Raw genomic sequence first — 61,622 nt, 5'->3', positions numbered from 1 at the left:
TTTTCAAATGTACAAGGTGCTCTCAAAGAGCCATGGCATTTAATTAAATTCAAATTAGATTTTAACTTGTGAGATCTGTATGCTTGTACAACTCGGCATGGCCAAGAAATATAATTTGAAGTGAAAAAAATAAAGAAAAAAAGTACATTTCTCTAAGAATACCAGTTATTTAACCCAAGTGAAAAGAAAGTTTAAAATCCTTTCATATCCCTTCTCCTTGAATAAAATGAAAATATCCTTTGTAACAAAGAGCAATATAACACAACGAGTGCTTGGTCTGCAAGCAAAGTGGTGGGCATGGTAGTGCAAACAGTGCTGGCATGCATTTGGACTCTGCTTCGATAGAGGCTAAAAGCGTTGACATTCACAGATAACATCATTTACATTCTACTGCAATTAACCAGATACACAAGCGATTGCTGATATAACTGATTTTCCGTTCTTGTTAAAAATCATATGTTTAGCATTTACTTTAGATCACTTAGGCACAATAATAACCACTCTGTGATAAATGGAATGTACTATCTTGCAAAGTATTGCTAATGACTTCCCTATTAGCATATCCAATTTTGTGTATCCCTCTTCAGTGAAGCTTACCCTCTGGTGCATGTGACATTCAGTGGTCCCGTTGATATGGCATATTTAAGAAACAAGGCCCGAGGAGGTTTGGTATATGGCCAATATACCACGGCTAAGGGCTGTTCTTACGCACAACGAAACACGGAGTGCCTGGATACAGCCATTAGCTGTAGTATATTGGCCATATACCAAAAAACCCAGAGGTGCCTTAATGCTATTATAAACTGGTTACCAACGTAATTAGAACAGCAAAAATATTTTTGGGTTCATACCTATGGTATTCGGTCTGATATACCACGGCTTTCAGAAAATCAGCATTCAGGACTCAACGCTCCCAGTTTATAAATAAAATTAGAGGATGGTGACATCATGCAGCTTCTCTATGATAAAACAAATTCTGGTCTTGAAGAGGGACTCAAATAGAGGTTTGGATACAGTTGGTTTATTAGTGTGGAAATATACTGTACTGTTAACACTTCTTTCAAAGTGCATTTTTTCATGAAATAACTACTCGGTACTAAAACTAATTCAGTCATGTGAGTTGGTACATAAATGACTCAATTGTCTATTGCCTTCCATCTAAAACTACAAATGATTACCTAGTATTTACCAAGCCATTTCATTTAAAAAGACACTGTCAAAAGTGTATACCACTGTATGTGCTCCAGATGAAGGGTTAAAGTGACTGATATGAATGTTACACAAAAATACTGCACATTTCATAATTTCTTGAAACATGGACTTCATTATTTTATCAATGTCAGAGTAATCCTTCTGTTCACATGCACACCATTACCTTCCGAGACATTGGCGATCTCCTTATAATGTTCATAGACCGTCTATGAAACTCAAAATGAGATGTAGAAACATGTCGGTGTCCTTCAGTAAGTGCTGAGGTCTCGGCACGTCTACATGTGCCCCAGGAGACAACAAAGGTCCCGTCTTCACCTCCTCTCACACACCCTCTGCCTTTTTTCGTTTTTGACGGACATCCTAATCTATTGTAACACTGATTCTCTCACTGCGGTCCCCTTGTCTGTGGAAATTAATAACTGTGCAAATGGGTGCAGGGCTAAATACACCTATGAAATGCTATACGGATTAAATGATTCATCGTTAAAGGAAAAACTCAGGAGTTCAGCCCCAAAGAGGCAGAGGGTTTCCTACAGCTGTCGACTAGTTCTCTCTGGGCTGTTGTGGATTTGGATCACAACTACCTGGCTGCTAATAAGAAGTGTGAGGAACTTCGATTAGTATTGCCAGTCTTCTAAATCCACCTTGCCTAGCATTCATAATGAACAACCTTTCTGCATGTTGGTAGACCAAAGACTCTTGGACATCTTCATGTTCTGCCTTCATTTCCATGGTATAGATGTACCCAGGCAAAGATGGGAGTGCTTGCTGGAGTCCGCTCTATATTAATAAGATTGAAAGGAGGAAAAAAGCCTGCTAATCTACCAGGCTATACTTGATGCATGCTAGGGTGGGAAATCGTCAGTTTAGAGGGGGGAAATGAGTCCATCACAATTTAAGAGAAGATCAAGTGAGGGAGATACTTTGGTGGATAAGAGTGCAGGGATCTGAAGATTCGTCTTGTTCTCTCTCAGAACTCCACTTTACATGCAGGGAAGGTCTCCTCTTGCATGGCCACAGTGCTGTTGCTGCCCAGCACGGTAATGCCCAGCTCCCCCTGCCTCTCGTGGGTCTCCTGGTACCACTCATGCATCGTCAGTGAGTCAAAAGTGGGGATCAGGGTCACCTGGGAGTGGAAAGGTAGACAGGTAAATAAAAATGAGAGCATGAGTACATAGAAGTAGACAGACTTTTGTTGACGTACTACAAATATGGAAAATGAGAAATAAGAGGAGAGGGGGAGAGGGTGACCTGCACATCGGGCCAGGCCGTCTTCCCCTCCAGTAGGGCATCAAGAATAGGTCTCATGACAGACTCCTTCAGGTGCTCATTGCCACTAACGATGTAGCAGGAGGAGCGCAGGCGTCGGAAGAACTCCACGTCAATGGTGGTAGAGGCACAGCCAGATGGGAGATAAGCCAGGTCTAAATAAACTGGGGCCCCTCCAGCTGCACTGGCCTTGCTGCCCACAGAACCTGTAGGACACAAAGCAGAGTTAGGCATCACACAATGTACACAGATTGTACAAAACATTAGGAGCACATGCTCTTTCCATGACAGACTGACCAGGTGAAAGCTATGATCCCTTATTGATGTCACTTGTTAAATCCACTTCAATCAGTGTAGACGAGAAAGCTGTTCATTGACTACAGCTAGACGTTCAACACCATACTACCATCCAAGCTCATCATTAAGCTGGAGGCCCTGGGTCTCAACCCTGCACTGTGCAATCGGGTCCTGGACTTTGACGGCCGCCACCCCAGGTGGGTAAGGTAGGAAACAACATCTCCACTTCGCTGACCCTCAACACTGGGGCCCCACAAGGGTGCGTGCTCAGCCCCCTCCTGTACTTCCTGTTCACCTATGACTGCGTGGTCATGCACGCCTCCAACTCAATCATCAAGTTTGCAGACGACACAACAGTAGTGGGCTTGATTAACAACAACAACGAGACAGCCTACAGGGAGGAGGTGAGGGCATTCGGAGTGTGGTGTCAAGAAAACAACCTCTCACTCAACGTCAACAAAACAAAGGAGATGATCGTGGACTTTAGGAAACAGCAGAGGGAGCACCCCCCATCCACATCGAAGGGACAATAGTGGAGAATAAGCCTTGAGAGACATGAATTGTGTATGTGTGCCATTAAGAGGGTGAATAGGCAAAACAAAATATTTAAGCACTTTGAATGAGGTATAGTACTAGGTGCCAGGAGCACTAGTTTGTGTCAAGAACTGCAACACTGTTGGGTTTCTCACGCTCAACAGTTTCCTGTGTATCAACAATGGTCTACCGCCCAATAACATCCAACCAACTTGACAACTGTGGGAAGCATTGGAGACATCATGGGCCAGCATCCCTGTGGAACGCTTTCGACACCTATTAGAGTCCATGCCCTGACAAATTGAAGCTGTTCTGAGGGCAGAAGGAGGGTGAGGGGGGCAACTCAATATGTGACCGACCGGCTCGATTGTCTTATGTAGCAAAATTTGTAATGGATAAAAGTAAAAATCAGAGCTAGAAAATGGTATATCATACACTGCAGTTGAGGAACAATGGAATAGTAATTCTGCATTGAAAGTTGATAAACTTGTGACCTCAACTTTTGAGAAAATGGCCCTTGAATGTTTTGGTACACCTACTGGAGAGCTCTTCTTTGTCTACACCCACCATTCAGCATCATTCACCCTCTTAATCTTAAGCCCAACCTATCTCCTTAAGGATTCACATGTGAGGCCATGTACTAAACAACCAAAGACTTCAAAACAATGGCTGGTTTATTCTACGTGTGTGTTGGAAAATGTTATCTGGAGTGCCAGCGTGTTTTTTATTTAACTTTTATTTAACTAGGCAAGTCAGTTAAGAACAAACTCTTATTTACAATGACGGCCTACCGGTGAACAGTGGGTTAACTGCCTTGTTCAGGAGCATAACGACAGATTATTACCTTGTCAGCCCGGGGATTCGATCCAGCAACCTTTTGGTTACTGGCCCAACGCTCTAACCACTAGGCTACCTACCAGGTTCAATGATGTCTAGCTAACATTAGGCTATAACCAGCAATGCAAATGGCTCTGAGATACAAATAATATTACTACACAGATCATACACCTAATGTTAGCTAGCGAGCCAGCCAATGGTTGCCCTTAGTTTGAAGATGTAATCTGGAGACAGGTGCTTTATACAACAGCCTTCTGCGTTCTCTTTTCGACTACATCTGCATATTTGCAATCAAACGGCAGAATTTTCTCCATCTCCTTAGCTATTATACTCCAATTCCACTAATTTCAAAACTCGGTCCTCCAGAAAGTGGAGAGCAACACTTATGCAGTTCTACTATGTGATATCTTCCAAAAAATACATGTTAAAAAGGATTACCTACACATACTGACCAGCTCATGTTATAGACAGAAGTATACTACATGGCAGATCGATCCGAAATCATCATCTCGGCATGTCCAGCCCTCTCATTATCTCAGCCAATCATTGCTAGCAGGAAGGGTGCTAATTTTTTCCGTGGTTCAACCAACTAGGCTCGTAATTTACCAATTTTATTCATATTTAAGGCAGATAAACGTCCACGTTCTAGAAGGCATTTCTGCCCAAAAAAAACATTTTGATTAAAAAGTTTACATTTAAATGTCTCTCCTGTGAAGTAGTGACGCTCGACATACGCCTAGTTTCCTGAAAAGAGTCACATATCTGGAAGGGGTTCCTAATGCTTTGTAAATTGATTTTATAAATCAAGTAATAAAAGATTAACAAATTATCATTATGTCATTGTTCTAAGTGTAAAACACTGTCTGTGCCTACCTGAAGAAGCTGACCTTGCAGTCCCAGGTCTGGAGCCATTAGTGGTATTGCGGGATGAAGGCCTTGTGTCAAGACTTGAGGTGATCTTCAACGTACCAGTTGTGCTGCCAGTCTTGGTCTTGCTGTTCAGAGTCGTACTGGTAGCTGACGTTAACCTATGTGTGACCCCAGCTGGTTTCTTGGTTTTTGTGACTGTGCTCTTTGAGGTCTTGCTTGGAGCATCAGCCTCAGGGTCAGCCATGCAGGCACCGGGCTGGGGCGGCAAGGGTGGCAGGTCCTTCATTGGGGCTGGGGGAGGGTCCTGAGAGGAATGTTGAGCTCCCCTGTTGGAGGAGTGAGAGCTGGGATGGTCGTGTGGATGGTGGGGTGGGAAACTCCCAGAATCCTCATCAGAGTCCATGTCTGCAGTGATGGAGGGGCAGTCTTCAGTCCCTGGGGGTATGTCTGAATCTGTGGCTGTGTTGAGGGACTCACTAGCAGATGTGGGTGGAGTCTCCTGACCTTGTGGCGAATGTCGATCACTATGAATGACGCTTTGTGGCTTAGCTAGCTCCTGGGAGTGGTCGCTGTTTTCTGATAGTTCTCGCGGGCTACCTGTCGCTAGCCCCGGAGACAGATGCTGTTGTTGGTTCTCTGGGGACTTCGGGTGCTGGAATTCACAAGGTGAGACCAGGCAGAGGTCGACGTCATGGGGAACGTCGGGGAGAAGACCCTGAAATCCAGTAAGGCGTTCCTCTGAGCCATCCCCTGGCGGACGCATGTTATGACATGTCCTCAAAGGTAAGGACATCCCCATTTTGGGGTCAGGATCAGCAAAATGCCCATTCGAGTAGGACCTGTCCATATGGTCTCCCTTGGGTGACTCATCAATAGATGGGAGCACCTGTTCAAAAGACACGGAAAGAGACTCATCAACTTCTGTCGAGTGTGGGGAACCGATTTCAGCAGGCATAGAGGTAATATTGGGGGAGACAGAGTCCGGCAGCATGAAGGGACTCGGTGTCAAAAGGCTTGATTGCTTCTCCTGGGACGATGTAGAGTTCTCTAGGTTCCCCCTCAAGGAGCCTACCTCAGAGTTCCTGCAAGAACCCATGACATGGCAGTCTTCAAACCCAAGGCTAGGCACCCTTCCCCCGAGACTACTGTCCTCACCAGAGCCTTGAGCATCCTCTTCAGATGATTGGTGGAAAGGGGTATGCCCAGCGCTATTAGGGGCTGAGTCAGCAGGGGAGACCAACTCTAAAGTCTTCTCATCTGAGCTGGCACATGCATCTTGTCCATTTCGCAGGGCCCCATCAAGAAGCCTGTATTCAGTTGGTGTGATATCAAAGTTCACACTGCGGTCACTTTTAGGAGTTTTGGCAAGAGGTGAAGTGGTTCCCAGGGCCTTCCCTGGATTTGGGAGTGTCTCCATGCAGCGGAACTTTTCTGGACTTTCCAAGATGTCACCCTTCTCTGCATTTTCTCTTGATCCATTCTCTGTTTCAGGTTGCACCATTCCTTCATTGTTAGCTATAGTGCTCACTACAACAGCAGTCTTTTTCTCTGACTCTCCATTTTCTGCTCTGAGCTTCTCGAATTCCGCTGTCATGTCTTCAGGTGTTGACATCTTAGAACGATCAGCATCCCCTTCAGAGGCTTTTTGATTCTCTGTCTTTTTACTCGTCTTTGACTTTCCCCCCTTGTTCAATGAGTCTTTCTTGGGGATTGCATCCTTCTTCAAAGTTCCATTCTTGCCTACGGGCTTTTTTGCTTCTAGGGTTCCTAATGAAGGTCCAGCTATCACTTTTTTCACATCCTTGCTGACAGGTTTTGTTGGTTTCTTCTCATCTGGCTTGATTTCCTTCTTGATCTCTTTCTTTGGATCAGGTTTGACATCTTTCTTTGGTTTAAGACCAAGAGGTTCTTTCTTAATTTGTTCTTTCTTTTTCTCCACATTTTCATCCTTTTTGGCAACACCTGCAGAGGCTCTCTCATCCCTCTTTTTGACTTCTTTTTTCTCATCCTTTAAAGGTTCTTTCTTTGTCATAAGCTTTTCAGGCTTTGGAAGTCTTTGTTTAGCATCCCCATCCTTCAATTTCGACTTCTCATCCCCTTCCTTCTTTTCTTTAGGAGCAATGTCACTTGGGCCCTTGGGCTTGGTCTTCACGTCTTGTTTCTTAATGTCCCCACGTCCAAGTTTGTCCTTCAGCAAGGCACTGCTAGGTCTTGAGTCCCTGGGAAGGGACTTAAGGCTCTCCCGACTCTCTGCACGTTTTGGTTGTTTATCTGATTTGGATGCTTCAAGGTCCCTGAGGCTCACGGCGGGGTGTTTCAGGAATTCTAGATGCTTTACTTTGTCAAGTCCTTCAAGAATCTTGGCCTGCGGAGTACACCCAGGGAAGAGAACTCGAATGATCTTCTCTTGAGTACTGGCAGGATGCCACACCAATAGAGCACAGATGGAGACGAGGCAAGGCAGGGGTATCTCTGAGCCTTTCATGTTAGATCCATTGCCGGGCCAGTTCTTCATCAAAGCCTCAAGCTCTTTACTGCCTTTGACTGGGTTAAGAACATACAGCTCTAGACGACCAACTCCCATTTTCTGGAAAAGTATAACAGGCTCAATGGTGGGTCCATTTGAGCGACTAAGAGGCTCTGGATTGATTGTTAGCCTTTCAAGGTGCTGCAACGTGAGTGCCACCTGATCGCAGCTCCGCAGTTCTTTGGGATTACCCTCGAATGACTTCAATCTCTCTGGAGCATTAAGGAAAACTATGCCAATATCAGGGGAAATTAGATTTTTCATCCAGTCCTCATTGATCTGAGAGTCGGCAGACTGTTCATCCTCCAGTTCTACCACTTTCCTTTGGAGAAGACTGTTCACCCCTGGAAGATTGTCAGTGCCGATGTGGGTGAGGAGCAGGGAGTCAACTCTGTCCAGATGTCTAACCAGTTTCCAGAAACAGGAGCGTGGATCGGACCCTCCGTTGACCAGGATGTTGAAACCGTTAACAGCAAAGAAGGCAGAGTCTCCTCTCCCACCTGGAAATACGTAGCAGCAGGGGCGGGAGAGTTTGAGGAAGCCCACAGTACTGGGGGGCTCCAGCAGCTCAAAAGAAGACTGTGGCTCCAGGGACTCTGAGAGGTATTCTGTGAACTCTTGCAGACCTTCCATTTCAGGTAGCACTGATGGCAGGTTTGTTTTGATGTCAATGAAGTCTTGTAGGTTGTGTTTCTCCAACACTGAGTTCTTCCACACCCCAGTGTTAGGACAACTCAGCGTGAGGCTAGCTTTTTGTGTAGGGTCTGCCGAGCTCAATAACTCTCCAATCTATTCAAAAAGATAGAATGGTTTGATGTAAAATCACTTGACCAGCTTATTAATAATGCTTTGAATTTAGATAAAAATCTGTAATTTAGAATATACACTGATTGTACAAAACATTAAGAACACCTGCTCATTAAGAACATCTGCTATTCCTATGACAAATGTCTGGTATACTCCGTGTATATTACAGTAAAATAACTCACCTCTTCATCAGCAAATATCTGAATGAAGTCACTGAGAGAGAAGCATCCTGTTTGTAAGACCAGGTCTCCTGCCTCTTCGACACATTGTCCAGCAAGAACCAACAACTTGTGGCGAGACACATCAGATATAAGCCGGCGCACCTAGGGAAATGGAAGGAAAAGTAGTCATGAAATTAAGCTCCATTTAGTAGCCTATACAATTCCAAATAGGGCAATAGTTTAGATTGTGCTTAGTGTCACTGAAAATACAGAGAAACAAGGCCCCCCATTCAAGTTCCAAAAAAAATGTTTACAGTCTATAATATGATAAAAAGGGAACATGGCAAGATAAACCTTTCTTCATCTTGATCCAAATTACGTGCATACTAGCCAGATCGGATATAAAAAAAGGCTGCACACAATTTGTTTTGGTGCCTTAGGCCACAATCAACTCAGATGCTGATTTCAATGTATAGCCTACATACAATGTTATTAAGTGATCAATAAAAAATTATCATGTGTTAACATTTTCATGATAAAAAGGCAGCCCCTCAAACTCCATGGTAATATTCTATTGTTACAAAAATTCTCAAATTCCTCATCTTTTCCCAGAGAAAATATTTCTGGAATTACTGTTTACATACTCTTTACAGTACTAAACATACTGCAAATGTTGTTCAGCCATGACATTGAAATAATTCCTGAATTTACCAGCAGATATACTCATACAGAATGAGAACGCAAAAGATTATTTCCCCGAATATTGAATGCATTCTGAAATATCGGTGAATTAAGCATCACAAGCATCAGCTGACAAGCATAGGCTGAAGTAGATTGTTGGTTCAAATGAGGAAGGTTATATTTCATTACAGCAACGACAGGATATGATTTCCAGTATGAAATGAGCGCCAGCTGGCAGGGCAGAGAACCGTGTAATGTGATGGCAGTGTGTACTGCAGGTGTCATCTGAGCAATTGGATCCTTTCCATCTCAGGACAAAGCAATTGTTATGCAAAGCAGAGCATACCTTAGTAAATATCCTATTGTCATGCTGAACATAGTTTATATTCCAGTATTTTAAAATGAATTTGGACTACACAAAATAATCCTTGAAACCGAATTAAGACTTCAACACCGGGGTCTGACATTCAACAGTGAGAGATGTAGCCTAATTAAGTCTCACCTCTGAGCAGACCAACTCATGGGATGGGTTCCCCACCACCTTGGTGTCTAGAACGTCTCCACTGTGCTGCAGTGTCCTCTGGCCTATAGGGAAGGAGGGAGGAAGTGGTCAGAAACCTGAGAGTGAGGGAAAAGGCTCCAGGGAGGTAGGGGTTAAAATATAACCTAGCCTGTTCCTTTAGACCTGACAACAAGGGGTACTGGGCAATAGTCTATGGATTGTTTACAGACTACACTAGAGACTGATGGTTGGAATGAAACCATCCACATAGGCCAATGGCCGTATGCTATATGTGGATAGTTTGGAAATAACAGATCCTGCATCCACTAAAAAGGTAAAAAAGTTGTGAAAATCAATGTCAAAATATATATATTTTTTTAACAGTAAACCGATTAGCAGATGTAGATCACTTCACTTCAGCTCAATCAATCAATCAAATCAAATGTATTTATAAAGCCCTTAGTCTATGGTGTAGTCTGTTAGTCCAGACCAGCTCACAGTTAGTCTTGACCACAGCCAGAGAAAGATCCGTGTCAGCATCAGAAACAACCAGTCTATGGAATTGAATGCCTCTGTAAAGCGAGAGAAACAATGCTGCTCCAGGGCTTGATTTGAACTTTTTTAGCAACTTATCACCATTTTATTCACCATTGAATGATGCAAGGAACCACCTTACAAAACACAACTCATTACCATCTTTTTTTACCATACAGAATCAGACAACAATGTAGGCTACACTCTGCCTATTGGCTTCTATGCATATTCAAGCCCGTCTCAAATTACAACACTGACCCATTAAGGCTCTCCTGGAGGATGGTTGGCCACCATTGGTTGCCTATAAAATATTGCAACATTACATTTACAACCAAATCTTTATAAAATAATTCCCTATAAAAAAACATCTATGAAGCTGATGCAACAGATCAGACCGTTTAGCTTAAAATTATAAAGTTTTATTTCTTCATATTATAAAGGTCAACAATGCACGCCATTAATGTGCCAAAATGCATTTAGCGACGAAACACTGTTCTCAAAACCGCACCAGATGCACAAGGGTTTATTTTTTACCTTTATTTAACTAGGCAAATCAGTTAATAAACCAATTAGGCACATTTGGGCAGCCTCGATACAAAATTTTGAACAGAAATGCAATGGTTCATTGGATCAGTCTAACACTTTGCACATACACTGCTGCCGTCTAGTGGCCAAAATCTAAATTGCGCCTGGGCAGGCATAATACATTACAGCCTTTCTCTTGCATTTCAAAGATGGTACAAAAAAAGGCATATTTTCTTTCTTTGTAATATCTTTTACTAGATCTAATGTGTTATATTCTCCTACATTCATTTAACATTTCTACAAACTTCAAAGTGTTTCCTTTCAAATGGTATCAATAATACGCATATCCTAGCTTCAGGTCCTGAGTTACAGGCAGTTAGATTTGGGTATGTCATTTTAGACAACATTTTTGGGGAAAAAGGGGGCGGCTCCATGAACAAATTCTTATTTACAATGACGGCCTACCCCGGCCAAACCCGGACGACGCTGGGTCAATTGTGCTCCGCCCTATGGGACTCCCAATCAAGGCCGGATGTGATACAGCCTGGGATCCATGTGAGAGATTAAAATGTTAGAAATTAAGAAAGCGGGGAGATCTAAAGATGCATCAACTAGCATGGGTTACTAATATGTCTAGGATTATGCCTTTGTATGCTGGACAATAAAACAATTCATAGAAAAATGAAAACCAATATAACATGAGAAAAATGCTGGTTTATATTGCATATTAAGTGTTTATAAAATAATACATTCAACACTATGGTCGTATTTTAGCTAGGATAGGTTACTTTGAAACAGGGTAAGACATGCTTCATAAAATGACATAAAACGTACAGGGTTTAAACAACTAAGTTAATGGTTAAATAGTTTCAAAATGCTGACCGCCTCCTCTCAGATTCAAGGTGGGTGATGTGCGGTGCGCAACAGGCACTGTCCTTCACTCTCAGGTCTTGTGATCATTTGAATGAACCGTGCCTCGAAGCATGTCGACAGAATAAAGCCTTTAGACGTTAATGTTAATTATCCTTCATTATATTCGTCAAACATGACGGGCATTTAGCCCATATTTATGTAATAAAAAATCTAAGTTTGTCTCCATTTTCTGGCGCCTCATGTCCTCATGTGTTTGGACAATAGGCATATCTACTACACTGAAAGCTTTTTTATTTATGTACATGATAGATTTGAATATAGATTTGAATATTATTCCAATGTTGGCCTCTCTGATCCAATTCTGGTCGGAATAATGATTTTATATATTTTATTTACTTGTCCATTAAAATGTCCAACTTAAATCTATATTCTTCTTGTCCAACAATTTTTTTTTTTTTTTTTTACTTTTTCCGGACAAGAAGACAACAGTGAATGTCAACCCCTGTGCACAGTTTGAGGCACAGAGCTTTGCATAGCACAAAGATAAACCCTGGGCTTGCAGTGTGACTAACTTTTAGTGCTGGTCTGAAGAGAGAATAGGTCAAAAACAAGGCAAGGCATTGAAACCAGACAAGGCTGAAGCAAAAACCAAAACATGACTTACCAGTAGTTAGAATGTTCTTGGTAAAAAAAAGAGAGACATACATACAATAATGCTATTAAACTCAAGAGAAACAAAAAGGCAACACTTTTATAATATCATATTTTTTGTTTTAGTCTATATTTGTTTAGAATTCTAGTTATAAGCAGGCTTCAAAAGCTGCAATGCCATGCCCGAGGCTATTTAGGCTGAATAAACGACCTGTGAGTCAAAATCCTACTGCATCACATGACAGAATACAGTGGTATTCACTCATGTGCTGCACCCAACAGCATCCCCATTTAACCTACAATTTTCCACACCGAATCCCAATCATTATTAGGGGGTGGGCGTGGGGAATGTTTTATGACTGGGGTAGTGGAGCTACATGTTCTAAAAGGTAAAATAATCATGGAAGTCCGGCAGAAATCAAGAACTATATGTTTTTTATGGGTTCTATAGGTAACACACACTGTATGGCTAAAAAGTCTGTGGGGGCGAGAGAAAGGACTGCCAGTGAGATAGAAGGAAAAACTCAAAGCAGAACTAACAGTATGAACATTTACACTGCAAAAGTTCCGTCACTTACTACACTATGTCTGCTATATAAACAGCTCAAATGCACATTAACCAAAAGCTCAGTAGATCAAAAAGTGAGTGGACAGTTACCCAAAAACCCAGCACAGGTTGTCAGTGTGGATGGTCCAGCCAGCCAAGAAGGGAGATTTAGAATGTAATTGTTGCTTGCTGTAGTCACACGTGCTAGCAGGTATTGAGCCTCTTATTGAATTACCACCCCATTAGGGAAGTAACTATAGTATATTAGAACATGGAGATCATAGTGCTCAGTCACTAAATTATCCAGTGAACCAATCATTGACCACTGTCTGGTAACACCTACCCCGAGTACTGTACATGATTGCGTAATTATATGAAGATAAGTTGGTCATTGGTTATCGCCAGTCCCCTGAACATCACTGAAGTGCACAGAAGGTAGTTGTGGACAGCATTGAGAAACCAATGTCATTGGCGTATCAACTTCCCACCCTTGTCATTACCCTAGTCAACCCTATTTGCTGTGCTGAGAGAAGAGGAACCAGTCTTTCCAGTCACTAGAACATGTGTAAAAAGCAACATGCTCAAAGAGAGGGCCTCAGCTCCAACCTTGACCCTTGTGTAGAGACGAAACCCAACACATGAGAAAGCACTTCCTTCCTGTCAGCTAGTCGAGCTACGACGTTGCTACGGCAACAGCTGCAGAGGCTATACACAGCCAGAGAACACAATAGCACAAAGGAAGCAAAGAATTAAGTTGAAACAAATTATCTTCATTCTATTTTGGAATGATTCAACAAGGCCCATGACCAGATCGTGTATATAATGGTCCATCAGTGTGAATCTCACAGAGAACAGATATTAGTTGAATCCATGAATAACTAGAATTATTTAAACAAAAGGCTTCATGACTACCAAGGTTCAGGACAACCACAGCCCTTTTCTCCATATGTGCTTCGTGTCTGGTTGAGCCCTGTCCTATCAGAGATGTGCCCCCTGCAGGGAGAAACTTGAGCGGCACACAGGGCAGCATCCGACTCCCCACCAAGTGAGACATTGTGCAAATGAAAACCAGCTAAACTGGACTTTTTAGGATTACCCTACAACAAAATCCACGCTCCGTTCCCCTCATCCCCCTGCCCTCTTTGACATCTCATCTTTGATGGCTCCATTTGCCCTTCCTTCCACTGTCAGGTTCTTAATGTACACAAACACATTGCAATGTATCATTCTGTGCTGCTGGAAAAGACAAAGCTGAAAGCAGCCTGAAATATTCACAGCGATATGGCTGAAAGGAAACAGAGCTGGATGGTTCCAGTTTCTGCCTTTATTCTTCAACTGGATGAGTCAGACCGCAAAGCAAAGGTAGAACAGATTTGAAATCAGGATTTTGAAAGAGGAATATCTTTAAGATTCTGCCATATTTCTCTTCTGGCTTCTTTCTGAGGTGAATTGTCATTCTTTTTTAAGGTTTGCCATTTGCAGGTGTATCCAAACACAACGGACCATCCCCCATCCCATGTGTCTGCAGTGCACGCTCCCTGGATAGAGGGTTTTAATCTGAGCTGTAAATCACAGAAGGTAACCAGGGCAGCCAGCAACCCCCCCCCCCCCCCATTCTGCAGTAAAATAAATAAATAAATTTAAAAACCGCAATATTTTGGACGCAATATTTGCAGCATACTGCAGGTTATACTGCAATATGACTGCACCATTTTTTCCTAAGGGCAATAATTTGTCAAACAGTAAAGTGCATTATCCTCATGACTCCTGTAATAAATGTGTCTGCGCTGCCGCTAGCTGCTGGAATGAGAAAGCCTCTCACAAAATACCTCTCCCCTTCATGCGGCTGCTTCCTTCCAGCACACCAATTCCTGCCACGTCACTCAAGCAGGCAGCACAGTTCCTAGCTGTTTACATTCTCTCAGCATGCTATCAATGCATGCTGTCAAAATATTCTTCCAAAACAAGAATGACGCTCCTTTCCACATTGCTTCTTAATGTGAATCCACGTTTGCTGTATTGTACTATTAGTTTGTTTGTCTTGCTCTCTGCAAAATACTAGTTAGCAAAATAATACTAATCGCTAACTAGCTAGCAAAGCAAAGCAAACATCAACTCTAATACAGGTTGCTACCGGTGGTGGTGCAGACCTAGGATGACCACATTTAAATATACCCAAATGCAGGACAACATGATGATTTTGCGGAAATTGGGGAAAAAGTGTAACCCCCCCTGGAGAGCCTTACAAATGACAATTTTTCAAAGGATGTACGGTCAAATATTGAATATCATTATAGAATATGCATTAAATGCATCCTCAAATTGCAACGTTTGCCTATTGTCTCAATAACATTTTTAATGACTTTTAAAAAAATAAGATAGGCATACCTAACTTCAAAATAAGCCAGGGCATTATCCCTGTCAATCGTGAATGATAATTCTTAGTTTTACCAGTGAAATGAAAAACTGCGTCTGCATGCCAATCATTTGATCTCAATCAGTTTAATGGGAATATGCATTTAGATCTTCTTGAATGACTTTCATGAGCAAATTAAAGCAGATGGTGTGAACTATATAGCCTTCCTGTATTTTGTTTCAATCAAAGCAGATTCTGCCTAGTGTGCGTGCTAACCATCCTAAAATATCCTAGGAAATGAGGTGGTGTTTTTGTTGTAACATTATACTATTGTTGTGATCTTTCAAGACATTGATTCAGCTTTGATCTAACTTTCCTAAATGAGCACCATTGTGAGAAGTGGCGCTCCGGCAGCACTACATCCCTGTAGTCCACTACACCGACTGAGCAATTGAAGCATAGCCTACTGTTGATGCAGAAACGAGAGACTACGTGTGGCTGTTTTATGAGAATCTCTGAATATTTTGCCAAGGAAACATTTCTGGTTGGTCTCAGGTAATGTAAAACAGTTAAGATGGGAGTCTTAAAATGGGATTGAGTGAAGTAGCACAAAATATGTTGAATGGGTTACTAATGAGCATGGAGATCCTCACAAGTTTCACAAATTTTTTATAAATGTTTACAATGTTGCAAGTTTGCTAGCGCAAGTTTCGGGCCGGACCCTTCTGATAGTTGATACAATGTTTCAAGTTTGTTGCAGACAGGCAATGCATAGCCAATGTGATTTATAGGATTTTTTTTATTTATTATTATTATTATTATTTTTTTTTTAAATCAGGATATTTTCTACCTGCAGGCTGCAATGGTTTCATTTGTTGTCTTTATGTAGGCTATTTTTACATAGTTTACAATGGCAATGTAAGTTACTTTTAGATTAGTGTCATTTTCATTTAGATATCATTCAGATGAACTACATGGCAATGATTTTGAGATGCAAAGACTATTATAAATTAAATGAAACTGTTCCATGAAAATGTGCATATGAAAATCATAACTGGCACGCAGATCGGTAGAAAGATAAATTGGCACTCCAAATGGAAAAAGGTTGCGTACACCTGTTGTAGCCTATTACCGGAAACTTCAGGAGCATAACGGCAGAATCTGTGAAGGCCAGCAGCAGCGGAAGGATGGGGGTTGGGAACAGATTTTTTTGTTCTAGTTAGGCTCTTGATCTCTGCCTCTGTCATTTGTATCTTAATTATTTAATCAAACAGTGTGCTAACAGCATCAGACAAGCTCAGTACATTTAGTGGATTTAATTAACACATAGTGTGCGTCTATATGTGGAAAAATACATGTTTTCAAATTTGGTTTTCAGATTATTATTTTTTAGGTCAGCATGTTGTTAGTGAAACATTATGTTCTGAATCAGAGAGCTACCTATATTCTAAAATCTAAATGTATCTATTCAAATTTGTAATTAGGGTCCCCTTGGAAACACTGACAAAGACTTTGGTTCCTAACATGTCATATCTCCTACCTGGCTTTTTTAATTTGTTGTTCTGTCAAACACCAACCATAGAAATATAATAATTATTCAAATGTTATCATCCCAACAGTTCACCCAAGTGCTTTGATAATGCCAAAATAATGGAAACACTTGAGTAAATGAGGGATACAAAGTATAATTAAAAGCAGGTGCTTCCACACAAGTGTAGTTCCTGAATTCATTCCGCAATTAACATCCCATCATGCTTAGGGTCATGTATAAAAATGCTGGGCAGGCCATAATGTTGGCTACACCCCCACAGAATGACAATGCTCCCACCCACAGGGCACAAGTGGTCAGTGAATGGTTTGATGAGCATGAAAACTATCAGATGTTAACCCAATTTAACACTTATGGGGGGATTCTGGAGCGGCGCCTGAGACAGCGTTTTCCACCACCATCAACAAAACACCAAATGATGGAATTTCTCATGGAAGAACAGTGTCGCATCTCTCCAATAGAGTTCCAGACACTTCTGGAATCTATGCCAAGGTGCATTGAAGCTGTTCTGGCTCGTGATGGTTCAACGCCCTATTAAAATACTTTGTTGGTATTTCCTTTGGCAGTTATCTGTAAGTCAAATTGCAATCTCAATATTTGGTTGAAAACATAAATAAATCACAATTAGATGTTTTGCCCATATTGTGCACCCCTATTTGAAAGCAGTTAGCTGTCCACATTAAAGAGGTTCACTTTCTGTAGGTATACGTTTGTTGTTTATATATCTATCTATCTCAAAGCACACTTTTACAATCGAGATATCTGATATGGCTTTCAAATATGGCTTTCAAATATCGGCCATCGCCAGTGCAATAGGCCTCATTGCAAAGTAGGAAATTACATTTACTCTTTGATTAATACATGGATACTAGCAATAGTTGTTCCATTTACACTTAGCGATCTAGCTAATGTGTTTTGAGTTTGCACGTCGTCAGGCGTTGAACTAGCACAAATTGAATTATGCCTATGTAATATTTGTGCACAAAGATGGAAGCAAATTCATCTCTATTGAACCAAAAAAAATCTAGAGCCTTATTTTGACAGTAAATAAATAAATAAAAAGCTTAATTGTCAACCCAAAATTCATGACAATCACTGGATTAATTTATTTCTTAAATATTTATTTCCTGGATATCTTTGGAACTTAACTTTTATATAAGAGAGAAATAATATTTCAAATGCCATCTGTGGTCTCTTACACTTCTCAATAGAGCATTGTGCTTGACTTTACAATGACGTTATAGGATGATTACTCCTATTTGTATTATTGTGTGATGCTGTGACTAAGGCTAGGACGGATATTTAATAACCGTGTAACTGACTGTAATGGATGAAGACCGCCATGAAAATAAAACAACCGTCGAAACCGTTTAAATAGGCCTACATTAATGTTTTATTACATTTAATTTTCATGTAGATTAACTTTACCTAATAGCGAGAGTGTACCCCTAATAAATAAATAAATAAATACACAAAAATAAAACAGAGTTCACAAGCAATTGTTTTTGCTAACTTTGTCTACATCTAAGTTCAAGAGCAGCAGTAAAAAACAATAGCGAGGCTATATACAAGGGGTACCGGTACAGGGTCAATGTACAGGGGCTCCGTTTAGTCTAGATAATTGTACAGTGGCAGGAAAAAGTATGTGAACCCTTTGGAATTACCTAGATTTCTGCATAAAACGTGATCTGATCTTCATCTAAGTCACAACAATGGTAGGTTGGGGAAAGTATGTGAACCCCTAAGCTAATGACTTCTCCAAAAGCTAATTGGAGTCAGCTAACCTGGAGTCCCATCAATGAGATGAGATTGGAGATGTTGGTTAGAGCTGCCTTGCCCTATAAAAAAGGTATTAATTAATTAATTGTGAGTTTGCTATTCACAAGAAGCATTGCCTGATGTGAACCACGCCTCGAACAAAAGAGATCAGAAGACCTAAGATTACGAATTTTTGGCTTGCATAAAGCTGGAAAGAGTTACAAAAGTATCTCTAAAAGCCTCGATGTTCATCAGTCCACAGTAAGGCAAATTGTCTCTAAATGGAGAAAGTTCAGTAAGACCTTTAGACAGGTCAATATTCACAAGGCCGCAGGGCCAGATGGATTACCAGGACGTGTACTGCGAGCATGCGCTGACCAACTGGCAAGTGTCTTCACTGACATTTTCAACCTCTCCCTGTCCAAGTCTGTAATACCAACATGTTTTAACGTAGACCATTTTAAAAATATCCTACAGAAAGGATTTTAAGCTAATACGTTTTTGGGAAAGGACAAATGTGATTTGATTGTGTAAAGAGAGATGTGCTGCAGGCGGCTTTGAATGATGGGTCATTTTAGGTGGGTGGGTGTGCGTGTATGACTTCACTAATTCTCTATGTCCATTCAGAAAGTTTCCTAAAAATAGGCCTAGCCTGTCTGGACTTCATCTCTTTTAATCAGATAGAAATAAACTGTCTAGTTGCAGGGACAGCATGTGTGTGTGAGGATTGGAATGACGACAGGTGCCAGCTTTGCGTTTCCTCTCTTATTAAATGGAGTGCGACTGAATGAAACGTAGCCAAGCGCCTTTCATGAGTCATCCTATAGGATGCATAAGCTTATATCTTAATATTTTCAGCAGCATATAGTTTTCCCAGTAGTACATAATTTCTCTCTAGCCACTTTGAACAACATATTGCCACAGAGAACGACCGCAGCAGCATCGGTGACGTTATGCAAATTGTTTGATAAAGTGGAGGGGGGGGAAATACATTTATTTATAAACATTCAGCATCTGACAAGAGTGCGTGAAAACAAACTATCTGATATAATGCACTCTGATTTTATGATCCAACAAAAAAATGATTGCACATTTTATAAGGTCTAATATTTTTCAAGGGATATTTGAAAACACAGTGTTGAGTTCCATGATACCTATTAGACACACACAATCAAACCAAAACAAGTGTCCAATTCACGAGTCGCATTGCAATTTCATCATACAAAGCTTTTATTCAAAGCCAATTTAAACAAGTTGAATTGTCTGCTTTCACCAAAGCAATCAGATTTAAAGGTGCACTATGCAGAAATCACTCCGACATTTCCTGGTTGCTAAAATGTTTACTGTTTCGGTTAATATGACAAAACAAGCAAATATAGTGTAGAGAATAATTGTACCATCTGAACTGCTGTGAAATAGCTCTTCCATAACCAAAAATATTGTATTTTCAGCTGGTGTACAAAACCGAAAGTAAAAGACGCAAAAACAAAACGTTAGAATGGGAAACATAGAAATAGTGCACTTATAACAGCTCTACTACTGCTTCTTAGACTTGCTTGCAATGACAGATCTATAACTCACATTTCTATGTGAATTTGGTCAGGTGGCCCAGAAAGTTACATATTGCAGCTTTAATGCCAGTGACATACATTACCCTGTTTTCATCACAAAGAATCCAGAGTGGACTGCTTTTAGGACATTAGTAGTAGTCTTAACCTTGCTAATAGAAAAAGGTCAAATTCATTTAACAGGGAGAATATATACAATAAAATACTGTAAGTAAGGCGTGATAAGAAAAAGGCAAGCTTGACATCAAGGCAAATGTTTCAGGATCAGAAAGGAGCTGAGGGCCTGGAAACACAAATATATTTTGAGCAGCAAAGACGACGTAAGGATGAATAAATATTTCTCACCCACCCAACTGGGCTTCAGAGTGAAGAGATAGAAACCCACCCAACTGGGCTTCAGACTGGATTATCCACGAGAACTGACTCATAAGGACATTTTTGGCACTATCCTCAGAGTTCATACGAAGGGAATTGGATGTGTACTACCAGACAGTTGCATTCACAGTATGTATATGCAATATGGCAGTAGTACATACCAATAGATCCTCAGTCATGAAGAGATTTACAGTAATAACCACTGTTAATAGTTTAGGCTTCAATACAAGGACATCATTTGAACATGACAAATTAAATAATGATAAAAGAAAGCAGCTCTGATAAATAAATAAAAATCCCATTGAAAACACGGGTAACTGCCCAAATAAAGGAAACTCCAACATAGTGTCTTAATAGGGTGTTGTGGCACAACGAGCCACCAGCTTCAAAGCACCGTGGCATAGATTCTACAAGTGTCTGGAACTACTGGAGGGATGCAACACCATTCTTTCACAAGAAATCCCATCATTGGGTGTTTGTTGATGGTGGTGGAAAACGCTATCCCAGATGGCGCTCAAGAATCTCCCATAAGTGTTCAATTGAAATCTGTGACAAACACACAGACACACACACCACTTAAACCGCCTATGCTCCTTTGAGACCCTTCTTTCACAGTCACTGACATCTCTTCTTCTAGCCATGGTAGCTAAATAATGGGCAACTGGGCATTTTTATACATGACTAAGCATATTAAACACCTGTGTTGAAGCACCTGCTTTCAATATACTTTGTAAAACACATTAGACTTGTCTGCTTTCACCAAAGCAGTCACATTGGTGAAACCTCAAATTCCAAATGCCCTAGCTGTGCCACCAGGGGAAAATGTCAGCCTGGAGCCCTGCCCACTGTAACAGGGGACAGTCAGCCTGGAGCCCTGCCCACTGTAACAGGAGACAGTCAGCCTGGAGCCCTGCCCACTGTAACAGGAGACAGTCAGCCTGGAGCCCTGCCCACTGTAACAGGGGACAGTCAGCCTGGAGCCCTGTCCACTGTAACAGGGGACAGTCAGCCTGGAGCCCTGTCCACTGTAACAGGGGACAGTCAGCCTGGAGCCCTGTCCACTGTAACAGGGGACAGTCAGCCTGGAGCCCTGCCCACTGTAACAGGAGACAGTCAGCCTGGAGCCCTGCCCACTGTAACAGGAGACAGTCAGCCTGGAGCCCTGCCCACTGTAACAGGAGACAGTCAGCCTGGAGCCCTGCCCACTGTAACAGGAGACAGTCAGCCTGGAGCCCTGCCCACTGTAACAGGAGACAGTCAGCCTGGAGCCCTGCCCACTGTAACAGGAGACAGTCAGCCTGGAGCCCTGCCCACTGTAACAGGGGACAGTCAGCCTGGAGCCCTGCCCACTGTAACAGGGGACAGTCAGCCTGGAGCCCTGCCCACTAACAGGAGACAGTCAGCCTGGAGCCCTGCCCACTGTAACAGGAGACAGTCAGCCTGGAGCCCTGCCCACTGTAACAGGAGACAGTCAGCCTGGAGCCCTGCCCACTGTAACAGGGGACAGTCAGCCTTGAGCCCTGCCCACTGTAACAGGAGACAGTCAGCCTGGAGCCCTGCCCACTGTAACAGGAGACAGTCAGCCTGGAGCCCTGCCCACTGTAACAGGAGACAGTCAGCCTCACAAGAAAAAAAAAGTCCCCTTTTCCAAAACATATATCTATCAGTATCATATTCATTAGCTTGCAGCTATAGAGTAGCCTAATTACTAAAACTGTGTCACTCTGTTTGGTAACTTTCCTCCAATATACTGTATATTCTAACTTATTTGTATTAGGTATTTGTCATGAATTAGCCCATTCTGGATAAGGTTATACTGTAGGCCTGTGAAATGAGAGCAAGGCAAGGCACTGTGTGGCACACCATGTGCCCCCTGATGACTGTCATGCTCCCCCATCCTGCACCACCCTGCCCAGTAACACTCCTCTAGTGTAAACACACACACACACACAGGCTCTGCCCCACATTCCTCAACAGCTGGCCTGCCATTAGTCAGCCTGCTGCCCGGAAGAGGCTCTGCAGCACAGATTCCATAGTGGAGCACTGCAGTAACATAGTATTCCTTTTACAGAGTTGCGATAGCCTGTGCTAGCATGAAAGTGCAAGTGTGGATTATTGCGGGTGTTGGGGTGTGACACACAGATTGTGAATGGGTGAGGCCTGAAGGTTGGGCGAGGTAGTTCTTGATACTTGAGGAGAAAGTTGTCCCGAGGATAAACAAATGTTCTGGTGACTGAGGGAAGATGGGCTTCAGGGCGAGGATGGTGCAGCTGTGGCAAACTATTTTCAGCTGTGAGGTCACACACACACACTCTCTCTCCTCCTCCCACTCTCCCTGGGATTTCTCTCTCTGCTTTCCATCAACCAACTTGTCTCATTCCTCTGTCCTCCCCACTAACATGATCACTAACTCTCCACGCAAACTACACTGCAAAGATTCAAATAACCGTCCGAAGGAGCTACTCTGCTGAAGTTGTATTGTTGAGGTGTAAAGGAAGAACACTGAGGCCCAGTAAGATTGGCTCCAGAGTATAGATCTAATTGCAATATTTCTACGGCTATAGTCTGGTGTGCGTGGCGTTTAAGTTATTCTACAAGCAGACAAAAAGGAGGTTGCTTGTTGGCCTCTGGATCTCACAGGAGTGTTCTCACCTTGAGAAACCTGACATTTCCAGGCGTCACTATACAGAGCAAACATGAGAATACGACATCTGGCTATGCAAGACAACTCCTGCTGTAACTTAGGTGGGTCGCTATCTGGGCTTTGGAAAACATCACTTAGCTTAAATTATCAACTGACCTGACATGAAGAAACAGCCAGCTGGCCACTGGTAGTGGACAGCACCCATTACCAGCCATGGCATTGCATACACCATCCCAGCCAGTCAAATAAAACATTGACTCATGTCTATCATTAGCGGCAGATGGGCAGATAACCCAGAAGTTATCTGGGTTGACGCTTTCTGCCTTGACCAAGGCTGGTGATACTCTGCTAGATTTCTCAAGTAGATGTTTGGCTGAGGGAGAAGTAAAGACAAAACAAGTATTTTTCTCAAAGTCAATTCTAGAATTCTTCCGGATGTATTGTCGATTATCTGGATGATAGATAAATAAATAGCCCACTCATCTGAAAAGTTCATCAGTCTATCCGAATGAGGCTTTTCAGTGGGGCTGAATTGAAAGACGCTGGCAGAGCAACCAGATATAAAAGAAGGAGTTATCACGGGAGATACAATCTCGTGGGGAAGCGAGCTCCATCTCCACTCGAGTGTGAAGACGCTGGGCAAGTGTAAACTCGCTGGTGTTTGCCTGACTGAGCAGACCCTGACCAGCCGAGCTAGTCAAACTTTCTAATCCACAAGTGGCTTGCAGCCCCCAGCTAACGGCTGCCACAGCCTCTCTGCACGCAAACACCAAGTCCAAGGGTACTGCCGTGTTGCTAACCACTGTGGCCCAGCATGCCAACAGCAGGGAGAGACACGCACACACCTAACAGGGGTCAATAATAGAATGCGAAATGGATTGTAAGCTATAGAGTAATGTAAGGAGGTTCCAATGGCTCAGTTTGTTGGAGCATAGCAGAATGGTTATTCACATTCAAAGCAACTCTCTTGTACTATTTAGAATGATCAACTAATTTATGCTTATGGCATCTTCTCTAAGAACTGTGACTGTCATGAGATGTAACAATGTGTTTCACAGAAAATGCTTTTTTTGCTTTTCATCATGTGTCTTTGCTCAATTTCACAGCTGTCGAGTTTGAAAAGTGGGTCATAAACCGCATTCACACAGATATTCAATGTAACTCATTGAATGAACTTTGATAAGGAGCCATACAACATAATGAAAATAATAGCAGGCGTACAAGTATGGGTCAATATTTGGACAGGAAAAATAATGGCATCATTTAGATCAATAGCTCTTCAGACATTTGGCAGCTCACGGATAGGTCTGGCATTGAATGAACAACGGAGATTGAACATCAGCATGCACAATGCAAAGGTCAAAGAGAATGGTGAGATTTTTTAAGACCTAGCTAATTAATGCTACATCATTCTACCCATGTCAACAGGAGTTGGCATTTCGCGGTAACGATGAGTGGCAGCTCATCAAACAGGCCCAGGGACAACCATGTGGAACTACTACATGCCTTTGCTAAATTTTCCACCGTATCGGTGACACAATGAAAGCACCGGAACGGCAGCGGCAAGACTTCTAGTTCCTATGAGCGATTCGAGCTGAAATGCAATGAACTGGGCCTGGCAGAAAGCGAAACTCATAGTAAACGGAGTCTAGAGGGGGCGAATCTATGGCAACATACTGGATAATATCTATGTTCAGAAGAGAGCCAGGTTTGACCAATTTGGTGAACTTAATTGCCTTGGCTCAGTGGACCGCAAAAAAACAAAAACAATTTCACAACACCAGCAAACGAGAGCCTGTCAAAATATTACAAGTACAGTTCACAAATGGTATGACACAAATCAGCTGGACAGCTCCTCAGCTTTTTGTTCCAGCATGACCTGACACAGACTGTCGCAAGTTACTGCAGCTGGTCCACACTATACCAACCACAACAGCAACCATTAAGACGTCATTTTCTGCGTTGAAACGGATAAAGACGTACAGTCGAAACCAAGCCGATCAAGGACGACGGATCCCTTGCCATGATCACCATCGTGTCAAGAGACTTAATACTGAGGGCCAACAGGGAGGGGTTTTACAGTTCAGTCACTGATGTTTTTACCCAGAAGGATAGACGGATGGAAAAAGCTCCTTACCTTTTATTTCTTCCGAGAAGAAGGCAGAGTGTCGAGACACAAAGAGCTTGAGCTGCTCGTCCAGGTTACAGAATGTCAGGTCCACATCCCATGAGCGGATGCCTGTGAAAACACACACACACCAGGGTGGTTAGGAGAACACTCAATACTCAAGTCAACAGCATGTTCAAGTATTCAAACCAAACATACACTTAACTTTCAAAGGCCTTGAGGAAAGTGAAGTACCATTCATTTGACATAGGATATTATATTTCTATTCTCGTAACGAAAGGCAATGCTAGCTATTGTGGAGTTTAGTTGCACCTGACAGAAGCCATACAGACTTACAGTATATGTAATTGGCCAGAGATGGAAGTAGAACGTGCCCAGGCTCAGAGTTGCTTCATAATAACATACAGACATAACTCTGCCATTTTACAACCCGATTATTGGACAACACTGCCTAGAGTAATTATATCGTTGAGGTTTGTGTTAATGTCGGTCAGGCTAAGGGATTGTATTTAGAGGAGAAAGGGAAGGATTCAAACTGAAACTACAACTAGGGAAGCAAAGACTTCAGGGATGGGCTGAGAGACTAACTCACTCACAGATAACATGGAAAATGCTACTTGTGTACCGGTAATGAAATTACAAACATATTTTGAGTTAAAGCTGCAATATGTAACTTTTTGGGCTACACCAGCTTCAAACAGCTGAAAATACAATATTTTTGGTTATGGAAAATATATTTCACAGCTGGATTAGGTGGTGCAATGATTCTCTACACAATGACTGCTTGTTTAGTCAAACGGAAATTAGGCGAACTATTCGAATTTTAGCAACTAGGAATTGGCGGAGCAATTTCTGCATATTGCACCTTTAATAAGTAACTCACATACAGTAAACAATATAATAGGTTATGGCTCTGTCACTGTTGGAGGTTCTTTTTGTAACGTCAACATGCTATAAATACCATGCAGCTGATAATTGAACGGAGGCCTCAAATTCCTAGACTAAACGACATAGCAGAAGTACAATAACATTATGTAAAAATAGACTAAATACAATAAAATGACCAAGACATGAACTAAGAGTATGACAAATGGATAATAAGACAGAATATAATGTGTACATTTCATCTACAATTTTGCTGCAATTAAACTATAGGCTATATAGCATAGGTTAAAACGTGGACTTATACTGCATGAAAAATGTATACAAAGGGTATGTCTGTCATGTCTAATGTGGTACACGGGTGCAGTGTCAAATCCAAATTGGAGGGCACAGAATTCATATGGTCCATATGACGTGCCCTGCATGACAAGAGAGCTACACTGCCAAGAAAGACCACTGTAGTAAAGGGATTAGCCATTTAAGGGCTTAAGCATTGCATGTGGTGATGACATAACTAACAGTGGGCGGGCAATATCAGATTCAACTCTACTAGAAAAAGTAATGAATGCTAAACAGCAAAGTAGACCCTGGTGAGCAAATTGACAGACTTCTAATTTTATAATCTAAATATTGTAATGAAGACATACTGTAGGCCTATTTGAACACAAAGGGCAAAAGACAAAAAAACGAATTCCCCTGCCTATACGACCATATGTATGATGAATCTTCACTAAAAAAGATTTGCAGAGAGAAGATCTGCTTTTGAATTCGCTCACCATAGTGAAGATCAAGAGGGACAATGAAAAAGCAAGAGGAAGCAGCCTCCCCTTCTGTCTGTCTGGGACAAATTTAGCTCCGACCTCATCGGCACATGTTATTTTTATTACTTCTCCAAAAACAGAGAAAAAAGCAGTAGAAGATTTTTTTTATACACTGCAAGGCAGCCCACTAGTCTCCCAGTCTTCCGAGAAGACAGTAACTCCTCAACCAATTGTAATCATTGCTCAGTTCGTCATGAACATTTTAACAAAAAAAGGTGAGAGACCACTGGCCTAGGGACCAGCCCAAGGTTGTTTCAGCTCATTCTGGAACAACTAAATGAAGATGGGACGATATCTATAAAATTCATTATTATACTCTGTGGCACTATTGTTAGGCTACTGCTGAACTGTTTAATAATTGGCAAATTACACAGAAAAGGGACGGCTAATAAATATATATATATATACACGTTCATTCAGCGCAACACACACTCATCCTTTAAAAAAAAAAAAATTACATCTCATATATATATAAAAAATATTGAATGAAAAGAAAGTGCGTGTTCTGATCTCTGGGGTCGGGCATTCCATTCTGAACTGTTGGGAATTACGACCAGCCATTCTAGACTGAACTGCCACTACAGACATTGTGTTGACATTATTTCTCATTCTTGTAAAATTCTGTTTTAAAGTTTGATGAAGTATTGCTACAGTAGCTTACTGCTATGCTCGTTGAGGATTTTGGCAAGCTCATTCAAATTACACAGAGAGCAGAAGGATATTAGTTTGTCACAATGATCTAGCCAAGCACACTGTTTTAGCATGCATCCTATATTAAACATTATTTACGTTTGTAACACTGAATGTCTTGGGCAGCTCAAAATAAGTTACTGCCCTTTGATCAGGAAAGGAAGATCCAAATCACTGAATACCGCACCCATATAACAATTCCTAGTTTTGTTTCTAGACTGAAAAGTCTGAAGCAAATGTCTCAGAATAGCACCCAGGCTAGGGAAGAACATGGACCTGGGCATTACTTTACTTCCGTATAACCTCAACAGGCAAACATCTTTGTCTGGCAGTGATTTGGAACTTGCATTGAAAATATCTAGCCATTTGTCCTGATTTGCATGCACATTCTGAGTGAAATGAATTGATTCAAAAGGAAAACAGTACTAAAAAGGGTCTTACTGGACTCACCAGCTCCCGCTTTCTCTTGTTATGGACTTTACAAGGAACACATGACTGGCTCAACTGTTCTGGGGAATAATGTGACATGTGAAATGAAGAACGCAATATGCTTTATCTCCTAACGTATTGCACAAGTTGACAGCAAGTATTAACTTAAAAAGTTGCTACAAATATTCAAAATCATTGAAAAATTTCCCCAAAAAATAGTTGACGGTAGGGCCGGGCGATATGACGATATATATCGTGTGACGATAGAAAAACGTCTATCGTTTCATATTATGCTCTACCGTTTATTTCGTTGTGTCGCAAATCACACTTTACGGCAATAGTGTTCGGCAACTGGAAGTCGCTTTGCAACACAAACAAACATGGAGGAGAGTGAACGCGACACAGAGCACGGAGACCGTACCTAAAAGAGGGGCTACTTCGGTCGCATGGACGTGGTTTGGGTATGAAAAGTCTGACACGGACCAGAAAACCATCCTCTGCAAACTATGCCGCAGGCCGGTCCCAACAACAGGCTCAAACACCACTAACCTCTTACCACCTACGCAATAATCATGTGAAACAGTACAGAGAGAGTCTACGGATGAGACCCAAAAAAGTACAGTCGAGTGCTCAAAACAAACCCCTGACTCAGACGTTGCAAGAGGCTTTTGCCCACGGCACACCATATGGCAAAGAATCACGAAGATGGAAGGAGAACAGCTGCCGTTACAACTTACATCTGCAAAGACATGGCCCCAATTTACACGGTCGAGAAACAGGGGGTTTCATGAGTTGGTGCAAACACTCGACCCAAGGTACCAAATGCAAATACCTTTTATTTGTTGAGTATAATTCAAAATGTAATAAGAAATAGGCCTTCACATGAGGTCATTATATATAAACTATTTATTAATTGAATTTACAGAAAATGTGTATATCGTGATATGTATTGTTATCGGGATATGAAATGACCTATATCGGGATATGAGATTTTGGCCATAACGCCAAGCCCTATTTGATGGTATTGAAAAACCCATCTCATGGCTTTTTCCAAATACCCCAGTATACCAACTGCTCAAGCCTGCATACCGCCGCAACTGATTCATAGATGACGCAATCACTATTGCACTCCATACTGCCCTTTCCCACCTGGACAAAAGGAACCCCTACATGAGAATGCTGTTCATTGACTACAGCTCAGCGATCATCACCATAGTGCCCTCCAAACTCATCACTAAGCTAAGGACCGTGGGATTAAACAACTCCCTCTGCAACTGGATTCAGGACTTCCTGATGGGCCGCACCCAGGTGGTGAAGGTAGGTAACAACACATCCACCACAGGGGTGCGTGCTTAGTCCCCTCCTGTACTCCCTGTTCACCCACAACTATGTGGCCGGGCACTCCAACACTATCATTAAGTTTGCAGAAGGCACGACTGTGGTGGGCCTAATCGCCGAGAACGATGAGACAGCCTACAGGGAGGAGCTCAGAGACCTGGCAGTGTGGTGCCAGGACAACAACTTCTCCTTCAACGTCAGCAAGACAAAAGGAGTTAATCGTGGACTGCAGGAAACAGAGGGCCGAGCACGCCCCCATTCACATCAACGGGGCTGTAGTGGGGCGGGATGAGAGCTTCAAGTTCCTCTGTGTCCACATCACTAAGAACCTATCATAGGGCTGGGTGATATGCCCCCCCCAAAAAAAATTTGGGGGGGGATTTATTTTTAAATTGGACGTTATGACAGTATTTTATGTTTTGGAATAAATAAAGTTCTTCATTTGCTTTATGAGTACTGCGTAACCCTAGGGTGGGAACACATACATTCTAAGAGACTTCAATGGGTCTTTCTCCCTTCTGATTGTTTTATACTGTTCAATTCAACCAAAGTCAACATTTCCTGCACTTATTTGAGATAATTTCCACACTGCCACGTAGGGCTGCACGATATGCGCAAGAAATCTGAGCCTTATTTTTAACCAATTGTTGCAATTGCAATTTGACTATCAATTTAGAGCAAAACACTTGGGTTAACTGTTGGAATCGTGGAAATACAATGACTATTCTAATTATATAGTTAAAATATAATAGTGGGCACTTTGAATAAAGTGTTTGACATGACAAGAAATGGAAATGCCAGGGAGGAGTTGTGTCAGGGTAAGAACTAAAGTGTTGTTATGTGTTTCCTAGGGGACCCTATAATCTTTGGCTACATTGAACGTTCTCTCTTAGCTACTTCGTGTAGCTAACATATTCTTGCTTCGTGTATTCCTCTTTCATTTAGAAGATACTGTTGCACTAACATGCTGATTTAGGTCTAAACCATCACTGGTATTATCAGGCTGTATAGCTAATTATGTAAGCTCTTACTCAGTACATTTATTAGCTAGCTAGCGATTAGCATTAGCGGCTAACAATCAGCAGCTAACAAGATTTAGGAACAACTTGCTAAGAAAATACACTAGCTGTTTGCAGATGTAAGAAACACAAACGAATAGTGTAATTATAAAAACGCTAGTGGATTTATATTAAGAACCAAAGTGAAAACGCAAGTGTCTCTTGGTCGAGGAACAACAAATGAGCTCCTTGAGTGAAAGGTCTGTGTGGAAAGCGGCATCGAGAGAGAGTGGCGAGAGAGGACTCAAGTAACGAAGTAAACTATAAAGATGGACATTACACACCGCGTATAACATTTAACAAACCAAACATTCAAATACCGTTATAGAAGGTAAAGTAAAAACCCAAACTGGTCCGTGCATCAATAACAGTATATCGTAAAAAAAGGTATACCGCTCAGCCCTAACCTATCATGAGACAAACACACCAACATAATCTTGAAGAGAGCACGACAACGCCTCTTCCCCCACTCAGGAAGCTGAAAAGATTTGTCATGGGCCCTCAGATCCTCAAAAAGTTGTACAGCTGCACCATTGAGAGCATCTTGACTGGCTGCATCGCCACTTGGTATGGCAACTGCTTGGCATCCGATCGCAATGCGCTAGAGGGTAGTGCGTACTGTCCAGTACATCCTGCAATCCAGGACCTCTATACCAGGCGGTGTCAGAGGAAAGCCCTAAAAATTGTCAAAGACTCCAGTCACCATGTCATAGACTGTTCTCTCTGTTACCGCAATGGAAGCAGTACCTGAGCGACAAGTCTGGGATCAAAAGGCTCCTGAACAGCTTCTACCTCCAAGCCATAAGACTGCTGAACAGTTAATCAAATGGATACCCGGACTATTTGCATTGAGACCCTTTTTTTTGCACTGACATTCTTGCACACTTACTGGACCTTACACACACACAAACTAGGGCTGGACGATACATTTAATGAAGTGGAATTAATGTTTTTGCACGATATTCCAAATGCCTGTATTGCAAGGCATCAAGGTTTTGTTTTCTTTTGTTTCTATGAGCGTTTATGGCCGCTTGTTCTCATGTTGTCTTTTTGGTCTCGTCTCTTTCTGTGCTTTGTGCACCTTCCCATTTACACCACGGATCTGTATGTAATGACGAGATGATCATCCTAATATAATATCATCCTAGGACCATGCCTCAGGACTACCTGGCCTAATGACTCCTTGCTGTCCCCAGTCCACCTGGTCGTGCTGTCCCCAGTCCACCAGTTTCAACTGTTCTGCCTGCGGCTATGGAAACCTGACTTGTTCACCAGACGTGCTACCTTGTCCCGGACCTGCTGTTTTCAACCTTCTCACCCCCGCACCTGCTGTTTAACTGAATGATCGGCTATGAAAATACATTTACTCCTGAGGTGCTAACCTATTGCACCCTCTACAACCAGTGATTATTATTTGACACTGCTGGTCATCTATGAACATTTGAACATCTTGGCCATGTACTGTTATAATCTCCAGCCGGCACAGCCAGAAGAGGACTGGCCACCCATCAGAGCCTGGTTCCTCTAGGTTTCTTCCTAGGTTCCTGCCTTTCTAGGGAGTTTTTCCTAGCCACCGTGCTTCTGCATCTGCATTGATTGCTGTTTGGGGTTTTAAGCTGGGTTTCTGTATAGCACTTTGTGACATCGGCTGATGTAAAAAGGGCTTTATAAATAAAGGCAGGCGACAAGCTGAGGTTCAAAATAAGCCCATAGAAACACATTGGGCTTATTTTGGACACATTTTGGCGAGACTGAAACCTCGCTTCGCCTCTTCCTCTCTCTTTACTAGGGCCATCCCAGACTAAAAAATAATCTTGGTAGAACGAGAGTCTTCTGTTCTTTCGACCAATTGATAGGTCGAAATGTGAGATAGATATATGTCTGTCTCTGTCTGTCTACACACACACAAAAGTTTAGACACCTACACAAAGGGTTTTTCTTGATTTTTACTATTTTCTACACTAGAATAATAGTGAAGATATCAAAACTATGAAATAACACATATGAAATCATGTAATAACCAAAAATAGCCACCCTTTGCCTTGACAGCTTTGCACACTTGGCATTCTCTCAACCAGCTTCACCTGGAATGCTTTTACAACAGTCTTGAAGGATCTTCCCACATATGCTCAGCACTTCTTGGCTGCTTTTCCTTCACTCTACGGTCCGACAAATCCGAAACCATCTCAATTTGGTTGAGGTCGGGGGATTGTGCAGGCCAGGTCATCTGATATAGCTAATGTATCATTTTTTTCCTTTAACGAGTCCGACGTGAAGGACATACTGCTTTCCCGGGAACAGGCCCAAATCCCAGTAATTTGCGTAAAGACGGAGAAAAAGAGGACGGAGGTCGGGCTGCCTTCTGAGAATTCATAGGCAATCGAATAAACCCCCACTGCTTTCCGTTCTACTAGCTAACATGCAATCATCATTGGAAAATAAAATCTATGACCTACGAGGAAGATTAAACGACCAACGGGACATTAAAAACTGTAAAATCTTATGCTTTCACAGAGTCGTGGCTGAACCACAACATTATCAACATATAGCTGGCTGGTAAAACAGCCCTTACACAGCCTGGAGGTATGTTGGGTCATTGTCCTGTTGAAAAACAAATGATAGTCCCACAATGAAGCCCAAAGATAGAAAATATCCTGATAAAATAAATATCCTATAAATCACATTGGCTATGCATGGCCTGTTTTCAAGAAACTTGAAACATTGTATCAACTATTGTATTAACTTGGTCCAGCCAAAGTTGGTGCTAGGAAACATTGAATAAAATATTCTGGCGCTAGTGAGCTCCGTACAGACAAACACAGCCATAGGCTGTTTTGCGCAAGGGATAAGTAGTACTCAGGTACACCTATTTTATGACCTTTCCACCAGATCAGAACATGACATTTTTTTGGCCCCCTTTCATGCCTAGTGGCAATCAGAAAATTGTGTACAGATCCGACATGTGGCCATGCATTATCCTTCAGAAACACGAGGTATGAATGGCATGACAATGGGCCTCAGGAACTCAGTATCTCTGTGCATTCAAATTGCCATCAATAAAACGTAATAGTGTTCGTTGTCCGTAGCTTATGCCTGCTCATACCATAACCCCAACGCCACCATGAGGTACTCTGTTCACAACGTTGACATCAGCAAACCGCTCGCCCACACAACGCCATACACATAGTCTGCGGTTGTGAGACCGGTTGGATGTACCTCCAAATCTCTAAAGCAAAGTTGGAGGCAATTTATGGTCGAAAAATGAACATTAAGTTATCTGGCAACAGCTCTGATGGCCATTCCTGCAGTCAGCATGCCAATTGCACGCTCCCTCAAAACTTGAGACATCTGTGGCATTGTGTTGTGTGACAAAACTGCAGATTTTTGAGTGGCATTTTATTGTCCCCAGCACAATGTGCACCTGTGTAATGATCATGCTGTTTAATCAGCTTCTTGATATGCCACACTTGTCAGGTGGATGGATTATCTTGACCAAGGAGAAATGCTCACTAAAAGGGATATAAACACATTTGTACACAAAATGAGCAAAATAAGCATTTTGAAAGTATGGATTGTTTCTGGGATCTTTTACTTCAGCTCATGAAACATGGGACAAATACTTCACATGTTGCGTTCATATTTTTTGTTCAGTATATATGGCAATGTGTATTATGCAATATTGACATATCTTTGGTTATAGTGCGTAACAGTATCCGGTTCTCTTTATTGTGTCCCTGACTATGGCAACTGTCGGATGCATGGTGCTCATGACAGAAACGTTCTTTCTTGCCTTTAATTGGTATAGTGTGAGTGTTGTCATTCTTCAGCACCGTTGTGGAGTACAACGACTGTGCAGGTGCCTTATTTTGAGGGAGGAAGCTCCCGTCTTGCTTTGTTCATGGTGCCGACTAAGCTTGTTTTATTTGCAAGCAACTTCTTCACCAATGACAGTAAAGTGAAGAAATTGTCCACTGTGACATTTCTCCCCTTGCCAACGTAAAGTTCCACAAGCCTCATCACCACATTCTCCGACACTTGCTCACCTGCTGCCCGATGTGGATCTTTTCCGAAATGGTGCCTTCCCTTCCTTTCTCACCGTTTCATTTGGTGGTGGCGCGGGAACCTGCTCAGTGCGCACCATTTTGGCTTTTTTGCACTTAGGCCTCAGAGGTGTAGAATCAGAAGAATAATCAGAGAGGTCATGATTCATTTAGGTTCAGTTGAGGCAATTACCAGGGTGATTATCAACTGGCCACTGCACCTTCCAACGTCGGGAGAATGAGCGGAGCAGGCCCTACTGTCGGGAGGAAGGGCAACGGGGAAAACCATTCAAATAATGACACGCCCTCCTAAAACTGGTTCTAATTCCAGTTCTGTTTGTGATTTAACAATTCTAACAACGACAGTGTGTTATATAGACTTTTTTAGGAAAAGTCAACGACGGAGGGGATATGACTTTAGAAATGGCAGAAAAATAAAATAAATTCATGAGCTGTCAAAATGACCGCTTTAGCGGGTCTAGTGTTAAGCCAGTGGCACATACAACACAGACACTCAAGAGGGAGTACAATGGACACTGGTGGTAGCAGATGGGAAATGGGGCTGAGGGGTCCTGAGAGGATTCTAGAGTACACAGAGGCAGCTGCTAAGTCTCAGACAAGAGAAGACTTGTCTGGGCTAGACTAGGGCTAGCTTGACCCACCGTTGGGTTGGAGCAAAGAAAACCCCAGCAGGTCAAAATGTCTGTTATCTTTTCTAGGCCGTCCATCAGCACATTACAACAACACATAAGAACCAGCACAGCTGAACCAACTGACAGACCACCTGCACAGCGTTGTTCTTTCAATAGGAAGCCCCTCTTCTATTTGCACTTTGCCAGCAATCACAAGCATGTTGACCATGTAGAAGGGATAGAATATTCAGGGGCTGCATTCATTAAAAAAAATGTACAAATTTACAGTCATCACCAAATACTTTTAATCATGTTATACTCAGAGAATCTTCAACACAAGACCGTTTCTTCAGGCTTGTTCCCCAAACAAAATCATTAACAAAGCGCCTGCCTCTATCACTGACCAGGAAGGGAAGGATATGGTGAGCAGTGTGACACACACACACACACACACACACACACACACACAGAGGAAGTGTTTGTGACATCAGTCACATGGCCTCAACACAGATACTGACGGGCAATTCCACTGTAACAGAATTAAGCTTTAACACAGTTTTCACATTAAAATGTATGCCAAACAAAAAGCATTGATTTCAAAAGTTTAACAACATACAACTCTATGCACGAGGACTACTTTTAACAATTTCCATGGAAAAATGTACAAAACCTAAATTTAGTGGAAGAACTTTGCAGATGCAAACTTTGGTAATGGAATTACGGTAAAATCTGTTTTTAATGCAACCAGGTTTTTCAAAAACTCTTAAATATCTGCTCCAAATTAAGATTCAAAGATGTCTGCAGAAAGAAGGGTATGTCAGCTATGACATGGCACCTTGAGTTTGAAAAAAATCTATTTAGTTATTAAACTACAGTAAGTGAAGTGGATTTACACCTGGTAATGGGATTATGGTAATGGTTCCCTGATCTGTACTACACAGAAATGCATAACTATGGAAATGAATGTCATTCTCCTTTGGACATCTTTACTGTACTGTATTGCATTGTACTATAATCGACTGTGCTGTAGTCACTGTCCTGTACTTTACTAACTGTACAGTACTCTTCTATGCTCAACTCACTGTACTATCAAAACTTGTTAAACATTTGTCCATGATAGGCTCAGATTTGGTCCAGTCCGCTCTCTCTGTGGACGTTAACATCAAGGGCAGGGTGGACTGACCATATTTCAACTACTTTTCAAAGTTCATGGACGTCCGGTGTCGATCGGGACTCAGTGGGTGAGGATGCAAGACAGGAGGCTCATGGGTGTGTCAGTATGAGCTGGGTGATCCGTGCAGTGGCACAGATCAACATAATTAAATGTTCATGTATTGGAGTACAAATTGTCTTTAAAAAGTCACCAGAAGTAACATTCTCAGTCGTTCTACAAAAAAAAGATCTTCCAGGGGGAATTCACCCAGACCCCCGTAGCCGCCTAACTTTTCCATTGCATCAAAACAAAATCCTAGGGGAAACACTGCTAATGACTGAACTTTACACATTCAGTCTCATTATGGGGGTACAAGCTCTCAACAAGATGCAGCCAGAGTCCAGTATTTTCACACTCAGACACACAGCTGCATCGTCCCTAGTACCCTCCCTTGCCCAAGCTGAACCAGATAGAAATGGTAGACAACATTGAATGCCACTACCAACTTACCCAACCTCTGCATTTAAGGACAATGTTCTCCTAGCAACCCAGGGTATTCTGGGTAGTACATCCACACCTCGCCTCTGAACTGCACGGTTGTTGGAGTCTGTCTGGATGGTGATAAGGTAACTCCGAATAGCTAATGCTAAAGGGGTAGTGGAAGAACCAACGTGTACGTCCTGACAACGGAGACTTTATTCTCTGGCACTCTGGTGAAGCTAAGCTGAAGTAAATAGGTTGCATTATTTATGCTCGGCAGCGTAACTGGGCTCTCAGGGCTGCTGGCTTCTTCAAGAGACTTCACCATTCCATCACACTGAACGCTGCCAAGGCACACTGAAGGAGGCATGACAATTACATATTTTCGAGACCAAAACTATTCACTGACATTTGCAGTCAATTCTTGTAAATGGTACACAAGTTGCCAACTTGCATGAATTTATGGGAATCAAGTGATGTTGTGAGCATGGGGAAACTATCCGAAAGAGAACATGCTAAATGTAGCAGCAGAGTCTACAAGCCTATGCAAAGGGCACGGAAATCAAATCAAAGTGATTCCTCATGAAACCCAGACAAAAGAAGACTATCCAATGTCAAACCAACTTTGCCACGGGTCGAACACCGGCCTGCTAATTGGTGAAAGAAGTTGGCTAGCACTAGCTAGCCTAGGCGACTTCAAGACAATACCTGGTTAGGCTGTTTCAAGTTATCTAGAAGGGTGAGTGACTAACAGTGTACAAGTGATGCGCGGGTTGACTCATAACACACAGTCCCCGCGGTTATATCCGCGGGGTGGGCGGGTTTAGGGCCATGAAATATTCAAGTTTCAGTTTCAAGTTTTAATGTCACATGCACAAGTACAGTGAAATGCCTTTCTTGCAAATTCAAAACCCAACAATGCAATAATCAGTAGCAATGTAATCGTAGAAAAAAAAACATGAGAAATAAGACAAACACAATAAGTAAGTAAGCATACTATATACACACAGGTTCAGTTCCAAACCATATTTGCAATGTGCAGGGATACTGGAGTAATGGAGCTAGATACAGTGCATTCAGAAAGTATTCAGACCCCTTCACTTTTTCCATATTTTGTTACGTTACAGCCTTATTCTAAAATTTATTGAATATTTATTTTTAATTCAATCTACACACAATACCCCATAATGACAAAGCAAAAACAAGTTTATAGACATTTCTACAAATGTAGAAAAAATGTTTTGGGGGGGGAATACAACATTTGCATAGGTATTCAGACCCTTTACTCAATACTTTGTTGAAGCACCTTTGGCAGCAATTACAACCTCGAGTCTTTTTGGGTATGATGCTACAAGCACAGCACACCTGTATTCGGGGAGTTTGTACCATTCTTCTCTGCAGATCCTCTCAAGCTCTGTCAGGTTGGATGGGGAGTGTTGCTGCACAGCTCTTTTCAGGTCTCTCCAGAGAAGTTCGATCGGGTTCAAGTCCGGGCTCTGGGTGGGCCACTCAAGGACATTCAGAGACTTGTTCCAAAGCCACTCCTGCGTTGTCTTGGCTGTGTGCTTAGGGTCGTTGTCCTGTTGGAAGGTGAACCGTCGCCCCATTCTTGAGCGCTTCATCAAGGATCTCTGTATTTTGCACCGTTCATCTTTCCCTCAAACCTGGCTAGTCGCCCAGTCCCTGCCGTTGAAAAACATCCCCACAGCATGATGCTGCCACCACCATGCTTCACTGTAGGGATGGTGGCAGGTTTCCTCCAGACATGACGCTTGGCATTCAGGCCAGAGTTCAATCTTGGTTTCATCAGACCAGAGAATCTTGTTTCTCATGGTCAGAGTCTTTAGGTGCCTTTTGGCAGACTCCAAGCGGGCTGTCATGTGCCTTTTACTGAGGAGTGGCTTCTATCTGGCCACTCTACCATAAAAGCCTGATTGGTGAAGTGTTGCAGAGATGGTTGTCTTTCTGTAATGTTCTCCCATCTCCACAGAGGAACTCTAGAGCTCTGTCAGAGTGACCATTGGGTTCTTGGTCTCCTCCCTGACAAAGGCCCTTCTCCCTCGATTGCACCATTTGGCCAGGCAGACAGCTCTAGGAAGAGTCTTGGTAGTTCTAAACTTCTTTCATTTAAGAATGATGGAGGCCACTGTGTTCTTGGGGATCTTCAATGCTGCAGACATTATTTGGTACCCTTCCCCAGATCTGTGCCTCCACACAATCCGGTAATGTAACAAAATGTGTAAAAAGGGAAGCGGTCTGAATACTTTCCAAATGTACTGTATATGTCAACAATCCTTCTACCAAAGGACTATTCTGTGGATTACATTTTGTGAAAATCCCCAAAATCATAATTTTTGGTCTGTATTTGAGGAATCACTCATCACCATTTGATTTGTTACTCATTTTCTAAGTAGCCGGAAGCAATAAAAACCGCATATTCTTCCATTAACTAACGCTATACAGGTGTGACACACAAATCAGGATGTTGACGTTATTTGGAAATATAATTTCCTGCTATTCATTGAAGCGTGAGTGGGAAGAAAAAAAATCAGCTACAAGCAAGTTACAAACAAGCGTTGTGAATGTTACTAGCCTTGGAGTGTTCAAAGCTCACCGCAAACTGTTTCTTTCTACAAAATCGGAACTATTAAGGCAACACCCTGACAGATGCGCAGGGCTGTATGTTAGTAACTAAACTAAAACAAACAGCAAGAAGGCACCCTTACAAAAACCCTTACAAGCTTGGGGAAAAAGCCCACCCATTCCGTGATCTCGTGTGAGACTAGAGGACCCTGAGGTCTTGAGTGGTCTCGAGAGGCCAGACCTTTACAACGATCTCCTGTCTTGACCCTGGAGAAGTCAGTGCACAGGGGAGTCCCTCCCTGGTGAGAAACCACCAGAAGTCCAGCACAGTGGCATCTTGGAACCAGACAGGAGTCTTTAAACACAGTGCATTTTATGGATGCAAGCCAAGATAAACTTTCCTCCAAAACAAGCAGTCTTAAAGGGATGAGGAAGATGCAACGTAGGCTAAATGTAATCTAAAATGTCTCCGCCTGCTCAATGTGTTTACTGCCGTGTTTAGTAAACAAACATACCACACCTTTCTCTGGAGCAATGTCCTTGGAAAGTGAGGCAAAAGCTATTCGGCTCCTTAGATAGAGCGGCGGGTACAAATGTTGAGCCCTTCCATTGGCTTGTTGCCATGGGATGAAAGAGTGATTTGCAGTGTGGCTAGTAATGCAAGTCTGTAAAAGATGAACTCAGCATAAAACAGCTTCCCTCAGCTAATCAGAAGTGGGAAATGACAGCTATTGGATTCCTCAACACTACGAGCCAAGCAAATTTCAATGCACACACAAAATGGAGCCCCTGCCCACTACCAGACAGAGGCAACTCTGCATCATGTCATGTAATTGAAATAAATGTGATTCATGATAGAAGTACACAGTTACCTTAAATCACTCAGAGGCACTTGCAGTCATCAAGAATAATCTTATATGGTGTACAAACAGAGAAGAAAAAACAAAATTCAGTTTAGCTGCCCAAGCTTTATATACTGGTAACAAAATAGCATAGAACATTTTTATGAATATGTTTCAATGACAAGGTCATCAAAGCCAAGAATTAGAACTCTGGTGACCACCTGCACATCATACAGAGTCATTCTAGGTAAGATAACAGAAAATGAAGCATTGTACTTTGGAGGAAGGGTTTTAGACATGTCTGACACTTCAATCCCAGAATGATTACTGCGAAATGGGTGTAAAAAAATACTTTATGTAATGATGAAATGTGTTAAATTTAAATAAATGAATGATAATTTACACAAAATATGTATTCGTAAATATTGACGACAGTATTTAAGATTTAAATGTCAGAACTAATCATTATAGAGCAAGTGCTAAAGCATGCCATTGCATTAAATGGTCTTTTAACTTTAAATTTTGCCTGATAATTTTAAATAGTTTAAACTTCCGTTGCTAACCTAGCGGTCTAGTTTATGGTCTGATTGACAGCTGGTCTATCAGGTAAGATCATCCAAAGCTAGTGATCAACTGGTAAATCAGATTCGAAGTAAAATAATATTGCCCATTTTGTTTTGTGAACTTACACCATCACACCATATTGACCATTTTGTTTTGTTAACTTACACACCATGCAGATGCCCTCTGCTAACCATCTGCCAGGAGATTCAACATCCTTGTTGCTATTGTATCCCTTACTGGCTTCCTCCTCCCTTATCTTTCCATTTGATGTCTACTACAAACGGGGGTTGCATGTGGCATCATCTTTAACGTTGTATTTCGTCGTGGAAAACATTTACATACATTCACGAGACTAGTGGGATATTTCAGTGACAATTGGCTGATGTGTGTGTTGATTTGCAATTAGAACCATTTGTTGACGGAATATACTTGAAACCGCAGTAATACAGTATGCAACGTCACCTGTACTAAAGGCGCTAGCTCGAGCCAAATCGGGAGGTGGAAGCGCAGTCTGGCACTAAATCAATCAACATTGGTCCACATTACCTCTCTTTATCTCTGCAACCACGTAGTCCACAAATCCAGTCCGACTATGTCCACCGACAATGACGAGCAGAGAATACTTGTCGTTACTGAAGCCAGGATGCGAAGTTCGGTTCGCATTTTCCATTGCTTCGATCGCTTCCGTTTGTTGTGTCGCCATGTTGAAAAGTTTGGCAAATGATGTCATACAGAGACGCCCCTACTTTATCTATAGGGCGGAAAATCTGTAGATTGACACTTTACAAGACCAACCGAATCCCTGTGGCCAGGGTTAACGATACATTAAAGAAACCAATGGTGTATATAAACCCTGGACTGCTAATGCGATGTATTGGCCATTGTTGCCGCGTTCAAAACAACTGAGAACTCAAAAATCTCTGACTTCAGACTTATCAGTGCGTTCAAAACATCTATGAAAAAACACTTTCAAGATCAACTGGTTGAAAGATGTTTAATCAATACTGATTCAATATGGTATTTCATTCCAAATAATGTGTTTAATAAGTTGGGAGGTCTTCAATTTTTACTGAAATGTAATTATATTCCTGCTAGGTTTCACCGGCTAGGTTTCACCAACAAGCTTAATGGCCTGGAAAATATGTTTCCTGCACAATTTTTCCCCACATAAAGCTCTTTTGTGGAATAATTCAGACATAACTGTAAGGAATAAGTCATTGTTCTACCCCAGCTGGCATGAGAGGAATATTGACTTTGTTCTTGGTGTTTTCGACAACAAGGGTAATATTCTCACATATGAACAATTTATAACATTGAAAGAGTTTCCAATACCTTTCAGAGAGTTTATTTCTGTGATCAAAGCCATTCCCAGTGGTCTAACTACACTAATGAAAACTCATCTTAGCTTTGGTAATGATCACAAAGTTTATCCAGAACTTAAATTGGAAGGCGTTGGCTTACTTGAGAAATCTTGTTGTAATAAATATATAAGACAAATTCTTCATTCACAAAACCAACTTACACCAAGAGGAACATTTTTCTGGAACATGCTTATTTATTCCTGACATTGTCTGGAAAAATGCATGGTTAAGGCCTTACAAATATTGTATACCAAACAAAGTTAAGGAAGTACACTTTAAAGTTTTACATAAGATATATCCATACAATTCTATGATATCCAAATTTGTGGCTATTGATGATATCTGTGTTTTCTGTGAAAAAGAATGTGAGAATCTGTCTCACTTGTTCTTTGAATGTAAATTTGTGTCAGAATTTTGGGAAAACCTTGCAAAATACTTATTTACCATTATGAACACTACCCATGTTTTTGACATGACAAATATAATATGTTACTATTGCAATGATAACAAGACCATTGAAATTATTGTGAAATGTTTTATTCTTGTTGCCAAATACTTTATACGCAAACAAGAATTCCAAAATTCTATACCAAAATTACACATTTTTTGATTGAATATAACTATTTTATTAAAACATTAACCCTAGTGAATAACAACAAGAATAACATTTTCCTAAATCATTACAATAAGATTTTTTCAGAGTGATTACAATTGCACTAGAATTGTTTATTTTTTCATATTTTTTGTTTGTTTTAGTATTTTCTCGTTAATACCTGCGTTCTGTTTTGTATGATGTAAGAATGTAAATTGTTGATCTGCATTTTGAATTAAAAATAAATAAATAAATTTAAAAAACGACCTCCGACTGTGAAAATCGATATGAACTGTCTTATTTTTTCATTAAAAAAAAAAAACACAATATATACAGTATATTTTATTAAACGGTAACATGCAAAACACAAAAAACATTACACCCAGAGGGATTATACAAATAAATAAGGAAGAGAAAAAATAATAATACAAATCCACATTATATCAAATCAAATACAGACATGTAGCGAATACTTTTTTTGACATTTTGTTTTGTATACGTTTTAATGATTCAAAATAGTTTTCCCAATCAGATACATTTTGATTTGTTTGAAAAATGTTCCTAATAAAATAAAGAGATTTATGACATACTGACGTTCACTTGTGGAAACAGTGTAGTAAAATAATATGTCAAACGTAACTATTTCAATGGTTGTATGCATTTTGTTGCAAAGATATAGTTTTACATCAATCCAGAACACCTCACTATGTAACAATTACAGAATAAGTGTTCGATAGATTCCGTTTCCAGTTCACAAAAACTGCATTCACTGGTAACATTAGGTATATATTTAGAAATCAAGCTATTACACGGGTAGAATCTATGGATAATCATAAAGGAGATCTCCTTTACTTTATTGGTCACCATAAATTTGTGTGGAGTGAGCCAAGCATGGCTCCAGTTTACATCAAACAATGAAGCCCAACAAAAAAGCCCACTATCACGCCCTGACCTGAGATATCTCGATTTTCTTTATATTTTGGTTAGGTCAGGGTGTGACTAGGGTGGGTACGTTAGGGTTTTTTGTATGTCCAGGGTTTTTTGTATGTCTAGTGATTTTGTAGGTCTAGGTGATTTGTATGTCTATGGTGGCCTGATATGGTTCCCAATCAGAGGCAGCTGTTTATCGTTGTCTCTGATTGGGGATCATATTTAGGTAGCCATTTTCCCTTTGGTGTTTGTGGGTTCTTGTTCTATGTTTAGTTGCCTGTCTGCACTACTCATATTAGCTTCACGGTTCGTTTTGTTCGTTTGTTCAGTGTTCGTTCTTATAATAAAGAAGAATGTATGCATATCACGCTGCACCTTGGTCTCCTCCTTACAACGGCTGTGACAGTAGAACCCACCACAAAGGACCAAGCAGCATGTTCAGGAGGAATGGACATGGGAAGAGATTCTGGATGGAGCAGGACCCTGGACACAGGCGGGGGAGTATCGCCTTCCGAAGGAAGAAATAGAGGCAGTGAAAGCGGAACGGCGATATTACGAGGAGAAATACAAACGAGGCAAGCACGAGAGGCAGCCCCAATACTTTTTTTGGGGGGGGGGGTACATGGAGCAGTCGGCGGAGCCAAGGAGCGAACCAGGGCCAGTCAGGGAGTCGGATGAGGAGTTCGACGCAAGATTCCGGAGAGAGGTACTAGCATTGAGAGCGCTGCAGAGCGGGCGTGCTGGGGAGAGTGTGACTGGTCAGACACCGTGTTACGCAGTGATGCGCACGGTGTCTCCAGTTCGCATTCATAGCCCGGTGCCCTCTATTCCAGCTCTTCGCACTTGCCGGGCTCAAGTGAACATCCAGCCAGGATGCAGTGTGCCAGCTTTACGCTCCAGATCTCCAGTGCGCCTCCATAGTCCAGTACGTCCTGTGCCTCCTCTCCGCACTCGCCCTGAGATGCGTGTCATTAGCCCGGTACCACCAGTTCCGGAACCACGCATCAGGCCTCCAGTGCGCTTCCACAGTCCAGTACGGCCTGTGCCTCTTCCCCGCACTCGCCCTGAGGTGCGTGTCTTCAGCCCGGTACCACCAGTTCCGGCACCATGCATCAGGCCTCCAGTGCGCTTCCACAGTCCAGTACAGCCTGTGCCTCTTCCCCGCACTCGCCCTGAGGTGCGTGTCCTCAGAACGGTACCACCAGTTCCGGCACCACGCATCAGGCCTCCAGTGCGCTTCCACAGTCCAGTGCGGCCTGTGCCTCCTCTCCGCACTTGCCCTGAGGTGCGTGTCCTCAGTCCGGTACCACCAGTTCCGGAACCACGCATCAGTCTTCCAGTGCGCTTCCACAATCCAGAGCTTCCGGCGACAGTCCCCAGTCCAGAGCTTCCGGCGACAGTCCCCAGTCCAGAGCTTCCGGCGACAGTCCCAAGTCCGGAACCTCCAATAACGGCCACAGTCCGAAACCTCCAATGACGGGCCACAGTCCGGAACCTCCAACGACGGGCCACAGTCCGGAACCTCCAACGGCGGCGATCCCCAGTCCGGAGCCTCCGGCGGCGATCCCCAGTCCGGAGCCTCTGGCGACGGTCCCCAGTCCGGGGTCTCCGGCGAAGGTTCCCAGTCCGGGGTCTCCGGCGATGATCCGCAGTCCAGAGTCTCCGGCGATGATCCACTGTCCGGTTCTACAAAGGCGGAGGGATCAGCGTAAAGAGGGGGGGCTGCGTCCAGAACCGGAGCCGCCACCGAGGGTAGATGCCCACCTCCCCTATAGGTTCAGGTTTGCGGCCGGGAGTCCACACCTTTGGGGGGGGGGGGGGGGGTACTATCACGCCCTGACCTGAGATATCTCGATTTTCTTTATATTTTGGTTAGGTCAGGGTGTGACTAGGGTGGGTACGTTAGGGTTTTTTGTATGTCCAGGGTTTTGTAGGTCTAGGTGATTTGTATGTCTATGGTGGCCTGATATGGTTCCCAATCAGAGGCAGCTGTTTATCGTTGTCTCTGATTGGGGATCATATTTAGGTAGCCATTTCCCTTTTGGTGTTTGTGGGTTCTTGTTCTATGTTTAGTTGCCTGTATGCACTACTCATATTAGCTTCACTGTTCGTTTTGTTATTTTGTTCGTTTGTTCAGTGTTCATTCTTAAATAAAGAAGAATGTACGCATACCACGCTGCACCTTGGTCTCCTCCTTACAACGGCCGTGACAATATTCCTTAATAAACGATTGTTGAATTTATTATCTAGTAAACCTATGTCACGCCCTGACCATAGATTGCTTTGTATGTTTCTATGTTTGTTTGGTCAGGGTGTGATGTGGGTGGGCATTCTATGTTGTATGTCTAGGTTGTCTTTTTCTATGTGTTTGGCCTAGTATGGTTCTCAATCAGAGGCAGGTGTCAGTCATTGTCTCTGATTGGGAGCCATATTTAGGTATCCTGGTTTTCATTGTGTTTGATGGGTGATTATTTTCTGTTGTGTGTCTGCACCATACAGAACTGTTTCGTTTTCGTTTCTGTCTTTCACGTTGTTATTTTGTATTTTCAGTGTTCAGTTGATTCATTACATATTGACATGGACACATACCACGCTGCGCATTGGTCCTCCTCTTCTCATTCCAACGACGAGCGTTACAACCTATGCCATTCACCTGGATATCGCTTACAATAGGAGATGTTCCAAAATATGCATTATTCTAAAGTAAAGATTTTATCCCACTAGGTATAGCTTTTATAACAGTGTCATTTTCCTACCTTGAAACCTCACAGTTGTATCTTTCCATAAATTCTCTCTGCGTAAATAGATTCCCACTAATACTAATTGGCTGACAATGACAATGTTTTTTGAGAACCAGTTACGGTAAAATAGCATCTTGTTTCTATGTAATATCGACCCATTATTCCATATAAAACATTTATGAGATGAAAAGTTGTGTTTATACAGCAAAGCCCAGGACATTAAAGCCTGCTTGTGAAAAGCTGCCAATTTCACAAGAAGTTTAGGGACATTGTAGTAAAAATTAAGCCCCGAGCTTCTGAAAAACAAAATGAGATATAATATTCTAGAAACTATGAGGATTTTGTAAGTACCTTTTAACCCAGTTGACGTTTGATATCTGATTAAAGAGAGTGAAGTCTAAGACATTTAGACCGCCATCACATGGTGATAACATCTATTTTTTTCTTATGTGGCTTGTTTTTCCGTATGAAGTTGTGCAATAGTCTATCTAAGGTACAGCAAGTGGATTTGGGAAAGTCAATAGATTAAAAAAGATAGGATGCACGAGATAGCCCCTCAGCTTTTGATAAGAGCACTCTACCATTTGATAGATTCAGTTACAGGATTCAAACTAAGATCATTCACCGCCTTAAGGTTTTTGGTGATCTTTACACCGAGGTATGTTACAGTACCTTTTTCAGAGATGCTGATTGACAGCTCCTTTCAGAACAAACAACTCACATTTGGAAAGATTTAATGACAAATCTGAGATTTTGGAGAACTGCTTCACAATATCTAATGCTAATCTAGCTTGTGACACATTTTTTTTTTTAAGTATTGAAAAAAATATATTGATCTCTCTGGCCTGGAATGTAATGCCTTCAAATTGACTTTGATAAACTAATGAGCATAAGATTTGAGATACTAACAAAAATAAAAAAGGTGAGATTGGACAACCTTGTCATATTCCTTTGTAAATGTTAAATCTTGAGAATGTTCCATGAAAGAGTTTGATACAGCTATTGCCACCATTATACAGAGCTCTTATAGAATCAACAAAAAAATGACCAAACTTCAAATGCTTAAGACAATCAAAGATAAAATTGTGACTTACGGTATCAAATGCTTTCTGAAAATCCAAAAATAAGATAACAGGGAAGTCATCCAATAGACCAGCCTCAGATTATTAGATATATGGCAGCCTTTCATAAACCCTGATTGACATTCATCAATCAGATCATTCAAGCATGATTTTAACTTTTCACAAAGATTGAGGCTATAATTTTGTAGTCGTTATTTAGCAGTGTGATTGGACGCCAATTATCAATATTTAAGAGATCCTTGTGTGGTTTAGGTATAAGGAGTAAAGATTCTCATAAAACTTAGTGGTAACGTCTGATAACTCTCTATCCTCAGATGTTAGTGTGCTGAGTTCCCCACTCCTCTTTTCCAAATTAAAAAAGTATCTACTGTTCTTTTCACCTTTTTCAAGCCATTGTTTTCTGGATCTTATGAAGGCTCCTCTAGCCTTTTCCTCATAAAATGTATCAAGTTGATTCCGTAAATCATTCAAATTAGCTTTCTCATTAAGATCAAGATGCTCAATCTCTGCGATATCAACAATTGTCCTAGAGAGCTCAGCTACCACACATCTCCTTCTTAAAGCAAGCCGTTTCCCATAAGTAATACAGGCTGAGCGGAGTTTAAATTTCAGCAGTTCCCAATATTTCCCATATTCTGCATTAGAGGTAGCTAAATTCCAGTAAACAGAAATTAGATTCTTAATCACATTTTTAAATCATCATGCAATAACAATGAGTTATTTAATTTCCAATAACCACCAGAATATTTCTTATCATCATTACTGCACATTCTTACAGTCAGCCAAATGACGTTATGATCCGTTGGGACTGCAAGCAGTATTTTTACCTCTACAGTCTTGGGTTCAAGACTAGAGGTTGTCACCCACAAGTAAATTCTTTAAAAAATATTTGGTTTGTTTTTTCTCCCTTTTTCTCCCCAATTTCGTGGTATCCAATTGGTAGTTACAGTCTAGTCTCATCGCTGCAACTCCAGTATGGACTCGGGAGAGTTGAAGGTTGAGAGCCGTGCGTCCTCCGAAACAGAAACCAACCAAGCCGCACTGCTTCTTGACACAGTGCCCACTTAACCCTGAAGCCAGCTGCACCAATGTGTTGGAGGAAACACCGTACAGCTGGCGACCGTGTCAGCGTGCACTGCGCCCGGCCCACCACAGGAGTCACTAGTGCGCGATGGGACAAGGACATCTCTGCCGGCCAAACCCTCCCCTAACCCAGACGACGCTGGGACAATTGTATGCTGCCCCATGGGTCTCCCGGGCGCAGCCGGCTGCGACAGATCCTGGACCACAAGTAAATTCTTTATTTTGGTGAACGATCTCTATTACTCCATGTGTACTGTTTCTCTCCAGGGTTTTTAATTCTCCATATGTCAATTAAGTCCATATGCCAATTTGTTCACACCAATGTTAGGCCTATGGGGCAATCTATCAGTCTCATTATAATAAACCATATTAAAATCCCCACCAACTATAATCTGACTGGATGGATATTTTCTCATAAGACTTTTAAGAATTTCTTTAACTTCCTCTAGAAGTAAGTCAGTTGGAGGACTAGAACAGTATCCATATAAATTACACACCACAAATAATCTGTCCATGTGGTTGATGACCGCCACTAGCCAATGTCCATTGGTGTCCATTTGAGTAAACAAAAATGTCCCGTTGAAATTGTGTGCTAAAATTGCAACCCCAGCTGAATGATTAGTCCCGTGGGCCAATTGAACGGTGTTTCCAGAAAGTCGTGGGAGCTGGTCGTCAGTACCAACACAGAGCAGGTAGCGCTGAGGAGGAGGAGCTGGCTGCCGATTATGGTGCTGAAATGCACTCAACCTGATTGGAAGTTGATAGCAAAGAGATGCGGGCGGTGCAGGCGCAGCAGTAGGTCTAGACGTCTAGGCTCGTATTCTGGCTGGCAGACCACCTGGAACAACTTTTCATTGACATCATCTGTTGCTATAATCATAACACTGAAATGATGGAAGGATTTGACAGGTGACATTTGGAGTCAAATGTGTTCAAATTGCCTATACATTTGATTTATTCGGATCCCCATTAGCCGACGCCAATGATGACAGCTAGTCTTACTGGGGTCCGACACATAACCAAAAAAACAGTTTACATGTTAATGTTTTGAAATGTGTGTAAATTGTAACGTGTGTGTGCGCATCTATCAGTTCCACATGTCAGTACATACACACAACAAGTAGTTCACATGGGAGAGACGTGCAATGGTGTTGCTTTATGTTTGTATACATGTGCTTTTGCTATTTTTAAAAAGGGGAACATAACTCATTCAACTCAAACTCTGGCATTTTGTCTGGAAAACTGACATTTCCAACAAATTCTTCCCTCTGGGGAATTAATAGAGTTTTAGAGTTGAAGCCCCAAAATGATTGAGGAGGCGTCAATGTGAAAATCAAAATAGCAAAGTTTGAGTTGTTGGCTGGCTTTTTTTCTGTTCACATGAAATGCCCATGCTACACCAAATAAGCTGTTAATAACCTGAACATCAAGGCAAAGGTTGGCTACTTTGAAGAATCGCAAATATAAAATATGTTTTGATTTGTTTAACACTTTTTTGGTTACTACATGATTCCATATGTGTTATTTCATAATTTTGAGGTATTCACTATTATTCTACAATGTAGAAAATACTAAAATAAAGAAAAAAAACTTTTGACTGGTACTGTATATTGGCAGCTATTGTGTATCCTAGACAAATCCATAGAAATCGTATACAGCGTTTCTGCAAAGAACTCTTTACATAGACAATTTTATCTTAACTATAGTATTCAAATTCCCAATAGAGATACTAAATCAATGCTATTTTGAGGGTCTAAGTGTGTCATTTGATCTTTTGACCATCTAAGCCAAACCACATCTGCTTCCCATCTCCTCATCCTTGACCTAAGAGTCGTTCCGGATATAACACTGGGGGCCAATTGGAACACTGCGTCATCCACACAGATCATAGACTTATTAAAAGTTCAATTTCGTGGTGACTGGGGAGTGTGTGTGTCATTTAAGATTCAAATAATGATTTAAACCACATTTTCTGCATTTAGGCTGCACATATACTTGACACATCTGAAAAATTGCATACTTTTGCAAATATTACAGTGTTTTATAAAGTGTAAAAATGTAGTCCCTACTCGCTCACACATTTCTGAGAAACATAGTTTAATTAATTGGCATAATATTGACACTATAGTTCTTATGTCCTGAAGAAAACTATGTGGTGAATCTCGGGGATAAATGTGAGGAGATGAGTAAACCCTGCTGGGTGGTTTGAGAGACCCAATTGCCTACAGTCAGATATTATATTGTTTATCATGTCTGCTATCCTTTTAAACAATTACTATTCAATTGCATCTAAATTAAACATGCATAACAAAATGCCAAGGCATGTGATTTGGTCGTATTCCTTTTCTCTTGACAAAAAAAGCAAGTGACAAGTCTGAAATAATTGAACGCAAACTTCCTTATCAGTAAGCATCAGACATCCGTGAAGCATGACCATTGGTCAACAATGCATTCCAGATGTTCTGAAACAGAGAAAACAGCACCCAGATTGTCCGAATATATACTGAACAAAAATATAAAACGCAGGCTGGAGGTAGCCAATCAAATCAAAGTTTATTTGTCACGTGCGCCAAATACAAACAAGTGTAGACCTTACAGTGAAATGCTTACTTGCAGGCTCTAACCAACAGTGCAAAAAAAGGTATTAGGTGAACAATAAATAAGTAAAGAAATAAAAACAGTCTCACACAGATTGAAGATAGACATGTAGGTAAGAACACACACAGCAAACAGTCTCACCAGAGAGTCCTTGGGCGGTGGCACTGGAGGAAAGAAGGAAAAGGGGTGATTGTTTGGTTCCTCTTGTCGGCCACTTGGCTTCTTCTTATCCCCATGCTCCTTGCCAAAGTCATAGCTGCTTTTGCCATAGTCTTTCCCTAAATCTCACACACACACAAAACTTACAACAAGTATCAGAATTGTCACATGCCATAGTGACAAGTCTTGAATAATTGAATGCAAACTTCCTTATCAGTAAACATCAGACCTCTGTAAAGCATGACCATTGGTCAACAATGCATTCCAGATGTCCTGAAACAGAGGGAACAGCACCCAGACTCACTGGAGCAAACTTAGGTGGCTGAGGTGAGGACAGCTCCTCTAGTCCCTCTTGTTGAGGTGTCCTCCAATCTCTTTCCTCTTGCAATCAGCGATGTTGTTACTAGTGGACCTGAACCCATCAACCGCCTAGGGACAAGAGAATTGCCTTATTGGGCGGACCCACGCACTGCTTCATCCATATACTGGATTGACTGCCATGTTTGTGGTAATTTAAACGTTGATACTATAAAATGATGACCCTACAAGTAACACTTATTCCATCTGTCATACAAGGCCAAAAATGAATGATCAAGGGAAGTGTTAACCCTTGTTGCACTTTGGCATCAACTCTTCCTCTGTGGCCTCCCAGTTCATCTGGAGATAGCAGGCTGCTCAGCTCCAGCTCTTCCTCATTCCCGTAGCCTTCAAACTTCACCCGGCAGCGTTCGTCTCTCAACCACACCAGCACCGCTGGGTAGACCAGGCCATCCTCGGAGCACACCGCATGACACCGGTAGCCCAGCCCCCACACCTGGTACACATAGGTGTTTTTATTACTACAACTGGTAGTAATAAAAGCAAGCTTGAGAAAAGGAACCGAAAGAAGTCAAGTTAACAGTGCTATCATGAATCTTTTACCATGGGTTTCTTTATTAGTCACACACCGTTGCAAAACGTTTTACAAGAACGTAGTGTTCTCCTGATGAAGTTATAAAAAGGCCAAATTCATGCTTTTTGGTTTTGGTTGAATCTCATGATTTGGAAGGGGACATCAGCTGATCACATGCCACAATCTCAGTCTTCTGTATAGCCTAACTCAGGGACGGCCAACTTTGATGGGAGTGGGGACCACAAAAAATCTGAACGCAGTGGCTCGCAGGTCTGTGTACCCACATCCATACCCACACATGCAGTCAGAACCGGCTCTAGCCTTTCAGGGCCCTAAGCAAAAGTTTGTTGAGATTCGGGGAGTTTTGATTCTCTCAGTTTTGGTGGGTTGTCTCCAAGCTTCTCTTTCGCCATCTTTTTCATCATTACATCTCTAAAGGATGAAAGAAATACAAAAGGAGTTCAGTGTTTCTCCTAGGATTTTTTTCAATAGCGTTGGCAAAGGTAGCGGGGGGGGGGGGTTTTGGGGGGGGGGGGGGGGGGTGGACAACAGAGAAGGTCACTTCTGGTGACTTTTTAAACGGACATTCTACTCCAAAATAAATTCAAATTAACACCATCACTGAAGTACAATTTTCCCTTTAAATCCATTATAACCTTTAGCTCAACTGATGCAGTATAGTGGCTTTAGGCTGAAGCATGGGGTTGCTCATCTGCATTTACCATTGAAAAACCCAAAGACTTTGAATGCATCAAATTCTACTTGCTACAAATATACGTTGTAACTTGTCACTATGACCGGAAAAAAACACGTCTCTGCTAAGGCCGTTACAGTAACCGTATTACTCTCCAGACCCAGTAAAATTCCATGTGACCATTGAGTCACGGTAATCTTCTCTTATGCACTCTGGACATGCGTTGGTAGTACCCAACTCACTAACAACCATTAGGTTGCTAAATGGCCTGGTACTCAGGGCTCTATTGTCCCTCTAACCACTCTGACATCAATGCAAATGGGATCAAAAATCTAACATTTATCATCAAAACCATATTGTGCTTTTAAAACTCACCCCGCTGTGATTAGTGAAAGAAGATCAACAACATGGTTGTTGTGGATGTTGTTTGAAAGCCTAACTTAACTAGAAATGGACAGCGCTTTCTAAGGTGATGATTAATTCAAACACCTATACGTATATTGGAGCTTATGCCTGCACATAGGCCTATAGACGAGCCCAAGCCCGAAAAATAAAAATAAAAAATGGTGCTGTTATACATTACATAACCTATCGCATATTACACACGCCAGAAAAACAAAAAAAATGATTTAAGATGTCTTTTGCACATATTTGGTCTAGCCTACACACAAAAAAACATGTAAATCGCCTTTGAGTGTGGACTGTATTATTACACATACTGGATGGACTGGTTACATTATGCTAAACTCCAAACTTCCTATCCATGAGTCTGGGTAAGAACATATAGGCCTAGGCAATGCTGTAAGTTAATTGATTGTGCAGGGAGGCTTCCAGAGTTACTATAATTGTAGTGAGTTTGGATGGAATATCACCTGTCGCGCAGCGAGATGCAGCATGCTCCTCAAACAGTGGTTGATGTGTGGAGTGAAATAACCAGAGTAGCCTACCAGGCATGATTGAAAAACAAACTGGCCAGAAAGCAGCTATTTGAGTGCCCTAAGGATGACATGTCTTTTTCCCCCCCTGCCCATTTGATAAATGGGCCATTCTAAATATAAACTAATTTCACATATTAGTAAAGACAAGATTAAATTGAGAATAGTCTGATGGGTGATAATATGATCACTTGATGAGAGGACAGAGTGTGAAGCCTGTGACAAGGAACTTTTTTTGCGACCTTCTCAAATCATCAATAGCCTATAGTCACATCATTCAGCCCATATATGTTTTGATTCTAAGACATTCTAAAAAGGTTTGTATCATTCACAACTAAAGTTGCCAAATAACTCTAAATCTAGCATACAGGACTGGTTTCAGATGATCACTTTAACGCTCAACATAGCCACTTCATATGCGCCCACGCTCCGGAAGGGGAAACATATTCTATTTTACTCAGCTAAGTTGAAATATATTCTTCTTACTATAAAATCATATATGATGGGTCATGGAACTTAAGCATATATTGTCTGCTAAATGAACAAGCCTACAGCCGATAGGATAGCGCATAGCCAGATGACATACAGTAGACCAACTCATATTCTGTCCTTCTGAAAAACACTTTCGTCATATCATAATGTGTCTTTAGACATGCCTAAAATAAATGGATTTAGACTTTAATTTTTTTTTAATGTAAATGTTCCAAAGGTGTGCGTCAGAGGCTTGTATGCGTGGGGAGGCCTGAGATGCTAAACGTGTTTATGTTAAATAACTGTTAATTACCGTGAGACCGGCACCCTTTTGCGTGACAATAATAGGCCGACAAAATTGAATGACCGCCACAGCCCTAGTCTCGGCAAGCTGCCAAATCAATATAGGCTAAACACTTGAGATAATTTAGAAGTCGTTATTTGATCATTGTTCTTCTGATGAAGGTTCAGATTCAGATCAACTTGATTATCCCACCAGGGGGAAATTCATTTGGTCATGTGCTTAACAAGACGGTACATAAAACATGAACACACAGAAACTACACAATAGAATTTATTGAAAGTGCTATAGCCTATAGATTTACAGTGACAGTGCAATATGCTGAATACTGGAGGGACCAACAGACTATCTATTGTACAGCCTAATGGCTGTTGGAATAAAAGAGTCCCCATGTCTATCTGTTTTGAAGAAGTCTCTTTCCCCTTGTCCGGCTGCTGCTGTGACTGAGTTGAGTGAAGGGGACTTTTATGAGGATGAGTTTTGTGTACAGGTTGGTGGCTGATTCTTGATCTTTACCAATTATTCTTCCCGCTGTCTTGATCAAGCGCTGAAGCTTGACTTGGTCTTTCAGACATGCATATCAGACCAAAAGGACAGCACACTCTGCAGGACAGATTTATAGAACACTAGTAGGATATGACGGTCGACAAAATATTGCAATTTCTTTATCTTTGTAACGGCACAGTCATTGAATTTCAGTTTGTCTATTTCGATTCCCAGGTATTTGCATGTGGTCTCTCTATTGACTGATTCCCCATTGATCTTCGTAAGGGGGGGGGGGGGGGGGGAGGGTAGTGCAGTTTTGCTCCTTCTGAAATCAATTTCCATCTCCTGTTAATTTCAAGAAAGTTACCTGCACACCACTGGACGAATTTTGCAGTTTCTCTGTCAAAACCTTGAAGGGAGGCTAGGTCTAGGCGGAGGAAATCCACAACAGCGGTGTCTTCTGCGCATTTAAAGAATGTGTGGTCTGAGTCAGTCTTGACAATCGTTAGTGTACAGTATCGGTGAAAGTATGCAACCTTGTGGGGCTCCCGTATTCACCGTTCTCGATGTAGAGATGGCGGTGTTAAACTTCACTTGTTGAGTGCGGTTGACAAGGAAACTATTAATCCACTTGATCAGTAGAGAGTTGACACAAAAATTCAACAGCATATCCACCAGTAGGTGGGGTTGCACGCTACTGAAGTCAATTAATACAATTTCCACTAGGCTATTTGCCTTTTCTATATTTTCGTAGATCCTGTTCAGCATGACTAGTAACGCATTATCAACACCCCTGGAGGTACGGTAGGCGAATTGGTTTGGATCTATACTGAACAAAATTATAAAAAGCAACATGGAACAATTTCAAAGATTTTACTGGACAGTTCATATAAAGGAAATCAGTCAATTGAAATAAATAAATTAGGCCCTGATCGATGGATTTTACATGACTGGTAATACAGATATGCATCGGTTGGTCACAGATACCTTTTAAAAAAAAGATAGGGGTGTGGATCAGAAAACCAGTCAGTGTCTGGCGTGACTACCATTTACCTCATGCAGCACTACATCTCATTCGCATAGAGTTGATCAGGCTGTCGATTGTGGCCTGTGGAATGTTGTCCCACTCCTCTTCAATGCCTGTGCGAAGTTGCTGGATATTGGCGTAACTGGAACACGCTGTCGTGTACGTCAATCCAGAGCATCCCAAACATGCTCAATGGGTGACATTTCTGGTTAGTATGCAGGCCATGGAAGAACGGGGACATTTTCAGCTTCCAGGAATTGTGTACAGATCCTTGCGACATGGTCTTGCATTATCATGCTGAAACATGAGGTGATGACGGTGGATGAATGGCACGACAATGGGCCTCAGGATCTTGTCACGCATCTCTTTGCATTCAAATTGCCATTGATAAAATGCAACTCTGTTCATTGTCCGTAGCTGCCCATACCATAACCCCACCATGGGGCACTCTGTTCACAACATTGGCATCAGCAAACCGCTCGCCCACACAACGCCATCCACGTGGTCTGTGGTTGTGAGGCCGGTTGGAGGTATTGCCAAATTTTCTAAAACAATGTTGGAGGCGGCTTATGGTAGAGAAATTAACATTAAAATCTCTGTCAACAGCTCTGGTGTACATTCCTTCGGTCAGCATGCCAATTGCATGCTCCCTCAACACTTGAGACATCTGTGGCATTGTGTTGTGTGACAAAACTGCACATTTTAGAGTGGCCTTTTGTTGTCCCCTGCACAAGGTGCACCTGTGTAATGATCATGCTGTTTAATCAGCTTCTTGATATGCCACACCTGTCAGGTGGATGGATTATCTTGACAAAGGAGAAATGATCACTAACAGGGATTTAAACAAATTTGTGGACAACATTTGAGAGAAATAAGCTTTTTTTTGTGCGTAATGGAACATTTCTGGGATCTTTTTTTTCAGTTCATGAAACCAAAACTTTAAATGTTACATTTATATTTTTGTTCATTGTAGTTGGGATGAGAGACCAAAGAGAATTTGTTTAGTTATGTTTTTTAAACATTTCATAACTACAGATGTCAGGGCCACAGGGCGCAAATCGTTATTTTCTTTTGGCCTGCTGTTTTTAAGTACTAGGACAATCAGCGACTTTTTACATAAGTCTGGATTTATCCCACTGTCCTCTGGAATGGTAATGCGAGCTGGTCTGAGCATGCCTGAAGTGCCTTGCTGCTGACACTGCCTGGATCATACGATTTTCGTGGGTTGACACGTTGAAAGCATTGCTTGGCGTCAATCACTGAGCTCTGTATATCAACAGCTGGTATTTATTTTATTTATTTAACTAGGCAAGTCAGTCAAGAACAAGTTCTTATTTACAATGACGGCCTACCCGGCCAAACCCGGACGACGCTGGGCCAATTGTGCGCCGCCCTATGGGACTGCCGATCACGGCCGGTTGTGATACAGCCCGGGATCGAACCTGGGTCTGTAGTGATGCATCTAGCACTGCGATGCAGTGCCTTAGACCGCGCCACCCAGGTATGCTGTCTATACTGTCCAGTGCCACTTTCTGCTGCGATGTAAAATCACATGTCAAACCTACAATAGAAACTGTTCAAATCATTTGCAAAAACAAGGTCATTTTTGACAGTCATACAATGTCTCTTAGGTTTCTAGCCTGTAATGGCTACAAAGCCTTGCCAGCCATTCCTACTGTCCTTGTCCTTAAAAAAGGTTTTCTAATTTGTCGTCTTTTTATGTTGCCTTGCACTTCTTGATTTTGCTTTTGAGTCTCCTTTCCTCTTTACTACCATCTTTAAAAATACTTTTTTTTCTTGTTGAGGAGCTCTTTTAATTCCGTGTTACTGGCGGTTTATTATTTGAGAAGATGCTGACTTTCTTTTTGGGAATAACGAGATCCTCACAGAAACAGATGTATATGCGCTGCCTATTCCAGGTCATCAGCGCTGTCTGTCAGGGCTGCCCAGTTAGTAGACTCAAAGCAGTCCTTGAGGGCTTCAGGAGTCCAGCTTTTAATCTCCACCTTTTCAGCCTTCTCTCCCTGCAGTCACAGTTTGTAGACTGGGATGAGCTGAACCATGTTATGATCCCAACCCCTGAGATTGGGTCGTGCCTTGGAAAAATACACACCTGGGATGTTACCATAACAGAGGTCCAGACAGACCTCATTTTGGTTAGGACATGTAACATATTGCTGGTATGATGGTAAATGTTCAGATAGACTGCACATGTTAAAGCCTCCCATTGCGCATGTTAAAGCCTCCCATGATTAACTTTACTGCTTCAGGTAACTGTCTCAGTCTGGGATACTAGGTCATGGCTCAAGGTGGCAGCTACTTGGGTGTCAGCAGAGGGGGATATGTAAACAAATAGTCGGATCTGATTTATTTCCCGTGGCAGGTAGAATGGCCGTAGGTTAAGAGCAAGGAGTTCAACGTCTTTAGTAGAGACCTGGTGCTTGGTTGTAATATGGAATTTCCTGTTGACGAATGCAAACTCCTCCACCTTTTCTCCTACTGGAGTTGATGTTTCGGTCCATTCTAACGATTGTGTAGCCATCCAGCTCCACAACGGAGTCGGGATCCTGTTCCGTAAGCCTGGTCTCAGATGGACAGATCAGGCGGGATTGTCGGTACTCAGAGGTATTGGGTACAAGCCCGTAGCTCCTCAGTCTTATTCCTTACGCTTTGTACATTGCCATACAAAATAGACAAAAGGGCTGTTTTTTAATCTGATTCTGAATTCCTCCTTTACTACCACGCTTCCTTGGTTTAGATGCCTTTTCTTGGGAGAATGTTGATTGCGGTATTCCACTGTAGTAAAGACTTGCATCACAGGGTCAGAGATTAAGCAGGACATCTTGTGGATCGCTATATGCATTGTATATGCATTGTGGGTTAGGTCGACAGCTTGTTTGGTGCGTTTCACAACAACAACAAAAATGATTAAAACTAACAGCCATAGTACTGTTATTTGCTATCTGATTTAATACCACAAAAAAATTGTTGATTGAGGAGGATCGCAACTTTAAAACACTTTAAAACAACAAAAAAGAGGGAAGGGATGAGCACAAATGACCGTGTTGCTGCGAGAACAGACGCAACACTAAGACATGGAGGAGACATTCATGCTGTTTTGTTTTAGTTTTAACATATGCCTCCCAGCGATTCACAAGGGATGAATCGTGTTTCTATAGGACAAACTCAGGTACGTCCCTCCCCGCTTCGTTCCGTTTCAGTTTGGTTCCTAGTAAATACACCCAAAGTCTCTTGTTGCGTATGGCTCATCATTTTCTCCCTCCTGGGCTGGTCAGCAGCTTCAGGTAGCAGGGCACTCTGTTCCAGCTCTTCCTCGTTTCCGTAGTTGTCAAACTTCACCTTGCAGCGCGCCCCCTCCAACCAAACCAGGATGGCAGGGTAAACCAAGTCATATTCTGACCACACAGCCTTGCAATGGGCCTAGAGGCCGACGGATTAATCGGCACGGTCGATTAATTAGGGCCAATTTCAAGTTTTCATAACAATTGGTAATCAGCCTTTTTGGACGCCGATTATGGCAGACTATGTTGCAATCCACGAGGAAACTGCGTGGCAGGCTGACCACCTGTTACGCGAGTGCAGCATCAAAAGGACCTTGTGGCTGCAAGGAGCCAAGGTAAGTTGCTAGCTAGCATTAAAATTATCTTATAAAAAACAATCAATCTTCACATAATCCCTAATTAACTACACATGGTTGATATTACTTGGTTAACTAGCTGGTCCTGCGTTGCCTGTTCATTTATCATCGAATCACAGCCTACTTCAACTTCGCCAAACGGGTGATGATTTAACAAAAGCACATTCGCAAAAAAAGCACAATCGTTGCACAAATGTACCTAACCATAAACATCAATGCCTTCCTTAAAATCAATACACAGAAGTATATATATATTTTTTAAACCTGCATAGTTAAAAGTTAAAAGAAATGCATGTTAGCAGGCAATATTAACTAGTGAAATTGTCACTTCTCTTGCGTTCAGTGCAAGCAGAGTCATGCAGCAGTTTTGGCCGCACCATTCCTTCCTAACAAAGACCGTAATTAACTTGCCAGAATTTTACATAATTATGACATAACATTGAAGGTTGTGCAATGTAACAGGAATATTTAGACTTATGGATGCCACCCGTTCGATAAAATACGGAACGGTTCCGTATTTCACTGAAAGAATAAACGTTTTGTTTTCGAAATGATAGTTTCCGGATTTTACCATATTAATGAGCAAAGGCTCGTATTTCTGTGTGTTTATAATTAAGTCTATGATTTGATATTTGATAGAGCAGTCTGACTGAGCGGTGGTAGGCAGCAGCAGGCTCGTAAGCATTCATTCAAACAGCACTTTACTGCGTTTGCCAGCAGCTCTTCGCAGTGCTTGATTGCACAGCGCCGTTTATGACTCAAAGCCTATCAACTCCTGAGATTAGGCCGGCAATAATAAAGTGTCTGTAAGAACATCCAATAGTCAAAGGTATATGAAATACAAATGGTATAGAGAGAAATAGTCAACGTGTCATAATTCCTATAATAACTACAACCTTAAACTTCTTAACTGGGAATATTGAAGACTCGTGTTAAAAAGCCACCAGCTTTCATATGTTCTTATGTTCTGAGCAAGGAACTTAAACGTTAGCTTTTTTACATGGCACATATTGCACTTTTACTTTCTTCTCCAACACTGTGTTTTTGCATTATTTAAACCAAATTGAACATGTTTCCTTATTTATCTGAGACTAAATGAATTTTATTTATGTATTATATTAAGTTAAAATAAAAGTGTTCATTGTTCATTCAGTATTGTTGTAATTGTCATTATTACAAATATATATATATATATATATATATAATAAAAAAGTCACTAAAAACATTTGGCCGATTAATAGGTATCGGCTTTTTTTGGTCCTCCAATAAATCGGTATAGGCGTTGAAAAATCACAATCGGTCGACCTCTAAATGGGACCCTACCTCCCACTATTGAAAGAAATCACAGAAAGAGCATTGTGGAAAAGCTTCACGCCTACATATTCCAAAAGTGTTCATTTTCAACCTATGCCTAATTGATTACCTTTGAGTTTGCCTTTGGGTCAACTGGTCCTTTGCTTGGCACATGATTCAGACAGTGTCTGTGGATTGTCTGCAAGCTTCTCATCACTCTCTTTTTCATCCCTCTAAAAGATGAAACAATGGAGGTTATTCACGATTCCGTTTTGGAGACGTGTTCTTCTATTTGGTTTTAAGACATTCCTCCCATCATCAATTCACAAGGATGAATCTCATGACTTGGAAGGTGCCATCTGCTGACCACATCCCAAAAATCTCAAGTCTCCCGTACAGCCTAACTGATTACCTTTGATTCAACTGGCTCCTTACTCAACACATGAGATTTGGGGAGTTTTGAGTCAATTTCGGTGGGTTGTTTCCAAGCTTCTCTTTGCTGTTTTTCATCATTACAGCTCTAAAGGATGAATCAAATATTACAGGAGAAAATTATTCGTTATTGGATCATTGTCATGTCTTGGGGGTATGATATTTGACCC

At 41.8% G+C, this 61,622-nt stretch overlaps 1 protein-coding gene across 1 annotated transcript; it reads right to left on the bottom strand.

The window, feature by feature from the left end:
• Nucleotides 1-999: 999 nt before the first annotated feature.
• Nucleotides 1,000-41,423, bottom strand: LOC120054671 (microtubule-associated protein 1B-like). The gene is made up of 7 exons (XM_039002198.1): nt 41,264-41,423; nt 25,215-25,316; nt 9,698-9,780; nt 8,536-8,676; nt 5,023-8,335; nt 2,464-2,687; nt 1,000-2,338 (listed from the first exon to the last, which is right to left on the bottom strand). The coding sequence occupies exons 1-7, from the start codon at nt 41,418-41,420 to the stop codon at nt 2,183-2,185; spliced, it is 4,176 nt and encodes a 1,391-aa protein (XP_038858126.1). The 5' UTR covers nt 41,421-41,423; the 3' UTR covers nt 1,000-2,182.
• Nucleotides 41,424-61,622: the final 20,199 nt, after the last annotated feature.

This window comes from Salvelinus namaycush, chromosome 10, assembly GCF_016432855.1.
Source record: "Salvelinus namaycush isolate Seneca chromosome 10, SaNama_1.0, whole genome shotgun sequence".
Lineage (NCBI taxonomy): Eukaryota > Metazoa > Chordata > Actinopteri > Salmoniformes > Salmonidae > Salvelinus > Salvelinus namaycush.
This window is presented reverse-complemented; position numbering and strand designations above follow the sequence as displayed.

Coding starts and splice junctions, on each gene's coding strand:
- LOC120054671 (XM_039002198.1), bottom strand. CDS start 41,420: ATGGCGACACAACAAACGGAAGCGATCGAAGCAATGGAAAATGCGAAC. Junction 8,677..9,697: donor ATGAGTTGGTCTGCTCAGAG/GTGAGACTTAAT, acceptor CCATTTCCCTAG/GTGCGCCGGCTTATATCTGA. Junction 2,688..5,022: donor TGCAAGGTCAGCTTCTTCAG/GTAGGCACAGAC, acceptor TGTGTCCTACAG/GTTCTGTGGGCAGCAAGGCC.